The sequence below is a fragment of the Bidens hawaiensis genome, unplaced genomic scaffold, assembly GCF_021521415.1.
Source record: "Bidens hawaiensis isolate Kalapana, Puna unplaced genomic scaffold, B.hawaiensis_p1.1 tig00013069_1, whole genome shotgun sequence".
In the NCBI taxonomy this organism is placed as follows: domain Eukaryota; kingdom Viridiplantae; phylum Streptophyta; class Magnoliopsida; order Asterales; family Asteraceae; genus Bidens; species Bidens hawaiensis.
In genome coordinates this window covers 419,768-491,856 of record NW_027492097.1, presented here as the reverse complement: position 1 = coordinate 491,856, position 72,089 = coordinate 419,768, and the positions used below count along the sequence as shown (strand labels likewise).

Here is a 72,089-nt window from a genome sequence, read left to right as displayed (position 1 = left end):
GGTTCTAAAGCGATGTACGCTAAAGGTGAGGAATTTGTTCAAGAATTCATTCGGAAAGGTGAGGGCATTTTACAACCCCGACCCGTGACTGCTATTACTTCCAGCGGAGTGATTGTACTCTTCTCGTCTAGCGAGGAGTCATCGCTCTGCGAGGGAGGTTTACCAGTTGATGCTACTAATGCCGTGCATTCAACTGTAGGTCTGATCCGTCAGAAAGCGACTACCAGCAAAGCGACGGACAATGAAGGTGTTGATGCCACCGCCAAGGGTGACCAACAGACTGTTGATGATGCTGCCATCAAGGGAGCGTCTCAAGCTGTTGGCGCGGGTGTTTCCAAGGCGGCTGGTAAACGTCAAGTTAAGCCTGCCAAGGTTGCCCCGTCCAAAAAGCAGAAGACAGTAAATTTGGAAGAACGCCTCCAAGAAATTTCTTCCAAGGATATTTCCTTAGGTAAATTTAACATTCCTCAAGTTTTGATAATTATATTATGACAGGCGTATTTTCTTGACGAGCGATTATTATCTTACAGTGGCCCCGACGGATCTTTCCGAAGATGTTTCAGGTTTGAAGAACTCAACTTTACCTCCGTCTCCACCACCTCACACTGCCAAATATCCGATCATCGTGACAGATACTTCTCCTTTTAAAGAGAAGGAAATTGGGAATTTTGAGGATCCCGTGATGTCACAATCCCTCAATGTCCATCACTTCAGAGATCAAGGAGGGGTCAGTGCGTTCCCCTATAGGCGTCAATCATCTCCGTCTCCTCAAGAGGAGGAGGCTGCCATACATTGTCCGCATTGGTCTTTACGTCAAAATACAACGCTAAACGATGTGGATGCATGTTTTGAATACTTGCGGGAGAGCCTTCCTCCCGCAGAAAGGGAACGACAACGCCAACGTATTCGCCAAGAGTTACTGAACTCACATTCTTATCATCTGGCGAATACTATTTCCACCAGCCAGGAGATAAGCAGGGATTGGTTGGCCATGAATGAGTCATGGGACGAGTTGGCGGCTGAAGCGTCCGATGCTAAGAAAGAAGCCCTTAAGGCCATAAATGAAGCTCGGGAGAGCCGAAATGCGCTGGAAGCAGAGAAGGTTGCTCTGCCACTGAGGAAGCCAAGGCTATTCTCCAAAAACAGTTGGATGAACAAGCTGAGCTGGTAAGAACTCCGTGGGCAGAATCAGCGGCCAAAGACAAGCGTTTGACTGACCTTGCTGCTAAGAGCCGGGAACAGGCCTTAGAATGTGCGGGTCATAAAATGGAGCTTGTCCGGCTAAGGCTGATAAGAAATGGTTGCTGGCGGAAGGAATCCCCTAGGTAACTGTGTTTTTATATTGTCGTGATCACTCATGAAACACTTGCTTACATTTTATTTGCTAGGTTATCACCCAAGTCCGGCGAGTGATAAACTCGGGGATTGTGTCGCCATTCTTCTGAATGCGTCCAAACAAGCTGTCCGTCAAATAGACTTCTAGGAAGGCTACAAATTTGCTTCAGAATCCAAGCTTCCAAAAGAATATGTTTTGTACGACCAAGATACTGTTGCCGTACTTGTTCAGAAAACAAAAACTTTTGATACTTTAAAGTTTTCTCTTGCGGAGCAAGTATCTGAGCTTGCGGATAAGGAGGATAGCATAGATCAGCTAAAAGATCTCCTTGGTCTTGCTGAGGAAGATGAGGATGACCAGAACGACGCGGAAGGCGAAAACGCGGAGCACGAAGGCGCGACATCGTAGGCATAGCTTCCTTTGTATATATATTTTTCTTCTCTCTTTTTTTTTTTTTTTATCAATTTTGCTGTAATCCCATTTGCATATATAAAGAAGTTTTGTTCCATCCGGTACACTTTGTCTTATTCCTCATAATATAAGTGTTTGTAAGATCTTCTTGTTTGTCAATAAATGATTGCATAATAATACATATTACATGTGACTGAAATAAAATTTCCATAGATTAGGCATAAGCCGAATTACAAAAGATGAAATTACATGTGTTTTGCTAATCTATGTGGACACGCAGGCCAAAAAGGAAACACGTACTATATGTAACACTTCTTCAATTGGGCCCCGTTCCAAGTTCTAGGGACCTCGGTCCCATCCAACTTTTCTAACTTGTAAGCACCTTTAGATAACACCAGTTTAACTCTATAAGGTCCTTCCCAAGTTGGGGCCAACTTTCCCGGAGGCTCTTGCCCGGAGGCTTCATTGTTGCGGAAGACAAAGTCTCCCGCATCGAACTCACATAATTTGACCCGCGAATTATAATATTTTTGCAGTTGGCGTTTATAATTGTGCTCGCGGATCAATGCCAGTTCTCTTCTCTCTTCGAGGAGGTCAAGGTTCATCCGGAGTTCACGATCATTATTATCGATTGATAAAACTCTTGCGGATGGGATCCCAATCTCGGCTGGAATCATGGCCTCTGTGCCATAGGTTAAACTAAAGGGGGTCTCGGAATTACTAGAATTCTTTTTTGTGCGGAAGGCCCAAAGTACATGGGGCAACTCGTCAACTCAACCCGCCCGTTTAGTTCCTAACCTTGCTTTGATTCCTTCCTTAATTGTTGGTTCGCTCAACCTGACCATTCGCTTGCGGATGGGCTACGAATGTGAACATTTGAGAGATAGGTAGTTCTTTCAACCATTCCTGTAGCCCATTGTCCGCGAATTGAGTACCGTTGTCACTCACTAGTTCTAGCGGAAGACCAAACCGGCATATTATGAATTTACAAAGGAATTTCTTAACATTTGTTGCGGTTATGAATGCAACTGGTTTGGCTTCTGCCCACTTCGTGAAGTCGTCTATGGCTACTATTAAAAAGTTGACGCATCCCGGGGCTTCAGGGAAAGGTCCCATTATGTCGATAGCCCATTTCTGGAACGGCATGCAGAAGTGACTGAAACGAGTTCGTTCTTTGGTCGTAGCATGTTAGGAGCATGACGCTGGCAAGAATCTCATTTTCTGATCTCATGCACAACGTCCAGATGCATTCCCGGCCAATAATATCCGGCATTCATCAGTTTCGCTACGACCATACGCGGGCCTGCGTGAAGACCACAAATGCCTTCATGAACTTCTCTGATTAAATAGTTCGCGTCTTCGGCATCCACACGCCGAAGTAGTGGACCGAGGAAGGAACGTTGGTATAACACACCGTCATGCATCTGATAATTCAAGGCTTTATGTTTTATCTTCCAGGCCGCGATTGTTTCTTCTGGAAGAGCTCCTGATGACAGGTAAGCTATGATAGGTGTCATCCAAGATTCTACTCCCGTTTGGATTACCAAAACTTGATGTTGCGGGACGGATGGGTGGTCCAGAATCTTAATACGGATGTCCTTAGCAAAGCGTTCGAAATTCGTTGAAGCCAGCTTACTAAGGGCATCCGCTGACTTGTTCTCGCTTCGTTTTATGTGAATTACTTTACATGAAGAAAACTGAAGCATCAAATCATTTGCATGTGACACGTATGAAGCCATTACATCATTCTTTGCTTCGTACATGCCATTGATCTGTCCCGCTATTAGCATGGAATCCACGTGAGCTTCCAAATGCTTTACCCCAAGCTTCTTGGCTATTCGCAAACCCGCCAGAAAAGCTTCATATTCTGCCTCGTTGTTAGTACTCTTAAAGTCTAACTTTATAGCGTATGTGAATTCGTAGCCTTCGGGATTGACTAGCCTGAGGCTTGCGCCAGATCCCTTGCTGCTTGAAGCCCCGTCCGTGAACAGAGACAAAATTTGTCCTTGTTCCGGAGGTGCTTGGGGTTGCTGCTCAATCAAACATTCCTTCTCTTTGTGTCACGGGACCTCAGTGACAAAGTCCGCCAACACCTGCCCTTTAATTGCTGGCCTGGGTTTATATTCTATCGCATGTTCACCCAGCTCGATGGCCCACTTCGTCAATCGTCCAGACAATTCTGGTTTACTCAGAACGTTCTTGAGCTTGTATTTAGTTAACACATTGATGGGGTGCCCCTGAAAGTACTTGCGGAGGCGTCGGGCGACATAGACTAGTGCTAAAACAAGTTTTTCCAGCATTGAATACCTAGTCTCTGGGTCTGATAATGTTCTGCTGACGTAGTAAATCGGCGTCTGAACATTTTTTCTGTTCGTCATGAGTACAGCCCCAATGGCAATGTCTGATGCCGACAAGTATAACGTCAAAGGTTCCCCCGTGGAAGGTGCTGTTAGAGTGGGCAACTCCATTAGGCATTTTTTGACCTCCAGAAAATCTTGTTCAGCTTCCGGAGTCCATTTAAAGTGTGCCTTCTTGAGGCAGTTTCTTAATTTTGAGACGAACAAATAAGATTTGGCTGCGTGATTCGCTAAAAAGCGATTCAGGGCAACCAATCGACCATTCAGTTTCTGAACCTCTTTGAGGGAGGATGGAGAAGGCATGCAGGCTACAGCTTGGATCTTATCCGGGTTAGCCTTGAAGCCCGCACCAGTAATAATTACTCCGAGAAATTTTCCTTCTTCCATCCCGAACGAACATTTAGCTGGATTCAGCTTCATGTTGATACTCCTCAAGGTTTCGAATGTCTCTTCGATGTCTCTCAACATTTGATCTTCCTCAATGCTTTTGATTACCAAGTTGTCAATATAAACTTCTAAGTTTCGACCAATTTGACTCTTAAACGCTATGCCCATCAAACGTTGATACGTGGCCCCCGCGTTTTTTAGACCAAATGGCATCATTTTATAGCAGAATGTACCTTGGTCTGTTCGGAACACAGTCTTGTCTTCATATTTTGCCGCCATGTGGATTTGATGATAGCCTTTGTAAGCGTCTAAGAAGCACTTGAGTTTGAATGGAGCCATAACATCGACCTTGAGATCAATCTCAGGTAGTGGATAACAGACCTTAGGACACGCCTTGTTTAGATCCTTGAAATCTATACACATCCGCCATGTCCCATTGCTCTTAGGGACAATAACCTGATTGTCGACCCACGTCTGATATTGGATTGGACGAATAATCCCGGCATGAAGAAAATCTTGTACCTGATCATTCATGGCTTTCGTCTGCTCTGGGCCCATCTTTCTCTTTTTCTGGACAATTGGTGTAAACATCGGGTTTACTCCTAATTTGTGTTCCGCGATGCTTCACGGAACACCAGTCATGTTCGCGGGCTACCAGGCGAAGATATCCATATTTTTGGTCAACAACTGCTTTAAGAAAGTCCCAACTATCTCTGAAATAGTAGGTCCGATTGTGATTGTCTGATCAGGAAATTTCTTGTTCAATACCCACTTCTCAGGTTCAATCCACCGGGTTTGCTTTGGAATCTTACTAGGCTTTGAGCTTTCTGTTGCGAAGCAGTGTCGATTAACATGGATTATTGCTACACCGGTGCGGGTTGGAACCCCTACCGCACCGTGAGCTGTGGATGGGTGAGCATTAAAGTCCCCGATTGCTTTTCGCCCTAAGATGATGTCATGCTTGGAAGTTGCTGGAAGAACCAAAAACTCAACTTCCTCGGTTCTTGAATGAATTCCGTCACTTAGAGTGATTGGGAAGGAAATTACCCCTCGCGGATGCATTACCTCCCCTGCGAATCCAGATACATGAGCATGAATAGGCTTCAGCCTCTCCTTATCTTCCTCATCGAGTTTCTCAAAGCACTGTTCGTACATGATGTCGGATGTACTACCAGTGTCAAAGAAAACATATTGGGAGTGATAGTGGCCGAAGAGGGCAGTGATGATCAAGGGATTCTTGTTACTAGGACCTCCTTTGATTCATGGAAAAATCACTGGCTCATTCTTCCACTCTTCTTCATCGGACTCTCGTCTCTTTCCTCCAACCTTATATCCGCCTTCGATCATATGAACATTTAAGTCCTTGACTTGCTTTTTTGGCGGGCCCTGGTTGTCTCGCACGGGAGCCTTACCAGTCTCGGGTTTCCCATCTTTCACTAAATGTCCAAGTTTCTCGGACTTTACAGCCGCTTCAATCTCATTTTTAAAGCATTACATTCGTTTGTGTTGTGACCAATGTCATTGTGAAACGAACAATGTTTCTTGGTATCGAGGAACAACCTCTTCGTGAGTGGCTGTGATTTCCTAAAATTCACATTCTCTATGGTGAGGATTTCAGCAGGAATCTGTGAAAGTGGAGTCTAATTGTTGGGACCTCGATTCGAGGGTCCCGCTTTGTTTTTGTTGCCAATGAGAGACCTTGCATCGAATGGCTTTGATACCTTCGTGTTCGGCTGAAGTCTTGACCAAATTGTCCCCTTTGCCTGTTTATTGGGTCGTGGAGTTTGGAACTCTACTTTTAATTTCTGCTTTGAATTGTTGTACCCCAATGTTTTTTCAGTTTTGGCAAACAACTTCGCCGCGGTCATGATATCGCCCCATTCCTTTGGCATTCCATCCCTACCTGTTAGTTTGCGGATCAACGCATCACATTTGACATTCTTGCGGAAGGCACCGCGGAGCATATCTTTGCTTATTCCGCCAATGTTTAAACTTTCTTCGTTGAATATGGTAATAAAATCTTCCACGGATTCGTTATCTCGGCGGATAACGTCCAAAATTTCTGACTGGTCACGAGTATGCTTCTTTTGCTGGCTAAACTGTTTAGAAAAGTTTTTCACCAAGTCATCCCAGCTAGAAATTTGACCATTAGGTAACTTTTCAAACCATTCTCGCGCTGCCCCTGTTAGTGTCAATGCGAACATGTGACACCAATAGGGGAGCGTCCATCCGCTAACACCACCTACCGCCACAAAGTTTTGAAGATGATCACTTGGATCAGTCATTCCATTATATTTACCCACCGATGTAGGTATCTTAGCATTGACAGGAAAAGGTGCTGTAGCGATGCTTGTTATGAACTTTGATTTCTCAGCAAAATCTGCTGGGCGATATGGTTTACTGAAATCTTCTTCCGCATCGCTATGGTATACAGTGTGCGGACTATATCCTGCGGGAGACTGCTTCTCTCCCGCGGACGCATCCTACTATCACCGTGTAAAAACTGAAGTCTCATGGGCGATAAGTTGAATCATAACTATCAAACTCATCTACATAAGATGGCATCCGCATGTCCATTCGAGGACGAGGGCGTAACCTCCGTAACTCACCGAACTCTTGCTCCGCCTGTTGGCTATAACGGATTTGACTTCCTCTCACTTTTGGTGGAGGGGAAAGAGATCTCCAAGGAGATTCTTAATAAGTCAGAGTGCAGGCATGAAAACGTTCGTTACGCACTCTACGCTCATATTCAGCTGCCAAACTTTCTTGCTGCACGCGGAGCCACTCTTATGGAGACAGTGGTCCTCTAGATCTGGAATGACGTGGATGAGTCCTCGCCAGATCAAAATCGCCTGCATCGTCCTCCAAATCCAATACTGACCGAGTTCGACGAGTTTCCTCCATAATTCATCCGAGGTCACCAGATTGGAACCTTCTGGTGCCGTAACGTGTCCCAAATTAGTGGGAGTTGGCCTGGTTGGTGCTGTGACACGCTCGAGGGTACGACCACCTGGTGTTACATCGGTGAATCGTGAACCCGGAGCTGTGACACGTGCAAAAACATTTGAAGCAAAACCTTCAGGTACTTCCGTGTTAGTAATACGTGAAGTAGGTGCAGGAGTTCCCGTCGGCCCCTCAGGAAGTTTACTCATATCGAACGAACCAAAAAACCAACAAAAACTTTATGCAGTTCTAACACCAAAACGGATGGCGCCAATGAAGAAACACGGATCTGTTCCGCTAGTCGGGTCCTTGATCCAATGAGTCTACAGGGTAGAATATGATACAACCAACACAATATGAATACAACTTCCCAAAGTCCAATGACCGGGACCTGCATAACAAACACCGTGAGTCTCGTCACGGGAAGGACAAGAGGGGGGTCTTCCCGTAACCACCCTCCGGCATGACAATCAGTACAATTCTTAAGAGAGAAAGTACTAAAGTATTAGAGTAAGTACAGTGAGAGTATATGTGAATGAATGAATACCTCATGCAGTTTGACAATGTATTTATAGCCGAAGGATGAGGGAAGGTGATTGGGCCAGCTGTCCCTTTTTGGAAGATCTCAATAACCGTCTGGACGCGTGTCCCTTTATGATAGGTTGAGCTACACGTCCCATGTGCATGGGTATAACAACCTGGACACGTGTCACCCTATGATAGGACTGATCAAACCCTGGCCATGTGCACGGTTATAACAACCTAGCCAGGTGGCCTCCATTCATTGGTTGATGGGTCACGTATTCTCCAAGTAACAATCGTGGTTATTCTTCTAGAATGTAATTAGTTATTTACAGATGTCCTGTTGGCATTGCCTCCCGGTCATTTTGTGCGGACGGGTACTCCATCCCGCGGATGGCTTCTGAGGGTGCCAAAATGCTTCCGCATACGTTATGTGGGTGTTTCTTCCTTAGACGGTTAAGCGGGTGATCCGTATGTCTCGCGGGTGACATATGAGGGGTTCCTCTCTGACCCGCGAGTGGTACTTAAGAAGTTTTGGGTCTTTTTGATACCCTACCTCTATAGCTTTGGTTTGCGAAGAACTAGAGTCTTGGTTGTATTCTCTAGTTTTGTTTGAATCAATAAAAGGATACTATAATTTTGTGACACTACTTCTACATGAATGGCCTTAACGATTAGAAAAAAGTCATGCAACGAAAGTGTTTGCACTCTGCACTTCCCACATGTAACTAACCTTGAGTTGGGTCACTCCCATAATAAAGCCACGGCATGATGAAACTAGTAACCCGTATTAATATAGGGACATGGTTAGCCCAAAGAACACAAAGGGCGTCACACATGGCCTCTAAAAAGACCTCGTGACATCTAAGGCCAGAAAACTAAACATGAAATTGGATAAATCTTTATATAGAGCACTAACAATAACAACTTTATATGTGAAATGATTTAGAATCATAGTTTAGTTTTATCTAAAAATAATTCTAAAGCAAAAATAACTCGGAAATCTAAATTTAGAACACTAACCTCTAACGTAAGCTAACATAAAGCTTTTTAATAAACTCCGAAACAAATATATTATGTTGTGCATTTTGAATGTTTTAATATTTTTGATTATTTGTATTCATTATAAATGTTAATGCGTGTACAATAAGGGTCACCATCTATCAACCAATAATTGCCTGAATTTTGACTATTAATAGTCATAACTCATGGGACCCATGTAAAATATATTCCTAGAATAATTAATATATCGTTAAAGCATTATATTCCTAAAATATCTAAAAATCAATTAAAAAGAACACGAAACATATCGTATGGATTGAATTCGAATGTGCAACAAACTTATTTACATACTAGATTTACAAGCATGCTACAAGTCTTCACACCCTACCAGTACTCGGATATCCTCGTGAGGACTCATCAAATGTATATCGTATATTTTGAATTTAAATGAGTTTTGAATATTTATGTATTTACAGAAATAAAAACTTTTAAGTATATCTTAGGTTAAAAAGAAATATGTAATTTTGAAAATATTATGCAGCAAACTTTAATATGTAAAATTTTAAAAAGTATCTATTTTTCCGATGTGATCTACCTGATATGACCATGTAATAAATTAGCTATGCGTGAATCACGAGTTACATGAAACTATGTTCGCGTATCAACTTTGACTCGTGTAGCCAGTGGCGGACTCAAGAATTTTTGTCAATGGGGTCCTAATTTTTTCGGTTTACAAAATTTCCGGGCCGGTCGTTATTCGGGTCGGGTCGAGACAATGAACATAATAAAACAAGGAAATATGGTGTCACTGGAAACGAGTAAGTAGTAAGAATTTAGATTGGAAACTAGATAAGAAAAGAGACTTTTAATTCATTTTTATTCATACACGAAAAACATAAACGTAAGCTATATATATGGTATTACATACACGACCAAACATGAAAAGTTAACTCTAACACATATAAATGATTAATTATAATATGCATGCACAAGATAAATAATAAACGAATATGCAAAACTCATGTTATCATTATATATGTTGCATGGTGATAATGATTATATGTGAGAAACTAACGAATAACAAAAATACCCTAACTAAATAACTAATATTGACTTGGATATAAAAAAACAACAAAAACAAATACCATAACTAAACAACTAATATGGACTAGGATATAAAAAACAACAAAAACAGAGTATGGTGAGGCTTGAACTTGCAACCTCTCAAAGGAAAAACAAGGAACTTTCCACTAGACCAGTTCAACCTTAATAGTATGGGTTCCAAGTATTAATTTTTATGGGGTCCTTACAAAATTTAATACACCGCCTCTTGGTAATTTTTAAAAAACATTGGTGTCTCGGGACCCCGATGGGTTCTATGTGGGTCCGCCCCTACGTGTAGCAGACCCCTAAATTGATTCTGTATCATACATAAATTTTGGGTTAGGTATATCACATGACCTGAATCTAGAAGATATATAAGAAGATATATAATTATTATGCACGCAATATATATGATAATGTGACTGTAATGTCACACATTAGCATCTAAAATCTCTTTAAATTTCAAATGGATGTTTTTTCATTGAATAACATTGAATAATAGTATACATTATTCTACTTGTGCATCGCATTTGATTTACTGTTTACATATTTAATTTGTGTGCTTATATGGGATGATTTAATATAGTTGTGGTACGGGTTCACTTGAGTTGAATTCGTAACAATTATATTTCTAGTATCTAATTCTATATATGAACATTGTTGTGTTGTGGCTAGCAACTCTACATTACATAGCAACTACATTGCATTGTATAAATTCTTCTTTCCATCAAAAGTGCATTTCTAAATATGAACAAATAACATTATGTTAAACATATTGTTAAGGGTCAAACATTCTTGCCTTCGGCTAACTTGAAAATGTCTCAGGTTAACAACTAGTTTCAAAAAATATGTATGATGCAACCTTGGTATCATAACAACTTGATGTGTTGCAAGTTTTTACCTCAAGAAAGAGGCCTTGTGGGAGATCAAGATTACCCTCAAGTAAACACTTTGCTAGTTGTTTCTACAAATACATTTTAAAAAGGTGTATAACCTCTAATAAAGTGATTATTTAATGACATCCCAATGCATCTCTTTATAGAATAAACGTATTATGAACGAGCAATGTAAGCTACCAACATTGCAGTATATTGTTAACATTGTTCACTAAATTAATAAAGTCAAAACAACGTATGTACACTATTATTAACCTTTTAAATGCAGAGAATGTACGAACTTGAACAATGTGTTCAACGTAAATGAATTATTAAGTTATGAATTAAAGACGACTCATTTTCTAAACTCCATGTCATAAATGGCATCCATAAGCGATGAAAATTAACTGCTCGCACTGTATTAAATTTCATAAGAATTTACATTTGTTAAACATGCACGAGTGAAAAGTACATACAAGTGCTCGTTTGTGTACAAAATGATTTGCGACTGTAAGAGTTTAGTTTGTTATGCAAGCAATTTCACTTAACTCAAAGCTATAGACGTGAATAATCTTTCACGTAACTAAAGATGTGAAATAAGTCTGAAAAGATAGTTACTTTCGTGACTTTTCTTCTTGATATATTATACATGTTTTGCACCTAGCTAATACTAAAACGAACACTTATAACTTTAGGCTTATTTTAACCACCATGACGATATATTCTTAATAAAAAATTAGTTATATATATATATATATATATATATATATATATATATATTCTATACACTTGTTAACTAAACAATAAACAATCAAGAGAATATGCCATAAAAAACCAACATACTTTCTCTTTTTGCTCACAAAAGTCCCTTAACAATTTTTTGATTTTAAAGTCCCTTTACATACTAATTTTGAACATAAATGTGATGTAACTTATTATAGTATTTTTTTTGCTTATGTGGCATACACATGAAATTAAATAGGTTGACATGGACTGCCTATGTGTCAAAAATTGACATGTAAGCAAAATTATGCTATAGTTAAAGTTTTGTACTCTCATAACAAAGTTTATTTAAGAAAAGATCATCGGTTGTTCTAGTTAAAGTAGTAACATCCTCCTCCTCTTCAAGACCCATTGACAAAGAATCCGACAACTCATCATCGGTACTCATTTCATAGGTAGTGTCATTAAAATCGCTTTCGTCATCAATGGTTTGTGATTCCATTTTATAAAAACAAGTATAAAACCCCAATCTGGTAATGATGGTTTATAATCAATTGTAAAAATATGATTTTTTATTATAAAAACGTAAAAAAATGATTTTGTAAGTAAAAAGGTATAAAATGGGTTTATCGTGCGATCAGTTTAACACGATGTTAGAGCATTTAAGGTATCAAATCAATTTAGATATTGTTTGCGATTACATACCTGATTCGCTTGCTTTGTTATCAATTTTCGAATTAGATGACGACCCCTTTGCTCTTGCGATTCGGCCGTTTAGTATTCTACCATTAAGTTATTTTGGGTGAATGGATTCAATAACTATTCCATCTAATGTCCACGTAATTTCTTTTTTTCTTTTAAATAAAAATGTAAATGTCACATAAGGAAAAGGAAAAACACGTAAGCAAGGAAAATCAGATTTAAATTATTTTTATAAATTACATCACATTTATGTTCAAATTTAGCATGTGGAGGAACTTTAAAGTGCAACAAATTGTTAAGGGACTTTTATGAGTAAAAAGAGAAATTATTTAGTTTTTTATGACATTTTCCCAACAATCAATATATATAAAAAAGGACTAGTATATCATTTGTCAATATTAATCCCTTATTTCTGAAATTCTTTTTTTAATACTGTAATAATTTAATATATATGTAACGGGTGCTTATGAAAAAAGGGTTTGGTGTTTATGAACATTATAAATGTTGTATGCATGCCCAGATTTTAAGAACGGTAATACATTATCAGTGACGGTCCAATCATTTTGGTGGCCTAAAGCAATCAAAGAATCCGAGACCCTTATAAAATTTTTCTAGGTTTGTACTTACCAAAATTTAATCGCTTTACTACACATTTAGCTAGTGACATAAACAAGTTAAATATAAAACCAAAATAGTTTCATTTCTTATTAGACACTAATTCATAACGTAATTCTAAATTTAATCTTCTAAACTACAAACAAGTTTTTCCGCAATTAAGAGCTAATACATATGTCAGTTATTAAATTGGTCTCTATTAAAAGAAATGAAATACTGATTTAACTTTTAATTTTAAAAAAAATCTATTAAGCAACTACAAAAATTAATTTGCACTTAAAACTAGAAAAATAATTGAATTTCTTATCAACTTCGAGCTGCTCACCAACATAACACTATAACAGAATGAATTGTTTAGTAAGGATATTAAATAAAATCCTATATTTTTCTTTTTAAAACTGAGACCTAAGAAATTAGTGGGCCTAAAGCTCTAGCTTTACCCACCTAATAAGGCATATGGACCGGCCCTCCATCATCATGTTAAGTTACCTTTTATCTATGAATATTTAATTTTTGATTAGTAAACAATATCCGTTTACTAACCGGTTCCTATATTCAAAACCCCCTTTTAAACTGGTTCCAGACTCGAACCGGTTAGGGAACCGAACCGGTTCTCCCACCCTCGGACCCCTAACCTATCTAACCGGTTCTTACCGGTTCCTAACCCGGTTCCTGTTCCGTAACCGGTCAAAAAACGGCTATTTTTGACCCCAACGGTCAAAAAACGGCCAAATAACGTAAAGGAACCGGTTCTGGATGGTTCGGTTCCAGAACCGGTTCCGGTTCCTACCCGCCCCCACTCAGAAATGCAAGAACCGGTCACGGATCATCGGGTTGAATCAGATAGGGTCCGGTTCCTACAAAAAACGGGTAGGAACCGGTTCGGGTCCGGTTCGGGTCCACCGGTTCGGTTCCAGGAACCGGTTTCGTTGAACATCTCTACCCCCACCCCCACCTCTCACATACATCGTCTGAAGGTGCTCTTCGCATGGGCTTTGTGCCTTCACCTTCACGGGTGCCCTTCTCCAACCCTTACCCGTCCCAAAGACCACCATGTCAGCCACAAGCATCCAACGTGAAGGGTGTTAAATAGATCATGCTCGTAGGTCGACGGGTCTAGCCCGATACAAGTAATAATGGGCTGATACGAATAAGATCGTCTAACATGATTATTTGTTTTTCATAATAATATTTTAAATTACAATTTTACAACCCATAATACACTTTAATTGTAAAATATTTTGCCAGATTATATTTCAACTTTTAAACTTTGGGATAAAATATTCGAACAATTTAGATCACATAAAACATAATTTGTTTAATAAATTAAAACACAAGTTATTGGAAAACCAGTTAATCCCCTTATCTGCTAGGTTGTGCGAATACGACCTTTTAACAAAACATGTTAAATTTAGTTAGTCACATATGTTGTATGCAGAGGTGATAAATGGGTTGGGTTGGGTTGGGTCGAACGAGTCATGGGTTGAAATGAGTCATGGGTCAAAACGAGTTTGGGTCAAAACGGGTCAATTAAAAAAATGTTGTTTTAGTTTGGATCAGAATAGGTTAGAGTCGAACCAGGTTTTCAGGTTTTTTTTTTTTTTTTTTTATGAATGAGAATAATGGCGGAAACATTTTGGTTTTTTTAGATTTTTCGTTTTTTATTTATATTTTAAGTTATGATTTTTTTATTATTTTTTTGAATTTTTAAGGGTTTTCTATTAAGATAAAAAACCGTCAAAAAAATATTCAAAAATAATAATAAAAAAATTATAACTTAAAATATAAATCATAAACAAAAAAAGTAAAAACACTAAAATGTTTCCTACGTTGTCCTCGTTCCATAAAAAAAACTCACATAGAATCGAACCGAAACGAAAGAATCGACGAAAATGAAACAAAGAAACAAAAAGCCAACACCGGACCACATCAATCGAAATTGAAAAAATCAATCAAAACGAAACTAAAAGAATTCAAACCGAACAAAAACATAACTGAAAAAACGAACAAAAACGAGTCCGGAATCGACCAGAAAGAAACAAAAGAAACCAAAACCCAACACGTCACAGGTGAAAACTCGTGTTGGCTTGAAACCTGAACCGAACCCATTCCAATCTGAAACCCGTTTCGTGCCGAAACCTGTCTTGTACGAAACTCGTTCCGATCCGAAACCTGTCACATTTCCTTAGGACACTAACCCAAATCGACCCATTTCTTTGAACTTGTCGACCAATTTTGACCCGAAAATAAAATGATGGAATTTCAAATGACTCATTTTGATCCATTTAGTTAAAACCTTTTACCCAAATTAACTCATTTAACTTTTAAAAACTCAAATTAACTCATTTGAAAGGGTTTGAGTCAAGATTGCCACCCCTAGTTGTATGTCATATTAGATGGAGTGAATTGCAGATTTATTGAAGATTTAAGAGTTTAAATGTGATAATAGTTGTGTAACATGGCTCATTGTGAAACAATATAATCATTTTCTCAAGGAGTCACGGATCAATTTGTAGAAAAAAATCAGAGAAAAAATACAGTTAAATTAACGTGAATGCTCTAAGAAAGAGAAATGTGAATAACATCATTCATAAAGTTGGACGTACGCAAACCGTCCGCCACATCAACGTCACATTATATTCCAAATTTTTATTAACCCAAGGTTCTTTCACGATACCAAACATTTACAAACCCTTTTAAAATTATTAACATAGTGTGTATTTGAGAGACGGGGCCCACCCTACCCGTCCACAACCCCAAACTTCTCCTACCGGACCTTACTCCATGACGCTCCTCCTCCTTCCCTCCTCTTTCGTCTATCTGCCACATTACTCGGGCAACACCCATTGCACGAGCGTTGTGGGTGCTCTAAAATAATGGGGGGTTTATATAATTTTAAAGGCGATTGGGACATATGAAATTGGATAATTTATAAATATAAGCATAAGGTTAGACATGTTGGCAAAACTAATGGGGGTTTATATAAAGCCAAATTAGTGGGGACAAAATTGACATTTGTCAATTCTCCATAGACTAACGACAAAAAACAACAGAAATTGCACATGCCAATATGCCACCTAACTCAAGGGAACACCACATGTGAATAGTTGTCCTAAGGACACGTGTATGGCAAACCTTCGGTCCTTTGTTTTTATGTTTTCTTCGACGGCTCCTCTCAAACCTTAAAATTTTCAAACATGAATTACCCAAATCATCCATTTGATGTCCACAAAATTACTACTCTTTTGAAGTATTTATGGAAACTAATAATTATTATTTTTTTGATCGAGAAATTGAATATTTATAATTTTGCTTATTGTTTGTATAAAATAAATATATAAATACTTGTTTTCGCTTATGCTTTTAGCTAATTTGGTTTTAATAGTTCAAATGTCAAAATATAACATATTGCACTATATATATTTGCAGCGTAATTTAGTCAGTGACATTTACAAGTTTTATTTTCGTTGCAAAGGATGATCACACTCTAAAAAGAAGTAAGAATCGCCACTTTAGCTTATGTCATTTCAAAATAATTTACAGTTTTATGATTGCATTTAGAAATCAGTTGCTTATCCGTTAGATTAGAATTATCCATGGCACTTAAAGTAAAAGTTTAAAAAGTTACATAAACTATAAATATAAATTATTAGTCTACAATATCTTAATTAAATCTTTGAATAAAAATAAAAGTCTACGTTTAAGTCTATGTCGTGTGACAATTGGTGTAATTTTATTTTTTAATTGGTGTTTGTTGTTTCAGGGCTTTTAAAATCTTGCTAGATGTGTTGTTTTAATAGAAAAATGTTTGAAAAAAATACTATATACCTAATTATTTTTTCACGTGTCTTTTTTTGTTTGAACTCATTTTACTATTTACTTTTAAAAACACGATGAAAAGGAGGTAGAAACCATGTAAAGAGTTAAGGTAGAATCGTTTTAGATAGATGACGGCACGGTGCAATAATAAGTGAAGAAGAACCATTTGTAAAGAGACACAATGACATCATTAATGTTATTCGTGTTGCTTATACTTTTTTAAAGGCATTATATCTAACACACAAATATCAAATAATCAGCCACGCAACATCGATATGTTGAACGAAAACAGACTCGTCCTTAGATGACATACAAATACCCATGCTTTCTTTGGGATGACATGGAGGTTCCCCTACCTTTACAATTATAATAATCAAAAGGAGTTAGCTAGTTCATAAAATCATAAAATAGCTATATGTAAGGCCCCGTTACCGATGTCCTACTTTGGACGTTAGAATTATTCATAAACACAGTTCTACAAATCAGAGTTTATTAAAACTTTCACGGAAACATTAATTTAATCATTCGACACAAAACATTCGATCTTTTCCTTAACACATAATATACAACATCATATTTAAAACATCATTTCTCTTCCATCTTCAAATGCCAGCCATTCAATCCATGTCATGTGCCCTCCTCATGCTAGCTCATTAAACATATTTACCTGCGTGCATACTAAAAGTCAACTACGCTGAGTGATTTCTAGTTAATCAAGCAACATACATTTCATTTTCATACATTCCTTCACGTATCCGAAGACACATATTATTACTTTAACCTTGTATAAATATCCATAAGAGTAACATCACATAATATCTATTAAAAGAACTATTACTATTACTCATACTACATATATATTTTCTATAGAAGGAACACTCTATATACTTTCCATAGAAGGAACACTCCATATATTATCCACAGAAGGAAGTCAAGGAACACTACACTACCCATAGAAGGAACACTATGTTATCCATAGAAGGAACAGTATATATTATCCATAGAAGGAACATTGTATATAAGTTATTATTTAATGACCTTGTAAGGAGCTAATCATTTCCCTTGGCAATACGTGCAATATCTGAAGATCGTTCACGTACCGAAGCTTTCTTTCATAACGTTCATACATCATCCTTACATTACATACAATATCATATCTTTATTTATAACCTGACAATACGTGCAATATCCGAAGATCGTTCACATACCGACGAGCAACCATTCGTATCTATCACAAATATCATACATGGCATACACTTACCATTAAATGTAAGTGTATTAACTGTCACATCAAGTATGCACACAGCCCCGAAAACATATGTCACACCCCGACCAAAGGCGGCGAACATGCCGGGGTGCAACCGATTGCCCAAATACACAAGACACTATTTAAAGTGACAATATTTAATCAACTCCTTTTATTTCATAAATCAATAAACAACATATCTCGTTTATACAAACAATTTGAAACCAAGTAGCAATTCTATTGTTCGTTTTACTAATACCCTAATAGTCTTGGTAACGTTTTTCGTCAAGTCCTTGAGTCAACAAAAGTCAAACCTGTAACATTTCATAAAATAAAGTTTCTCAACACAAAAGTTGGTGAGCAATTCATAAGTTTGAGCATATAGTATATAGTAATAAAAAGCCACAAAACTTGTATACAAAACAATAGATAAAGCAACAACTTGGATAAATAGATATCGCTAATAGAATTACGTTAGCGACACCTAGCTATAAGGGGATGCCAAATAGTTTAGGATTTTATAGTTATCGTTAATTGCATTACGTTAATGACACCTTGCCATGAGGGGTTGCCAGATGGTCTAGGATTTATAGTTCCACCATCCAAAAGCGATAAACACATAAGCATGTAAGCATAGAACACCAAATCGAGCAATTATTTAAGTAAAGTATACAATCACGTTTGTGATTTAAGATTCAAGTAAATAAAGCATTTAGTTTGATAAGTATGAAATGTCACCCCAAAACGAAAGATAGAAAACGGGGTATGAAAGTACTCACCTCGATTGACGAATCGAAAAATAATAAATGATCGAAATTTAGAAAGCTTGCGAACGAAACGAACGAATCCGACTTGAAAGATAATTGGAAAACGAATAAATAATATATTTATGAACTTGAACTTTAGTTGAAACTACATTTGAAAACACTGAACGAGAAGGTTCGGTTGTTAATCAGGTTACCGGTTAATTTGTTAATGATTAGGGGCTCGTACTTAATTGACAATTTAAAATAAAATAATATTATTTTATTGAGCTTTGAAATAACTAAACCAATATTAAATAGAAACAAGACGGTTTTAAATCAAGAGTTCGATTTTTATAAAAAAATGAATAGATAATAAAGCTTGTAATGATGTTATTAATGATAAAGATAGTAATGATAATAATAATTTTAAAACATGTTATATATATATATAAGATAAAGTATGATAATAATACATAATAATACTACCAATTGAGAATTGTTGTTAAAACTAATAATAGTAGTAGTAATAATAAATATAATAATAATTACTTTTGTTGTTAAATACATTATTAATAGATTTATGAATTTTAATAATAATAATAGTTATTATTATAATAATTATATATGCCATATTAATAGTAACTAATACTTATCACATTTTAATAATAGTAGTATTAGTGATAAAAAATATAACTCGAGTGACGACGACGTTAAATGGAAACTAGGCCCGACATGGGTTTCGGTTCAATGAACAAGTGGATAATATCAACAATAATAGAATTTGATAATATTACTTAATAATCATAATCATAATAATACTAATCTATTAATTATGAAAATAATGATAATAATACTAATAACAAGAATAATAAAAAAAACTGTTTTGTTAATGATGATGATAATAATAATAATAGTAATAATAATAATAATTGTTTTGTTAATGATAATAATAACAATAATAATAATACTAATAATAATTTTTTTATGTAGTGATATTAGTACTAATAGTAACAATAATTTGTTAAGTATAAAAATAATACCAAAACCGGTCTAGGATGAGACTCGAACTCTCGACCTCTAGTTCAACAACTAACGTACAAACCAAACGAACCAAGATAACAATTGTTAATTAAACCCATAAGAAAATTTATATATCCATTACCCGGTTGTTCATATTTTCCCCAATTCAAACCAACTCTATACCCTTCCAACCCGTTTCAAAGAAGATAATCGACAAATAAAACCGGTTATTAACAATTTAAATCTGATATTCGACATATGAAAACTGGTAGCACCAAAGCCTAAACTATTTACATTTTAGATGTTCATATGGCCGTGGATCTACACCGGGAAGAACCCGAGCCGAAGTCGCTGAAGACGAAGGACAGAGCCGGAGAGAGAGAAAGAGAGAGAGAGAGAGACGGAGTAAGAGAGAGCCGGAAAAAAGAGAGACAAAATGAGAGTAGTGAGAGAGAAACGGAGAGAGCGATAAAGAGAGAGTGAGAGATGAAGAGAGCTGAGAGAGAGAGTGTGTGTGTGTGACGCGGAGAGAGAGAGTGTGAGAGAGAGAGAGAGAGAGACGGAGCACCGGGCCGCCGGAGACGGCTGACGGAAAGCCGAGGGAGGGAAAAGAACGGCTGAGGGTGAGGGGTTACTGGGGCAACTGAGAGAGGGAAAGAGAGGTGGTGCCGGAGTTATGGGGGAGGTGGGTGGCCGGAGGTCGCTGATGATCGCCGGTTGCCGGAAAACGGCGCCGGAAAAGAGAGAAAGAGATGGGGGGTTGTAAGTTTAAGTGGGTTAGGGTTTGGGCTATATATATATATTACATATTTACATAACAACCCCCTTAAGTTTCAATCAAAATTTAATATGAGTTTAAATGTTTTTCAAACTTATAACGACTTTACGAAAATCAGTTTGAACCCCTTATGTTTTTCTTAACGACACTATAGTATGACAAACATCGCTTTATTGATGATCGAGGTATATAATAATATTATATAATAATTAAATAATGAAACAAAAATGTTGAGTCGGGTTTACATAATAAAAGTTTACAAAACGAATACAAATCGAGACCCGAATTTGACGAATGTCACAACATAACAAGGAAAAGGGGCTAGAAACTCACCTGGATCCTGTTTCTTTCTCCGTTAACTGTTAATCCCTTCTTTAATTGAGTCCTGCTAACTGTATATAAGTGACACGTATCAATATTTGTCCTATTTGTATTTCGGCCCTATATGGCTAAGTCTGGTCTAATCTAATGGCCTTACATTAGATTACTTTTCCTTTGAACATTTTATTCGCTGAACACTATTATATTTAAATCTGGGGTTTTCATTCACTTGTATATTCCTTTCTCTTTCTTTCCTTTAGTAAACATAAGTTTGGTTGTTATTGGATTACATTTTACTTAGATTTATTAAACCCTATGGTATGTGGATATAAGATTTTCGTTTACTTTAATATTCTTTCTTCTTGGCATTCCTTCTTTCTTTGTATTCGGGTCTTTCATGTATGTTATCCTCTATATATATATATATGTATGTATGTATGTATATATATATGTATGTATGTATACATAGCGTTCGGGGTACGTAACTTATTAAGGTAGTTGGGATTACGTTAGACCGGGTTACATGTTGGCATGTGTATCAACCCTTTGATTGTATTCGAACCACTAAGTAATCGGGTATAAAATGTAATCGAGTTAGTGTAATAGACCATGCCTTGTATTCAGTCAATGTAATCGAATAAGGTTCATGAAACCGAGTTCAGGAAGTAATCGATAGGACCCATGTATGCAAGTGTCTCTTGTAATCGAACAGTAGTGTAAGCGAGTTGTGAATGTAATCGATAGGTGTAATGTATACGAATTATGTATTGCAAGCGAACCATGTATGCGCGTATGAGCATGTAATCGACTGGTGCATTGTGATTGAGTTAGGAGTGTAATCGATTACACCAAGCAAGCGACCATCATCATAAGCGGATAATGTAACCGAATTAACAGTGATCGAATCCCATAGTGAAGTAAGCGAGTCCTAAGAGTAATCGAACTCAATGTATGTGGGTATAAAGTGATCAATAGCCCAAAGTAATTGAATATATATATATATATTGTGATTGATTTATAGATTGTAAGCGAAGATGATTGTGATCGAGTGTCACCATAGTAATCGGCTAAGTATATTGTAAGCGATTGTCTCATGTAATCTAATGGGACATGTAAGCGAGTCCTTCAATGTAATCGAATTCTTCATTGCGATCGACCCTTGAATTGTAACCGAGTCTCTTTGTAATCGATCCATTGTATGAGACTGGGCCTCGTGAGCGACTTATGACTTGTGGTCGACATCAATGTAATTGATTTTCAAGGTAATCAATTACTAAAAGTAATCGATTTGGGCTGCATGTTCTAGGGTGCACTGTAGCTACGGTTTGGGCTTTAAGTCCACTATTGTTTCATATTTTTAACATGCAAACATTTACTATAATATTATTCATCCCGTAAACGCTCCCACGACTATATTCGGGTAAGACTAAGTCCGTGTAGTCGTAAAGCTTGGACCTTTAATCTTAAAACGTACATACTAGATCTAGGGTTTATTTAAACGAGCCGTATTCATCCATTAGTTCGTTACGTCCATTTTAACATCAAGTTCGCTACTTTATGATTTGTTTATACCCGATCTACTCTAGGTTTAAGTTTCAAGGCCAACTGTTCCTAAAAATGTAAACTTTAATATAAAGAACATACCTTTATGTGTTCGTTTGGTCTCGGTTAGCTTGGTTATGAGCCTTGAATCTTGTATTAGCTTCTATATCAAAGATCTATCAAGATTCCAAGTTCTGTTTGCTCTTGAACCTCTCTCTCTCTCTCTCTCTCTCTCGGCCGTAGATGTAGGTGTATGTGTGTGTTTTGAGTGTGTAGAGAATAAGATGGATGTAAACGAAAAGAATTAGGGTTTAAGGGGCATTTATACTCCCGTAAGCCCATGGACCCAATGCCCATCTTTTCTTTTTGGTCCATAATTAATTCCACCTAGTAGCCTATTTATCCTTTCATTTTTATTATTTTATTCTTTTATTATTTCTCTATTAATCCGAGTAACTATTATGCCATAAATAAATAATACATTTAAATATTATTCTTGGAAAATTCGGGATGTTACACTATAGATGACAATGAGTTAGGTTAGGATAATTTCGATCGTACTATGTAGTTAATTCAAATGGATGATTTTGATTACGATACGTATCATAAGTATACTTAAACATTTTAACTTTATTATTATTTCTTTAGTACGATTACGTTGAAGGATGACGAAGACCAAAAAAAAATAAAAAAAAATTCTTGAAACAAAATATAAGTATCTTCATACTCAAAATCGAAATTATCCCTTAGGATTAGCCACATATTACAATCATAATTGGCGCTGCGTTAGTTCTTGAACGACGATTGGAAATATGAGGAATATGAGCAGGACTTCTCAAAAGAGCTATTTATCATTAAAATAATTATTTGGGCAATTCAATCCAAAAGCGATGAAGGTGCCCTCACATGTTAGACACATGAGGGACTTCTCGGTAAAGTTTTAATGTCGGTTAGTGTTAGTACCCAAGTGAATTAGAAAAATAAATAAAACATACTATTCAAACATGTTCCCTGAAAACCTTATTGCAACAATTTATTACTTTTTTAAAAACCGCTAACAATGACGACATAAATAACTCTACACACATTTAATACATAGTAAAATTGAGATTAAAAGATATGAGAATTTTAATAAACAATCAATCCACGATTCAAATGCTATAAGTATAAGTATAAGTATAAGTTGTTAACTTAACAGTAGTAGATTAAGGGGGTGTTTGGGATTCCTTATTTTGCCTCCTTATAACTTTTCATTAAGTTAATAAGTTACAAAATTGTAACTTATGGAACTTTTCCTCTCACAATATAAGCAATCTCAAACACCTTATTACTTTTCAAAAAGTTTATAAGTTATAAGTTGGTAAAAATAAACAATCCCAAACACCCCCTAAGAGTCGTTTAAAAAAGGTGAAAAACACTTATTACATTAAATGTGATATATAAGATTGTCATGAGACCATCTAGCTGCATCATCCCCCCCCAAATAATATGGCGATTCATCATATACATACACTTATATATACAAAATGTTGTTATTGAAAGTCCTAACATGTCATGGGGATTATACTAAGATGTGGAAATAATAGCGGTATAATCTTAGGTACATGTAATGTGTTATTGTGAAGGTATTAACAAATTAATCTTAAATTTTGTAATGAGCATGTAACGATGGACGCAATTATGCAAGTAATGTTAAAAACACTTAAACGGAACTTCATGATGGGAACAATAAAGACGGTATTAAAATATTTTAATATTTTGTTATAAAGTTATAACATGTATTCTATAAGACCATGTGTAGTCAAAATGTCCCACCCTTGGGTATTTTGTGTCATGTGGCATCCCCGTCAGCAATTGAGAGTTTTTCAAAAAGTTGTGTATTGGGCAAAATGCCACAACACTCATATGTAAGAATTTTGATATAAATAAATAAATAAATAAATAATCAATCTGTTCATCAAAGTTTTTCGACCTGTTCTATCATAAATTTTGATGCTAATTAGTTTTGGATGCATGTGATCTATTTTCTAAAATTGTGTAATGTCGACTAAATTTGGTTTATTAATTTATTATTTAAACTTTGAAAATTAGATAACACATTTAGAAATTTGATTTTAAATCTCTTTATAATAGGATTTGATTATATTTCTTAAAAGTGTGTATCTTTGTACGTGAGTTTCAATTATTATTATTATTATTATTATTAATTGTAATCGAATAATAACCTTAGGTAGATCCACAATATTTTATGAAATTATAATCAAAATCTTTTATAACTAATTGCATCAATCTTATCGGATTAGGTTAATGGTTTCACGGTTTTGTTTACGCGTTATTTATTGTTTATGGGTTAATTAAATTTACGGGTTTTCCAATTAATTTATGGGATTCTAACTATTTACGAGCTAAAGCGTAAACCTTACTAAACCGTAAATTGTTTACTACAAGTTTTGTAAATAATTAAATCCTATAAAATTTTACAAAACATAAAGATGCTTAACTTGAATGATTTTTTTATGTATCACTTCTGCCCAAAGGTGATGTGTTACATCTACCCTATCATTCAAGTCTAATTAAAGCTTTTGTTAGTTTTTGCATAACATGATACAAATGTCTCACTTTTGCCCAAAGGTGACGCGTTACATTTATATCTAGCAAAACTAACCCGTGCATAATTAAAATAATTGTATCACTTCTGCCCAAAGGTGATGGGATACAATTGTTTTGCACGCATACTTAAATAAATTTTACTTCTGCCCAAAGGTGATTTATTTTTTGTTTAAGTAGAACTTTTAATTATAGTCTATTAGTTTGATGTTAATAATAGACATATTACATCTTCAATAAAATATAATGATCCTCACATTAATGATCCTTCATTAATCTAATGATCATAAGTTTTAATATGTATTATCTTAATATCCCATAACATTACTCACTATAATTTTCTTCTATAAATAATTATCTCATCTAAATAGTCCACTCTAATATTAAAACATAATATAAGTTTTACATCATAAAGAGTTTCAATAATATTTAGCTCTTCTCAGTTTTAGTTATCCCTTAAGACATGATATGACTATCTTACTGCTCTTTATAATAACAATCATTCCATTGAAAACCGGAGCATAACAAATAGAATGAGTCAATCATAATGTCTCTTACGATAATGATAATCAAGAACTTATATATATAAATTCTATCACTAGAGTTATTCTAGATTTAGTTTTTCTTAAGACTAATCAAAATAACTCCTAAGATTCATGTACTCCTTAAAAGTTCTAACTATAAGGTTAAATGACGTTACTGAATACATCATAATGCAATACCATGACCCATAAAGTTAAGGGCTCACACATGAAAATAAGTACACTTTTCTAATGCATTACATACTAAAAGTTTCTATTATTACAATTTGTTGCCATAAGTATCAACTATAACACTCATAAGTACAAAAGGAAAACGAGTATGTTGATTAGCAACACATGTAAAAGAAAACAATATGATAGTGGAACATAAGATGTTATTCAACTCACCACCATTAAAACCTTAAAGAGGATAATTCTAAGGTTCATAGACAAAATACAAGTATTACTTTCAGCTTTAGGTTTCTTAAGGAGAAGTCCCATTGCAAAAATATACCATTAGATTAGGCATAGACATTACAAGACTATCCATAATTCAAAAGAACAACTGGCTAAAATTGATAGTTGTATAATAATGATATATAAGTCTGCTAATCCTAATATTCCCATTAACACATGATTTGTTGAGTCTAGTTCTATATGTTTACCCGAAATCAACAAATAACTAACATGAGTGTTAGTGACAAATTTAAATGTTAAGGTTATTAGAACCATGATAAACTGTCTTTTAATTACACTTTATGATACCTTAAATATTCTGAAGATTAATCAGAATTTAGTATCAATACTTAAGTTACATTATGACAGTTATAAGGTTTGCATAGCCAACATAAAGTCACTCTTACCTTAAACTCTTATATTATTTGTTATCAATATCTGGATTGAAACATTTATAAAATAGAACAAGATGATAATGTATACTTTCACAACTTTTGTTATAATGCAAATAAAAATTTAACAAAAGACAAATGAGACTTATAAAATTCATCCATTAAAACCAAATTTCATGAGAAATCATGACATGGTTGATGAGGGTGATTTTTTCATCTAATCTCATTCTTAGTGATTTTAATCATGTGTTAAATGCCATAAAACATTACTTGGCTTAAGGAATAAGTATGGGTCCACCATAAGTTATATTTCACTGACATTCGTGGAACTTATTCAAACAGAATATTCAGACATAATTCTTTTATCATTTAAAAAGCTGTTTACTTATATCTAATATGACTTCTATGATCCATGGTTTTAAAGAGATCCATTTATATATAACTAATACGATTTATTCTAAATATGTCCCTAAGTTTATTATGACATCTGGACGTTAATGAAATCAAATCAAGTCTAACATATATATGAGAAATTCCCACATCACGTACATCATTGAAACTCCTTATGTAGTTTTTCTAGAGATATTAAAGATCAGTGGGAGCCTTAAGTGTCTCAATCATATCTTACAAGATTTTCAAGAGGTGGGGGAGTGAAAACTTGATATTATCTCAATTACACCTCTTGTACAAGACACTGCTCACAACACTATTTCATCAAAACTTATCTCTTTAGAATCTGCTACTGCTACTGCTACTGCTACTGCTACTACTACTACTACTCCTCCTCCTCCTACTACTACTACTAGCTGCTACTACTACTACTAGTTGCTACTACTAGCTGCTGCTACTACTACTACTACTACTACTACTACTACTACTACTACTAGCTGCTACTACTACTACTACTACTACTACTACTACTACTACTACTACTACTACTACTACTACTACTACTACTACTAGCTGCTGCTACTACTACTACTACTACTACTAATCTTACAAAAGTTTCATTGCTGCTTAAACGTGGGAAAATTCAGATTTCTTACTAAACTAATCCTCACCAAGAGAAACTGCAATAACTTATATTATTAACTTGTTTCTCTGTTAGAATCTATTGGTCTTTAAATATTGACCCTAAGCATGCTAATTTCCTAAAGGTTTCTAAGGTCAGTGGGAGCACTAAAAGTCTTTATAATGATTTGACAAAAGTACAAGAGACAGGGGGGAAGAGAGTCATTAAATTTTACTCTGAATTTAACTTCGATTACACCTCTTGTACACCATACTGTACCAACTCTTACACACTTAGAATCCTGAAAATGATAGCAACCTAACCAAGAGCTAATTTATGAAATTGAAACTTCAAATAAACCCAATAATCAACTCAGGAGGTCATCAAGGTTTTAAAACCTACTAACTTTGATGATTATGTAACCTCCTTAACTAAGTTGAAATGGATGTTGGAAAGTTTAATGATCCTACCCCTTATAATTAAACCATTAGCATGAATCATAATTGACTCCATAAATCAGGCTAACGTTTTGAGATTTGGTTGAATCACCTAAATGTGTTCATAACTAAACTAAAACCTAACACAAACATTAAGACACTAAGAAGCATGACTGATTGTTAAAGGTTATATTCAAGAGTGAATAAATTATCAAAGAATCTTCTTACCTATATTACAAAAGATTTCTTTAAGTATCATTATCGTTCTAGTAGCTTATAATAATAGTTAAGAGCTACATTAGATGAACATTAAAACAACTTTCCCTAACAATCGGCTTACATACTTATTTGTTCATAAAGCAACCTAAAAGTTATAAACTGAAGGTCAAAGAACATTTAGTATATAAGTCAATAAAAGTTATAAACTGAAGGTCAATATTGATGGGTTAATGCAAACATCAATATGTGATGGAATCTTTATACAATTATTTTTATCAAAAACCAAGTGGATTAATATACCTATCTCAAGATGAGTGGGAGCAGCTAAAAACAAACTTGTCCTTATATAGATGATATTATTCTGACAAGTATATGTTACATAAGTCAAAGCATTGTTCACACATACTTTGATATTATAGATCTCAGAGATATTCCTTACACATGTAACAAACAATACTGCTCTATTTAAAGGATAATAGGATCATTGAGATTATTATCTTATGCTTCATTAAGTAGAAGCCTTATGTAGGTTCAACTCTATACTCGTTCAGATATTACTTAAAATTGCAACACACTAGATATGTCTAGATGAATGTGAAGCATTTAAAAGAGTATTAAATATCTTTAAAAGAAACGAAAGACTATAATTTAAAAGAAGAAGTGAGAATTCAAACCGGTAGATTACTCTAAACTTTGTTATATTCAAAGATAACCTAATGTAAATTTCGGGATATATTCTCATGTCAGCAGATAAATCTATCTCATGGAGGAGTCATAATGAACTGATAACAACAACCTAAGTCATAACAACATAATATGTTGATTAATTACAACGTTGTTGTCAATAAATGTTGTTGAATATTTATCAGTGGACTCATAAGTTTTATTAAACTCCAAATAACTTATATATATTGAAGACTAATTGTGATAACGTCAGCTACCATGTTTTTCTCAAACAGTAACAGTTTGATAGGTGCTGCATTAAATTTTGATATGAAATTAATTATTCGTTTATGAGCGAATTGAGGAATCTAAATTTTCATATCGAATACATTCATTATATGCTTAAGGATCCTATAACTAAAGGTCTATTACCCATAAGTATTATGAAAGCGCTTATAATCATGAGGGATTTATTAATGACCACGTACAACTGAATATCGTACTATGAATGATTAACTATTAAATTTCCTCAACAGTTTTGATTTTGTACGTCTCTTAATATGTTCTGCATGCATAATGACATATAGACGAATTAATATACAAATCAAACGTTCTGAAGGGCTTACTTGAAAATTTTGATCATAACTACTTAGGTTTTAAATAAGGACTGCAGTATGATTAATGGGGGTCTTGAGCTGATGTTCAATTCAATGATTGTATTTCTTTGCTCCAGTTTAAGTTTAAAACTAAAATGAGTGTTAACTTCTGATCAGGCTTATATAATACTTATAATAAATGATTACTCGGCCAAGTGGGAGAATGTAAGAATAAATATATTTTATATATTTATTTATATGGCCATCATTATCATTTATATAATAATAGATCAAAATAATTAATTATACCTTATTATATATTAGCTTAGTAATTGTTGATGGGCCATATTACTCTTAATAGCTAATAAAGGGTTTCCCCTTGGGTGTATATATAGAGAGAATAAATTAACATCATAACCTAATCTCACACACATAATAAAATCATGTGTCTCCTCTCTCTTCTAAACCGGGTTCCTCTCAAGAACCCTAACCATCTTTAACTATACATCCTAAAGGGGAACTCGATCAAGATGACAAGCATGTCGACTACATCATACCCTGCTGCATGCGGTTACTACTCTCCCTGCTGTAACAGGTTCATAGGTTTAATATTTATTATGTTTTCTATTACTTACATGAAGAACTGATCAACATCATACAATAATTATATATATTCTCCCCTCTCTCCCCTCCCCACACACAATTTGATTAAAACTCGAGCCGAACTCCCGTTTTGTACACAACGCTTGTGCCAAAATACCTAAGGAAAAAGCCGGGGAGGGGAGAGGGTGTGTACTCCGGCCACAACCTTGCATGACTACGGATGGTCTAACTAAACAATTCAAGAAGAGTGTGAACATTGTTTAATACCCATTGGCTAAATTATATTTCCTTTTTGTTTTTTTTTCTTTAACGTGTTTTAAGAGTTGCCTCATGTGAGTCAATTACTTTTACAGTGAAGTTTCGTAGAGTTGTGATTACTTGTGATGGTCTTTTGAACTTTAATAATTCAATGTCTTTAACCAATTTTAACCCATTTATGTTTCTATCGTTTAATAAAGTTATCACACTTTTTTTGAAATTAAATAAAGTTACCTTTTTAATATTTTCTATATATTTAATTATTTTTCATTTTACTTGTTATATTTGTAGCTAGCTTTTACCTTTATACATGTTTACTTAACTGTACGGATTGCTTATTTTTATCATCGTTTAAATATTAAGTTTTAAAACATTAATGTACAAGTTGTCGAATATAATTCGAATTCGCTTTGGGTTAAAGCAATAAAATCCATCCACACCAAGTTGTAGTGAAGCTTCAAACGTGGGTAGTGGAAGTGGCGTCTGAAATCGTATTGTTAAATCATCAATTGTTATTCACAATAAAGATAGGGGCAGATATTATACCCGTGTCTACAATTCAGAGAAAAATGCGAAACAGTGGTTCTACGTTGTTTTGGAAGGAATATTGGTTAGGTGATCAACTTCTTAATGAAATATTTCCTTGTTTATTCAGGTTAGAGAATGATAAACAATTATTTATCAGATAGTCAGCTGGTGAATGGGGTATGGGAGTGGTCATGGCGTTGTCCTATTAGGGTTGGGTGGGGGAGAGAAATCTTAACTTACTATATTCAACATGTTAATTTAAATAATGATTCGGATTGTTAGAATTGGGAATTGGAGTTAGAAAATGAACTTTCAATTAAATCGATTCAAAAAATGATTGCACGTGAAGGCGGAAACTCCGACCAGGCCGACCGGATGTTGTCTAGGAAATTTAGTATATTGGCATGGAGAGTTCTTTTGTAACGTATTCCTATGAAGATAAATTTATGTAACCGTGGTTTGGACATTCCTTCGACTATATGTTTGTTTGGCTCGAAGCATACTGAAACAACTGAGCATGTGTTTGGAGATTGTAACGTGGTTGTTCATATTTGGATGAGGTGACGCGTTGGCTTGAGGTGACTTTTCCTTCATCTTTGGCTCATTATGATTTGGCCTTTGTATCGATACTATTACCATTAGTAAAGAAAGAAGATTGGCATGGATGTTATTATCATAACTACTTGGTGGGTGATTGAAAGCATAGAAACTAAATGATATTTTCTATATGTCTAAATAAGCGTCATCTTTGATGATATTATTAATTATTCATTCTTATAGTATCATATTAGGTATTCTAAAGCTAGAATAGGTTTTTTAACTTTGTTGATTGATTACATAAAGTTAGTTGTTTCAAAAAGAAAATCTAGAAGTATTTAAATCGATCTTTTAATGCTTTTTTTTATTAACTTTCCCAGTTTTTTAGGTTTATTTTATTTGCTTTCTTTTTATCCGACTGAATTCCCACGTCCTTGCTGGAGTGTACAGGTTTATCACTGGCTATTGTGTATTTCAAAACTTGTCCCAACAAATTATTATTAAAGTTTATTAAATCACTTTTCTTTTCTGCATCTTGAGGCAGCAAATTATAATTCAGTTTCATTAATACAAAACTTTAACTTAAACGGTTTGTTGTGGATTTTATTTTAAATAATCTTTAATCGCAGCAGTGTCAGGGAATAAATGATTATTGTGATGGAGCATGACTCTACTGTTACGTGTTGAAACATTATTCGTAACCTACTTAAAAACTATTATTCCAAAATTTAACAACTATGTATTTAGATTTTAGAAAAAATTATTGTTTTAGTCCCCGTCATTTTTAAGCAGAGTCACTTTTAGTCCCTGGACAAAAACTTGAGCTATTTTACTTCCCGTAGTTTAAAAATTAAACCTTTTTCGTCCCTCCGTTAACCAGCCATTAAACATAAGGTTAAAATCAAGGGTATATGTGTAATATTAGACCTATGTGTAATATTGGACATTTAAACACATTTTACCCTAGAATATTTTATTATCAGTCGTTCAGTCAATTTACCAGCAAGAACAAATAACCAACCACCCTTCACGACGGTGAGCCGACTATGCTGCCTCTTTTTGGCCTTCACGACTCGACGTAATCAATTTTCCTGGCTAACCCTTCACGGCGGCTCACATTCTCCAGTCCCAAGTCGCCGGATTTTAAGCCGGTCACAATTCGCCGGATTGACGAGGTGTGACAGAAGATTTTTGAATCTGGCTAGCTTTGAATCTGCTGCTCTAATTGACGAAATATTTTTAAGCCGGATTGACGAGGTGTGACAGAAGAGGAGAGTTGAGACATTTTGGATGGAGAATGTAGTGAAGAAGGGGTTGATAGTTAAGGCTCCAACTAAATTGAAGAGGAAGAAGAAGAATCAATCAATTAGGGCTCCATATTACCATGGAGGTGTAATCTAGTGAAGAAGGGGTTGTAAACTAGGGTTAAGATGATTATCATCGTGTGCCTTTCATCTAATATAATCAATCAGGGGCAAAATTGTAAATGTAGACATATTTGGATGGAAAAAATAACGTAAAATTGACGGAGGAACGAAAAAGGTTCAATTTTTAAACCACGGGGAGTAAAACAGTTCAAGTTTTTATTCAGGGACTAAAAGTGACTCCGCTTAAAAACCACGGGGACTAAAACAATAATTTTATCTAAATTTTAAATCCAGGGAAAAAGTAAAATATACGTCAAGATTAACATGGTATGTTGAAACAATTAGGGATTTCAAACAAATTCGAACACGATGGGTATGAGATTTGATTTTAAAGTTAAGTGACATTTTAGTACCTGTGGTGTGGTCTACTACGCAACTTTAGTACCTATTTTTTATTTTGTGCAAATAGCTACCTTAGTTTCAAAAAACTTGCATTTTTAATACTTTTTTCTAATTCCGGTCTATTTTTTCCGTTAAGTCAAAGATAATTTGGTAACTTCGTTATTTTCTTTGTTTTTTCTGTTCTTTTAAACGCTTATATCTTGTAAACCCCAAATCCATAATCATAACGTCAAAATCCAAATCCTAAATCCCAAAACCTTTTCTCCATATCATCATAGGGTTTGAACTTTTACAATATTTGGGGATTTAGGATTTGGATTTTGATGTTTTAATTTGGGGATTTACGGTTACAATATATAAGCGTTTAAAAGAAGAGAAAAAACAACAAAAATAACGAAGTTACCAAATTATCAATGACTTAACGTAAAAATAAACGGGGATAGAAAAAAGTACTAAAAATGCAAGTTTTGAAACTGGGGTTGCCATTTACACAAAATACAAAATAGGTACTAAAGTTGCATAGTTGACCAAACCACAGGTACTAAAATGTCACTTAACTCTTGATTTTAAGACTATGTGTATGCCTAGTGAATTACATTATCACTCCCAGGTGTCAAACACCATTACATTCAAAGAAGAGGGACGTCAAAGGGGTAAAGCTCCGATACATTGACGGGCGTTAGAGGCTGAGTGTGGTTTTAACCAATTAAACCATTCACTCATAATTTTTATATATGAAAAAGGTTAAAATATAATTTGTGTATTTAATTAAACCATTACACCTATTTAAAAGTTTAATTAGTGAATATCTCTTCATCTATATGACCATCATTAAAGTCCATCCACTACAAATCTTTTAAGAGCATTCAGAGCATCTTCAATCCTTCACCAACAAATCCACATCACCCCAGTAACCCACATATCTCTCATATTCTCCTTTATTGTCTCTCATCTATTTGCTCACAACATCCATTTGTAATTACAAGCAGACTCTCTCTCTCTCTCTCTCTCTCACTCAGGATACACATGGGATACAAACATGTGAAGAACACCACCATTGGCGATGCTTAACAACAAGCATTCACAAACTGTCACATCAAATTTAAAAACTTTTAAAAAAACACACACAGTTTCTTTCACGGTAATAAGCATCCCCTAACATATTAAAATAATATTAAAATTTATGAGAGTGTTTGGGATTGTTTATTTTCACAAACTTATAACTTATCAACCTTTTTAACTTATTAAAAGTTATAAGAAGGTAAAATAAGGAATCTCAAGAACCCCTATATATAATATAAGGTGTTACGTGAGAGAGAGGTTGTCATATCCCTCGACCATATACCTCGAGAAAGGAGGCATGAGCGCGAACAATGGTATCGGTGTTTATTATTAAAATATTTAACAACAAAAAAATTCATCCAGACGGTAGTCAGGAAAAATCATAAGAGTGTAAAAACACCATAATTCTTATTTCACAAATTGGGGATAAAACCCAGTTATACAAACATAAGTTATAGGGAAAAACCCTAATTTACAAAACATATTTATTTATTCTGGTGACAAACCACTAATCTAAGCTGAAAGCCCGTAAACATCATTCATGTGTCTTTAACAAGTCACCTGAAACATGTTTAAAAATATTTTATCAGGAAGAAATACCGATGAGTACATTAATTCATTTGGAAATGACACGTTTTTATAGTTACCGCATTAAGATGCTTTTACACCCGCATACTAACAAACTACCGAAAGGTACTTGTCACTCGACTGTATATGTGATTGTGGTCATATTACTTATTGGCTAATACCTGTCCAATAAGTAAAGTGTAATAGCCTATTAGACAAACCTTGTATACAAAACCCCATAATATCAGTATTAACCATCTTGTAAGCCTACAGAGACTTAATCACTATAATGTTACTAAAACCTTTTTATGAACTATCTATCATGGGTTTAATAAATTTAAAAATTATCATGACAGTATTGGAAAATCAGTTGTCTCACACAAATGTGAGTTGTACAAAAACTCGAATGTCTCAACTTGCAAATTTATAATTTTATTATCATCCTGGTAAGTTAGCACCTAGATTAACACAATGCAGTATATCTATATTAGTATAACTGATAATCATAACTATAATCACCATATTAGAAACTTTACACGATGGCACAAAATCTCACTTTGTTCAGGCAAAGCTTTTGGATTCGTGTACGAAAGCTTCTTTCGATTGGATAAGGTACTGTTATGGCTATTCGAGGTATTATACTAACACTTATATATAAGAAAAGTAGAAAATGAGATAGAGATGTGTGGAAATTGAATGAGAAATGAAGTCTGGATTAGTCCCCTTTTATATCTGATTTTCGAGATGGTTACGTATTGTGATGACCTACAAAAGAGGTCATCGCGTAGCGAGATGAGCTTATAGGGTTGCCGATTCAGCCCTAGCTATGACAACTGGCATGCAACGTGTCATGTCTGCGTAGTGACCATGACACATATCGCGATGGGTCATTAAAGACCTGTCGTGTAGCACTATGAACACAAATTTTTTTTTGGATAATTACAAGGCTTCGCGTATCGTGACGAGCTAGTATTTGTCCATCGCGTAGCGTGACCACCAAACATACTATGGCGGCTCTCGACGATGCGAACATGCGAAGTGCAAAGTGCGCCATCAAAACACTACATTGCGCCCGAGCTCGTGCGTGCGCTCTAGCGCTTTAGGTGCTTCGCACTCTCGCTAAAACCACTTAGTGCGTCTTGTCATACAAGAATATTATCATGTGATCTCTCTTCTTTATAAAGATCTTACAAGTTTTTCTTTCTAGCGATGTGTAGCAAGACATTATCCTATTTCACCCACTGTGGGAGAAACTTACTTTTCTTTTGTTTACATGTTGGATTGTTATATGGGTCCGCGAACTCGTTCGCCTCTAATCTGAATACACAAACCCACTCCACATACTTGAACTTTACAACAATGAAGTATACTGCCAACTCATCCACCACATAGATCCATACCCCCTCCCCCAGGTGCCCGTTGTAGATGCTCTAGACTCTAGGGTGAAGGGGCACATAGAGATCCATGGAGAATCACCAACCAATGAAGGTATGGCAACTGAATCCATTAAGATATACCCAATTTAATAAGGGCTGAATCCATTAAGATATACCCAATTTAATAGGGGCTTATGAAGATCCATGAAGGTTTCAACAATCAATGAGGTATGCACCCAAAATCCACCATCCTTCATCTCCAATAGATTTCACTAAACCGAAATTTACAACCCGATTGCTGAAGCCGATAGGGTGGCGGCAGTGTTACCGAGGACCTGAGCCACCTTACCTGAGAACGCCTCGATAACTCTAAACATATTATTTGTATGAGACATATGTGGCATTAGATGTTACGTATCTAGATTATCCCGAACGTATATACTCTTTTATTCAAATCATACATGTAAGTAGGTAACTCATTTTTTTTAATTATTCTTTTGTACTTGGTAAATAGGAATCTAATAATCCATTTATTTTTACTTTTATATATAAATATATATATAATATCATTTGTGATAAAGTTGCATAATATATAAATAGTAAGAACTATACGTGATAATCAATAACTTTTAATGAACTAACGGATATATTCGATATCATATGAGCATGAAAACTATTTTACAATTGAGCGTGAAACTAACAAATACACGTTCCATACACATCCAATTGCCGTCCGTAGAAACAATATTGTTTACACAAGTAGCTTTCAGAATAATATTAAAAGTGGATTTATTAAAAGAAGATGTAACTGTTGGAGTATCGTTGTTTAAAATTACTTAAAACATATTTTTATAGTTTGTATGTATGGTATAAGTAAAGTCCTAACGTGTATAACATCATGCTATTAGAAAACCCTTGGTCACGTTCACTTTATATGTTATAAGATAGTTTACTATATAACGGTAAAAGAAATATTTCTCCAACATATAACAAATTAAAATTAATATGACTGGAAACCTACATATAATTATGTTTTTTAACAAATATGCGAGCATTCTATATTATCCGTTAAAATTGGAATGATATAGAGAAGATTAAGCATTACGTACCTTAAAAGATTGTGATTTAAACCCCTTCAAAACCTTCTTGAAGCAGCAGTTCATGGCAGTTTTACTGACTCTCTCCACTACTTAGGCAGTTACCGACGGTTTTGGTTTCCTCCACTAATTCCCTAATCGTAGTCAAAACTATAAAAACATCAAACGCCATCACAATCATCAAAACGCCTATGATCAAAACAAACCGGTACAACATACTATATAAAATTAGTTCCATAGGTTTATATTCAAAAGTTGACGCAACTAAAAATATAAAAAGCAGATGTAACTGAATATGTAAATCAACAGTATAGAAAAATATATTGCCAAGTTTATAGTGATATGGTGTGTCATTCTTATGGATAATTATATGTAAAACTGCATTAGAGCCGATGTGCTGGCTTAAATAAATTATACTTACCATTGCTTATAAAACATGTCATGTTAATTATATATAACACTAAAGACAAACCACATCTAAAGTAGCATTTTTTTATAATTTTAATTCCTTTCTTATTTTTCGTTTCTCTCTGATTAATTCATTAAGTTAGCCGAACATCAAACATGTTATACTTTTTTGGGGTTTATCATTGGTACCCTCTATAGCACATAGGTTTGATACCATGAGTTTAAACGCTACAAAATAATAACATAAAAAAATGAAACGAACGCATTTCAATACCTTTTTGGTTATTATATTTTTAGATTATTCTTTTTCCTTTACTATAATGATTACATCAAATTGAAAATTTACACCCGCAGAGGGTTGTAAACGAGTTGAGCCATCGTGGGTTCAAGCTTGAGCTCGGAATTAAACAAGGTAGCTCGGCTAAACTCGAGCTCAAAAGTTAAACAAGCCAACAAGTTGAGCCTTGATTCGAGCTGAGCTTGGCTTAGATAGTTTCAAATCTAGTTTTTTTAGCTAGCTTAATTTGCATTTTTATCGAGCAAGCAATAAATTACGAGCTTAGTTGAATAGTCCCCGTGGGCTTTTAGTTTTATTATCTATTAATGAGTTAATTAAAAAACGTAACACGTAGGGACCGATATTCCATCATGTCACTTTTGAAAACTTAAAAAGAAGTTATTTATTTAACAGAGAAAAGAAAAAAGAAACCGTGATTGAGTTAACAACAGCGACAGATTGATAAAAAGAATGGAAGAAAGTGTAATAATATAAAAAAGTAGTGGCTAAAGATGTTAGAAAGCGAAAAGCTGGGAAGACGACGAAGTTGCATGTGTATGTGTAATAATATATAAGTACGCGGAGACCCGCTGCAAGGATCAGATGGAAGAGGAACCCACCCTACGATTCTTTTATGCAAAATCAACCACACAAACACATGTACACACACTCACACACAGATACAGCTTAAACTAATGGAATCGATCGATCCAACTCGCGTCTTTCTCAAAGATGTTAGGCGTATCGTTATTAAGGTGATTATTAATTTATTACATACAGTGTTTAATTATTGTGTTTGTTACCAGCTCAACTTTTATCTGGTTTTCGAATGTTGCGTGTAGCGTTTGTGTTTTGTTTAATCGTTCGGAATTGTGATTTGTGGTTCCAGATTTTTTTTTTTATTTTAGGTTTTGTTTGTTGTGATTTTGTTTCGGTAGGGTTTACTCGGAAGGATAATGAACAAAATGTCCATTTGACCGGTCAATGTCCGCAAAATGTACATATGAACAACCAATTCCCAAAATGTCCACTGTTTTTAATCATTATTCGACGAGATTTTTAACCAGCCAGATTCTGCCATGTGTTGTAGTAAAACTCGTTGACCTGATCACTTTTTAATCATTACTTGACGAGATTTTCAACCAATCAGATTCTACCCTGCGTCATAAAACGCCCTGTCACCAGTTTGTTTTTTTAAAAAATCGTCTGAGCCGACAGGACTGTTTAGGCGTCTGATGAGATTATTTTGGCTTCCGACGAGGTTTTTTGTTTATGACAATAATTTTTTGGTTTTTGACCGAGATTTTTTTTTGCTTCCGATGAGATATCTTTTTGGTTTTCCAATGAGATTTTTGGACAAGTGGCAGATGCCGGCTGATTAAACTTTCTCGTAGAGTGATGATTAAAAAGTGATTGGGTCGATGAGTTTTAGAGTGGATATTATGGGAATTGATTGGTCAAATGGACATTTTGTCGACATTGACCGGTCAAATGGACATTTTGGTCATTTTTTCCTAAATCGAATTAGCGGAAGTAAAGTTTTGTTTTTTTAGTTCATTTAGCCATCTGAGCCCTGTTCATGTGTGTTCTGGATCATCAAAGTAGTAACCAAGTAATATTGTTATGATCAGCTAATTTTTTTGAGAATTATCTCTTGATTAGGATATGATAATTGAGGCAATTAGATGAACCACATGTGATATTTGTCTTATTTGAGAGGGATTCTAGGGATATGTTAAATTAGATTTCTAACATGGATTGATTAAGATGAAGTGTTTAGAATTTATTTCCAACTAAAGGCATCTGCTATTAATAACATCATATTTTTTTGCTTTTTTGTTAAAAGATTGCTCCTTTTGTTTTGTTTATGCTAAATATTTATAAAATATATGTTTTGGATTTGAAGGTTGGGACGGCTGTTGTTACGCAAGATGATGGAAGGCTGGCACTTGGAAGATTAGGAGCACTTTGTGAGCAGGTGGATTGTTATAACAAAAACATATTCTTGAAAAACTATTTGAGATCTTTAAAATGTTTAAAGTGGTGTTTGTGCTAAATGCAGATTCAAGCACTAAACTCTGAAGGATTTGAGGTTATCTTGGTGTCATCTGGTGCTGTTGGAGCTGGTCGACAACGGCTTAGATACAGGAAGTTAATCAATAGCAGGTACTGTATACTAATCTGTATGTAACTACTGATGGATATGTGGTAGTTTGAAAGTTCTTTATGAACAATATATTATATTTCTGTTGCATGACATTATTGTTGATTCATTTCTGTTCTCTATAGTGTCTGGGGTCCGTTTTGTACACGTATGTTGGATCTTTTAACCATCTAGTGACCGACAGTCCAATTACTCTGACTCTTCTAAGATGATTATTTCTTGAACATCATATGATATTGTCCTTTTTTTCTTTATTTGATGACATTCTGTGTTGTTTTTATCCTTATGTTTTCAAAAATTTTCGAAACCGGACATGACACCGCATTCATTGACAAGGTTAAGTGTATTGAATGTGGGGATATTGTCATGTTTCCTTTGTAAGTTGTCATACATGGCCCCATCTAGAAAGGACAATGATTAAATCATAACCATGTAACCTTTAATTTTTATTGCAAGTCTGAGATTTTAATGTCACCGCACATTTTGCCTATAATATTACAAGGTTATGAAAATTTTCAAATTATAAGACTACAGAGGTTTTTTCTAAACTAATCAAATTGCATTTATGTGATCAGTTTGAGCACTAACTAGTTTAACTTGCCCGTTTCTAAACTAATCCGTGATGCAAGGCATGAATGGAAATCATGTAACTTTCCCATTTAATAAAGAATAATAATTATGAATATATAGATGGGTTTAAGATTATATAGAAAGTAGGGATATACTTTACTCAACTTCTATCTAGTCTTAGCATCTACCCAATTCTGTATCACGCGCTTCAGGAAATATGTCTAATGCCAACACCTAATAAAAACTATAATGAATCATATTATAACAGATATATTACTTAAACGTTTTTGAATTTTTGCATCATTTCTACTAAACACAGACGTCTTTTATTTGCTTATCCATTTGTTCATGTTCAAGTTATTATTAAGCTACTAAGTTCAATTCTAATAGTATATCTTATAAGACAGTTATCATATTAGTGACTAATAGTTATTTATTTCTTAAAGCTTTGCGGATCTTCAGAAACCACAAGCTGAGCTTGATGGTAAGGCATGTGCAGCCGTTGGACAAAACGGTCTTATGGCTCTTTATGATACACTGTTTAGCCAGGTAAAATCCATAATCCATTTGACTTTTGGTCATTTTACTTCTTTTAATGCTCAACATGCTTACGATATCGTTTCACAGCTGGATGTAACATCAGCACAGCTTCTCGTGACTGATAACGACTTTAGGAGTCCAGAATTTAGGAAACAACTTACTGAAACTGTGGATTCATTGTTGTCATTAAAAGTTATTCCTGTTTTTAATGAAAATGATTCCATCAGTACTCGCAGAGCTCCTTATGAGGTATACCGGCCAATTCCCTTATTTTCTAACTTCATATTGTTAAACACAGATTTCTTAAAATTTTTAACTTTTTTACAGGATTCTTCTGGAATATTCTGGGATAATGACAGCCTGGCAGCTCTACTGGCTCTGGAGTTGAAAGCTGATCTTCTTGTGCTGTTAAGTGATGTAGATGGTCTTTATAGTGGGCCTCCCAGTGATCCTCAATCAAAGCTAATTTACACCTACATTAAGGAAAAACTGGAAAACACAATTACTTTTGGTGACAAATCTAGGTTAGGAAGAGGTGGTATGACTGCTAAAGTCAAAGCTGCTGTCTATGCTTCTCAAGCTGGCATTCCAGTTGTCATCACCAGGTATTGTGTCCACTTTTCCCGCTTCACAATGATGTTTTGATTACATTGGTTATTAACATATGCTATCTTTTCCTTGGTTTTGAAGTGGCTTTGCGGGTGACAATATTATAAAAGTTTTAAGAGGACAGCGCATTGGTACCCTGTTTCATAGAGATGCTCATACGTTTGTTCCTAGTGGAGAGTTAAACGCACGTGAAATGACAGTTGCAGCAAGAGAAAGTTCTAGACTTCTGCAGGTATCATTAGATTGTTTTGATCAAATCAGACTTTAAATGCTCTAAATGGTGAATGGTCAATGCAAACAGTATGATCTTAATCTTCAAAATTTTGCATATAAAGTGACCGTTGGTGAAATGATAGTTTTCGTAATCAGATTTGACACTGTAATATTTTTAAACATTTTTGACAATAACTGTTTCACGCAGGCTTGTAAATGAACCAAATGAAAACGAACGGGACATGTTCGTGTTCAGTCGTTTGATTTCAACCAAAAAAACGATCGAACATATATGGCTGTTTTGTTTGTGTTCATTTGTTATGAAAATGAGCACATTTGTGTTTGTTTATGTTCGTCTGTTAATAATATAAAAGAACATAAATGAGAACATAACCGAACATAGATGAGCAAACATCAATTATTTTTTTTTATAAATAAATATATTTTTTATCCATTTCAAATAAAAGGATTCAATTACAATAGAGAGGCATGCAAGCGGGCAACAAGCTGCGCCGCCACCCCCTTTTGAAATTAAAATTAATTGTGAACATCAACCTGTCGAGCCTAACAAAACTAATAACACTAAACTGAATTGTAGCGGGTCTATAAAATTTAACTGAATATATAAATGAATGTAACTAACGAACTCAAAACACACTGATAAACGAATGTAAACTAATGAACATAAATGAGCATTCACGAACGAGACATGTGTTCATGTTTGTTCTTTTAACTAAATGAACAAAGAATTGTTTTTGCGTATGTTCGTTCATCAAATAAACAAACTTCTTGCTGAATAACGGTTCACTAAACGTTCACTTTGTTTACACGCCTTATTTTAACGCAGGCAATGCCAGCAGAAGAGAGGAGTAAAATTCTGCTAGCAATAGCTGATGCTTTAGAAGTAAATGAGAAAATCATAATTCATGAAAATGAAGCTGACGTGGCAGATGCACTGGACGATGGATATGGATCATCATTACTCTCTAGGCTGCATCTAAAGCCCGGAAAGGCAAGTCACATTCTATTTTTTTTTCCTTTATTTTTAACGTAAAGCACTAACTTTGTTTCTTTATTAATTTTATTTGCTGATTCTGAATTTATTATATGTTACAGATCTCTAGTCTTGCAAAAGCAATCCGTGTACTTGCAACTATGGAAGAGCCAATTGGGCAGATTTTAAAGAGAACAGAGGTAAGTTATTATAAGCATGTTTTTCTTTTCTGCAAAGTTTTTATTTAAACAAATCACTTTAAACTAACGTGTTTTATATAATGACAGCTGTCAGCTGGATTCATCTTAGAGAAAATGTCATCTCCCCTTGGTGTTCTTCTTGTTATCTTTGAGTCACGTCCCGAGGCACTTGTTCAGGTTTAGTGATTCGAGTTTACTTAGCATTCAAATATTTGTTCTATTACAGTTAAGATTTTGAAATTATAAATTTTAAATCTTGCTGTGATTTGAACAGATAGCATCATTAGCCATTAGAACTGGTAATGGGCTCTTATTGAAAGGAGGAAAGGAAGCAAAACGTTCTAATGCTATCTTGCATAAGGTCAGTTTTCTTGAATATATTTATGGATACCATTGCATTTTTAACGATATCTCATTCAGTTAATCATATTTTATTAACTTATTATAATTTTTTCTTAGATTATTACTTCGTGCATCCCCGAAACAGTTGGTAAAGGGTTAATTGGCCTTGTGACTTCTAGAGAAGAGATTCCTGAATTGCTCAAGGTTAGTTGTTAACTTTCGTTAAGTTTTCTTCTCTATTTTTGAAAATGTTACATTTTAATAATTCAATATGTAATAATACTTACACTGCAGCTTGATGATGTCATCGATCTTGTGATCCCGAGAGGCAGCAATGAACTTGTTTATCAGATTAAATCTTTGACAAAAATTCCTGTTCTTGGTCATGCTGGTAAAGATGGTTTTAACTTTTAAGTGACTCTAAATGCTTTGAGGGATCAAGGGCAATATGGTAATTCTGCTTTCGTAACTTTCAGATGGAATATGTCATGTCTATGTTGACAAATCTGCTGATATGGAAAAGGCAAAGAACATAGTTTTGGATGCAAAAACCGATTATCCCGCAGCCTGTAATGCTATGGTATATATCTTCTTACTGAAACAATATTATATATAAAACCGTAGTACCACATTAGTTATTTACATATTCTTTTACCAGGAAACACTTCTTGTTCATCAAGACTTAATGGAAAACGGTGGCGTTAACGAGCTTCTCATTGAACTTCAAACTAAAGGCATGAGAATAAATGAACCACTTTTAGGCCATTGGATCATGTTTTAACAGATTTGTATTCAGGTGTGAGTATAAATGGTGGGCCCAGGGCATGCTCCTTGCTTAATCTTCCAGCAGCACCATCATTTCATCATGAATATAGTTCATTAACCTGCACAATTGAAATTGTTGATGATGTGCATGCTGCCATTGATCATATACACAAACATGGAAGGTAAGTTAATTTGTTTAATGATTAAAATATCTATAATGATATTACTTTACAATCTTCTTATATCTCTATTTCTTGTAGTGCACATACTGATTGCATTGTTACAGAAGACCCTGAAGTTGCTAACATCTTTTTGAATCAAGTTGACAGGTTTTTATATCATAATTTATAAATTCCCGAATATTCTGTTAAAATTTTAATGTCTGATGTATAAAATATAAATTCAGTGCTGCTGTATTTCATAATGCAAGTACAAGGTTCAGTGACGGGTTCCGTTTTGGACTCGGCGCCGAGGTATCATATTTTAGCGTCTGTTTATAAATTTATTAGAGTAAATTACATATTTCATTCTTTATGTGTACGTAATTGTAGATTTGATCTTTAATCTTTATTAAATGCACTACACATCCTTGAAGTAAGCAGTTTATAACAAATTAGTCATTTACACAGACTGGTGTTCGAATTTTAGTTAAATCCATTTTAAATGACCAATATGCCCTTAATTACAAACTGCTTTATTTAAGAATGCCCAGTGAAATTAATAATTATGTAATTTACTCATCAGTCAAAGTTATCGTTGACCGTCTATTTGCACGACAGGTTGGCATAAGTACAAGTAGGATTCATGCTCGTGGGCCCGTTGGAGTTGAAGGGCTGCTAACAACCCGATGGTATTTTCGCGATATTTACATAGTTAATGATTAATAAAACTCCACATTTTATAATCTAACTCGTTTTATTAATATATTAAGGATTGCAAGAGGAAACGGACAGGTGGTGGATAATGATAAGGGGGTCGTGTACACTCACAGAGACCTGACTCAGCAAGGTAAAATGACGTGCTCGAGTATGACCTCGAACGGGTCACTTGGTGGTGAGTCACGTGCCCGAATCAGTCTTATCAAGTGAAAGAAATGCAGCTAGTGATGTGTTTGATTCTCCAAAAGTTGTACAACTAGACTTAACATCAGCTTTTATGTGTTCGTGATGTATATGCGGACCGGGCTGTTGACTAGAACTATTAAATATGAATCCAATAAATAGTTTAATTTGTGTTGTGTTGTGTTGGGGGATTGATAAAGTGAGAGTAGTAGAATTAGAATTGGGATTTCATGTAATCAAATAATATGATATATTCAGTTTTATGTTTATGTTTATTAGAAGAATGTTGCAAAGTTAATTTATCATTGTCATTAGTTTGTGTGGTTTTTAGTTGTGAATATATCTGGTATGCAGTAACGTTTTACTCGAACAATCATCAAGCAGTCACAAATAACGATTTGGTTACAGTTTAAACTTAGTATCACTTATGGTCAATCGTTGTATGTATTTGTATTTTAATAATTCAATTATGATATAAAATTATTGATTTTTTAATCTGATAACAGTTTTATAATTGCAATATGTGTTAAAAAATTTATGTATATATTTTTATATTAAACAATATATTTCATACAAAATAATAATATTTTGAATGACAAACGAATCAGATTAAATTATCTACCTTTTATACCAATGTATCCTCTATTATTGTATTTAGGGGGTGTCAATTCTTGACCCGACCCGAAACCCAACCTGAACCCGACACAAAAAAAAACAAGTTTTGGGTCGGCTAACACGTTGACTTGTATAAAAACGGGTTGACCCGTTAACCCGTTTAATTTTAGATATTTTAAAATTAATTTGATATTCTCTCTTTAGTTTTAAAATGTGTTGGAGAATTTAATTATTTTTCATTTCCCATGTTACCTTTTTAGATCTCATCTTAAATTCTATTTTTCGTAAACAACACTTTTAAATTCTCAACCAGAATTTCATTACCCAAGATGCATTTCTTATTTCCATTCACCAATATACGTGAGCATATCGTAAAATCCATCTATATCTAAATCGACGCATGCTTAAATTTCATTTGAATTTTGCAATATATGGTTATAATTTTATTATAATTTGTATGTCTGATTATATAAGTTAACTTGTTTAAAAAATATGGGTTAAACGGGTCGTGTTCTGGTCGACCCGAATTTATGTGTGTGCGGGTTAGGGTTGACATATTTGACACGAATAATAATATGGGTCGGGTTCGGGTTGCACATTTCAACCTATCAACCCGTCAACCCGACACGTTTAACACCCCTAATTGTATTCTAGTATGACTCATAACATATGACATGTGAATTAAATTGGCATCTGATTTTCTTTTTTGTTCGTGTATCCTCTAAAAATGCTTGTTCCGTTGTTCGTCTTTCCCATGTTGTATGATACATGAATCTGATTTGAGCATCTACTTTTTATACTTGTGTATATCCTCTAAACATATATTTGGTTTTTTCAAAAAATATGATACATCATACATGAATCAGATTCAAGTATCAACATTTCATACTCGTGTATCTTCTAGAAAATCTATTTTCGTTTGCCCCATAATATATAACGAGGAAGGGTCGGCACACTTATCGAGGTAGTGAGAGAGAGTATTTTTAGAGAGAGAAAGTATGTTCAAGAGAGAGAGAAAGAGATATGAGAAACGGTGTGAGAAATGAGATGCCAAAACTTGCTATTTATAGGCAAATTGGAGACCCGTCGCGATACGCGATGGTGTCCTTGGTCACCCGTCGCGTATCGCGACGTAGAGTGATGACCAACCATATAGGCTTGCCACGTGGCAGACGTGATGCCACGTGGTGACACGTGGCGGACGTTGTCACACCCCGACCAAAGGCGGCGGAACATGCCGAGGTGTAACGATTGCCCATAAGCGCATGACACTATTTAAAACGATAATATTTAACAAACTCATTTCATTTCACAACATCGAAAATGTCACATAACCAAATATTCATAAGTCAAGTACAACAAAATATAGCAAAATATAGCGAAACAAGTATTGTTCTTTTTTTTACTGATATCCTAACGGTATTTGTGTCGTTTTCTTCACCGAACTCCATAATCAACCTAGATGCAAACCTGTAACATTTTATAAAATAAAGTTTATCAACACAAAGGTTGGTGAGCAATTCATAAGTTTGAACAATATGTATGTAGTAAGAAACGCCACAATCTTGTATACAAAACCACAAATAAATAACAAATATTTGGATAATATGAAGTCGCTATTAAGAATACATTAGCGGCACCGTCTATAAGAGAATACCAAATAGATTCGGATTTCATGAAGTCGTTAATAAGAATACATTAACGGCATCGTGCTATAAGAGTATACCAGATAGCCCACGGATTTATGAATCAACCTTCCAAAAGCGGTAAACACATAAGCATATAATCATGTAAGCATAGAACACCAAATCGTGCATTTATTTAAGTAAGTATACAATAACGTTTGTGGTTTAAGACTCAAGTATAAATCATTTGATTTGAATAAATATGAAATGTCACCCCAAAAAGAAAGATGAAAAAAGAGGTATGAAAGTACTCACATTCAAGTAATAAACATGAAAGATTGATTATTTGAAGATTTGCGGGAACGACGAGTTTAACGAACAAGGCCTAAAAGAAAAGAAGTTTCGGGTTTAGAAAGGTTGCCTTAAAAATATTTAAATGAAATAATTGTTGCAAAAAAAGTAAACAATTTAAAGTTCGACGTTTAAAATGTAACTATTTAAGAATTTATAATAATAACCCTTTAAAAAGCAAGTTTGCTCGAAACCGGGTTAAAGTATCTAACCTTAATGTTTACTCAACCAATGTTAAGTAATAAGATGGGAAAAATGCTAAAATGCAAGTTCCATTGGGAAAAAAATACTAAAACGGGTTTTTAACGAGTGTTATGGTTGTCGGTTCGGGTCTTGACGAAGGGTCAAACCCAAAGTCAACTTTCCAAAATATTAATTATTATGAGATAACTCATTAAAACATGACAACACTTAACCAAGTATGTAGATCTATTGTTTTAGAACTAACAACGTACGTTAAGGGAGTGTTCGGTTTTGTCGGTCCAACTATGTTATGAGACCAAGTTGGATCCAACATTTCCGAGTACTTAAGAAAATGATTAAAATCAGTTTGTAAACTATTTTTAAATAAATATACAAGTCTTGATAGCTAAAAACACACTTGTGTGTCTTAAGCGAGTAAAAATCGGATCGGTTCGGTTTCCATCTCATAAAAAGTTCATAGATGGATTCCACATACCCATATATCATAGATCTTGTATAATAATGTACAAATGAAGATTAAGTTCTACAACTAAAAAGGTCAACAACAAGTCTTTTTAACAAAAGTTCGGTTTGGTTCGGTTTCCATCTCACACCGAGTTCATAGATGGATTCCACATACCCAAGACTTGTAAATGTGACTAACAAACTAAAATGAACAGAAGTTAGGCATAAATGATATGTATAATATGTTATGTGTGTGTATATAGATAATCAAGAACACGAAGTCCTCCATGAAGCCTTGCCTTATGACATTCGAAACTTAACCAACTGGAGTCGGTGAAGTAACTAATAAAGGAAACAAGGGGTGTGTACTATATATATGTTGTACCACCATATTCAAGAGTTAGTAATGTTAGATGAACAAGTTAGAATTAAAGAGAAAACTCAGTTTGACTTTTAGAGGTCAAACCTTCAAGAACACAGAAAATAACCTTTAAATCTTTGAATTTGAGAGAGAATTTGGAGTTGTAGCAGAGATTAATGGATGGAAATGGTGGTGTATATATAGGGTAAGTTGAAATGGTCAAGCATAAAGGGTCTTGCATGAAAATGGGGTGTTTTGGTCACATGTATGCATAAAAATAATAAAAAAAAAACGTGCAGCTGCAGACCTGCCTTCGCGCCCCGCGAAGGGGTTATTTCCTGATTTTTCAAAAATGGCAGTTTTGGTCCCCGTAGTTCGTTTTAAGTGATTTTTAAGCGTTTTAAAGACTAAATTGAATGTTTTCAAGACCCAACAAGTGTAAAACAATATCGTAACATAAAATTCATCATTTTGATTATTTCCAAAGTGCCGGTTTACAAAACGGGTCGGTTTACATAATAAATGTTTACAAAACGAATACTATTCGGACCCGAAATTGACGAATGTCACAGTATCTACTATTTTAGGGAATTTCGTCCTGAAATTAAGATGAAGACGAAGATGCAAACAAATGTGGATACTTCTCTTTCATTGTGTCTTCTCGTTCCCAAGTAAACTCCGCGCCGCGCCGTGATTCCCAACGAACTTTTACTAACCGAATTCGACTACGCTTGGTTTTCTTCTCGTTGCAATCCATAATCTCAACGGGTCGTTCAACCATAATCATAGACTCATCAACATGAACTTCGTCGAGAGGTATATGGAGATTACCCTCGACTAAGCACTTTTTGAGATTCGAAACATGAAATTTCGGATGAACACCGGCAAGTTCTTGCGGTAGTTCGAGTCGATACGCTACTTTCCCAACACATTCAAGAATTTTGAAAGGACCAACGAAATGAGGGCTAGTTTACCCTTCTTTCCAAAACGGACTACCCCCTTCCAAGGAGATACTTTTAGAATGACAAGATCGTCAATATTATATTCGATAGGTTTTCGCCGTTTGTCGGCGTAACTCTTTTGACGATTTCTAGCGGCTTGGAGATTCTTACGGATTTGATTAATGACATCGGTGGCTTCTTGGACCATTTCGGGTCCCGTGATTTGAGCTTCACCGATTTCATTCCAACAAATTGGGGAACGACATTTACGACCGTAAAGAGCTTGAAAAGGAGCCACATCAATGCTAGAGTGGTAGCTATTGTTGTAGGAGAACTCGATGAACGGAACATGAGAATCCCAATTCCCACCGAAATCAAGAACACATGCTCGTAGCTTATCATCGAGTGTTTGGATTGTACGTTCGGATTGACCGTCCGTTTGAGGATGATAAGCGGTGCTAAGATCGAGACGTGTTCCCAAAGCTTCTTGAAGTGAACGCCAAAAATGAGAGGTAAAACGGGCATCACGGTCGGAGATGATAGACAATGGCAAACCGTGTCGGCATACGATTTCCCGAACATAGATTTGAGCAAGCTTCTCGACAGAATACTTCTCGCGGATCGGAATGAAATGAGCAGATTTGGTTAATCGATCGATGATCACCCAAATGCTATCGTTGCCTTTTTGAGTTTTGGGTAATTTGGTAATAAAGTCCATAGCAATGTCTTCCCATTTCCAAACGGGAATCGGTGGTTGCTCGAGTAGACGAAAAGGTCTTTGATGTTCGACTTTGACTTTCGAGCATGTAAGACATTTAGATACAAACAACGCTACGTCCTTTTTCATACCCGGCCACCAAAAGGTAGCACGAAGATCGAAATACATCTTATCCGCACCGGGATGAACGGAATAATGCGAATTGTGAGCTTCGTCGAGAATACGAGTACGAAGGTCATCGCGATCGGGAACCCACAAACGATTGAGAAAATACAAAAGACCATCGGGTTTGGTTTCGAGTTGAAGTTCGGCTCCACATGACATTTCGTCATACATGTTACCTTCTTCAACGGAGGTACGTTGAGCTTGAAAGATACGAATTTGAAGATTGGTTTGAACAATGACGCTTAGAAGCAAAACGGATTTAACATTAACCTTTCGACTTAGGGCGTCGACGACAACATTCGCTTTACCGGGGTGGTAGCGAATCTCGCAGTCATAATCACTAAGTAATTCGGCCCATCGTCATTGTCTCATGTTGAGATCTTTTTGGTCAAAAATGTGTTGAAGGCTTTTATGATCGGTGAAAATCACGCATTTTGTTCCATAAAGGTAAAGTCTCCAGATTTTGAGAGCGAAAACGACGGCACCAAGTTCGAGATCGTGAGTCGTATAGTTTTTCTCGTTGACCTTAAGTTGCCTTGATGCGTATGCGATGACTTGACCTCGTTGCATGAGAACGCAACCAAGGCCTTGATGGGAGGCATCGCAAAATACAACAAAATCGTCGTTTCCATCGGGAAGGGTTAGAATAGGAGCATTGCAAAGCATGTCCTTGAGAGTACAAAAGGCTTCCTCTTGCTTCGAACCCCAATCGAAGGGTTGTCCCTTATGGGTGAGAGAGGTAAGAGGCAAAGAGATCTTGGAAAAATTCCGAATGAAACGCCGATAATATCCGGCCAAACCGAGGAATGATCGAATTTCCGTTGGAGTCGTTGGAGTTTTCCAATCCTTAACAACCTCAATTTTAGCGGGATCAACATGAATACCTTTTTCGTTTACGATAGTCCCAAAAATTGAACTTCCTCGAGCCAAAATTCACATTTGGAGAATTTGGCATAGAGTTGTTCGTTTCTAAGGAGCTCGAGAATGGAACGCAAATGATGTTCATGTTTGGCTTTGGATTTAGAAAAGATAAGGATGTCATCAATAAAGACAATAACGAATTTATCAAGGAATGGTTTACAAAAGCGGTTCATGAGGTCCATAAATACAGCGGGTGCATTTGTTAACCCGAAGGGCATAACCAAAAATTCGAAATGTCCATATCGAGTACGGAAAGCGGTTTTCGGAATGTCTTCTTCGCGAACACGCAATTGATGATAACCCGATCGAAGATCAATTTTGGAGAAACAAGTTGCGCCTTGAAGTTGGTCGAATAAGTCGTCGATACGTGGCAATGGATAACGATTTTTAATAGTAAGCTTGTTGAGTTCATGATAATCGATGCACATACGAAACGAACCATCCTTCTTTTTCACGAAGAGAACGGGAGCGCCCCAAGGAGAAGAGCTTGGACGAATGAAACCTTTGTCAGAAAGTTCTTCGAGTTGATTTGATAGTTCTTGCATTTTTGACGGGGCTAAATGGTAAGGAGCCTGTGCAACGGGCATCGCACCGGGCACAAGATCGATTTGGAATTCAATCGGACGAACGGGAGGAAGACCGGTAACATCTTCGGGAAAGACATCAAGGAAATCACAAACAATAGGAATATCTTGGATCTTCCTTTCCTTTTTGTCTTTTGTCACCGAGAGAGCTAGAAGCGGAACGTACTTTTCGCGTAAGTACTTTTGCGATTGAGCACACGACATGAGATTTAGCCTTCGAGACGTTGTGTTTCCAAAGACCTTAAGAATTTTACCGTTGACGAGCGGGATGCGAATGAATTTATCAAAACAAACGACTTCGGCACGGTGCAAAGATAACCAATCCATGCCTACTATGACATCGAAGCTACCCATTTGCATCGGGATGAGATCGATGGAGAATTTATGCTTAGAAAGAATAAGAGAACAATCGCGGATGACGGAATCGACGGTAATAGAATTTCCATTGGCGACTTCGACAGAGAACGGTCGGGAAATTTTAGTTCGAGGCATCGCAACTTTCGACTCAAATTTCAAAGAAATAAAACTTCTATCGGCACCGGTATCAAATAAAATAGAAGACAAATGATAGTTCACCAAAAACATACCGTTCACAACATCGTTTGCCACTTGAGCTTGATTTGCATTCATCATAAAAGCTCACCCTTGGTTACCATGGTTGACTTGAGGTGCTTGTGGTGGTGGTGGAGGTGGTGCTTGGATTGCTTGGATGGGTTGGATGTGTGGTGCATTGAGTTGGGGAACTTGGGGTTGGTAGGTTTGAACTTGGTAAGCTTGGGTTTGATAGTAAGGTACGGTCATGGTTTGGTTAGCAAAGGTGAGGCGAGGGCAATTGTTGCGAAAATGGTTTGGATCTCCACAATTGTAACAAGCTCGGGGTGGTTGGGGTTGGTTTGGTGGGTAGGGTGCATATCAGTTTTGGGGGTTTTGAGGAGTGATTCTTGGTTGGTTAGGTTGGGTTTGTTGTGCAGATCGGCATGAGGTGTTAAGATGACCATAACGGTTGCAAATAGTGCATCGGCGGCATGGTAAGTGTGAGGGGTGGTGGTGTTGACAATTGTTACATAATGGGAGAGTACCGGTATAGGGCCTTCGGTTTTGGGGAGCTTGGGTTTGTTGTTGAGGTTGAAGTTGGGTGACGGAAAAGTTTCGGTAATTATTCTTGGGTTTCTTCTTGTTGTTGTTGTTGTGTCGGGAAGAGTTGGAGTAGTTTATAGCTTGTGGTGCGGGTTCAACCTTGGCTTGGGGAGCGGCCTCGGCTTTGGCTTTCTCACTTGGTTTCTTGATGGTTAGGGTACCCTCCTTCACATGGTTTTCAGATAGCGCACCGGCAAATGTGATGGTCTCCTCAAGGTTCGCGGGTTTGCTACTCATGACTGAGTCCCGGATTTTCATTGGTAGACCCCCAATGTATTTGTCCAGTTGACATTCGGCTGGGGTAACCAAGTGAGGTACAAGAACGCCTAGCTCGTGGAAACGGAGCGAGTAAGCGGCGTTATCACCACTTTCTTGTTTTAGTTCCCAAAATTCTACCTCAAGCTTTTGGAGCTCGTGTTTGGGGCAGAATTTCTTCTTCATCAGCGCCTTGATCTCGGCCCATGGAAGAGCCATGGCCACATCCGTACCTTGGAGGTGCATGACATTACCCCACCATGTTAGGGCGGTTCCCTTAAACATGCTTGAAGCGAAGTTTGTCTTTTTTGCTTCGGGGCATTCGCTGTGTAAAAACACATTCTCCACAGATTCGAACCATTGCAACAAAGTAGTCGCACAGTTGGTTCCATAGAATTCGGACGGGTTGGTACTAGTAAATTGTTTAAGCAGGCAGGATGCGGGTTTGGGTTCAATAGGTGCAACAACGGGTGAGGGTAGTGTGGCTTGGATTTGGGTTATAAGTTCGTGAATCACAGCAGCCATTTGTTTGGCTACGAGAGCGGCCATGCGTCGGGTGGAGTTCTTGCGCGGTTGGCGTCTTAGCGGAGGCATGCTAAAAAAATTTATAAAGACAATGGGATAAGTTTTGGGTAAAAGAAATGAATATGAAGGTGTAAAAAAAATAATAAAACTGGATGAAGTTTGATTTATTGATTGTGAATCCTAGAGTTAGTATGGAGGAGATGTTAGTGTTAGATAAAATGTGAAGCTTTGTTTATAAATAACAAAACCGTAAACAAAACGTAAATGATTTTGAGATGTTAAAGTTCAAAAATTTGAGATTTTGAGATTTATAGAGTCGGAAAAATCGTGCATGATCCACCATGACTTGACATTCCAACGCTAAAAAGTTTGATAAAACAACATATTGGAGTCTAAACATGTGTACGTACCACCGAAACGTTTTCATGTTTTTGACTCAAATAACGATAATAACACAATAAATCGAGATACAACGTCATGTCAAAACACTAGTCCACGAAATCACCGTAGTTCTATTGTTTTAACACCGAAAATTAGTATGGCGACCGGAACGCTCGCATTCGAATACTCAAAGAATTGACATTTATAACACGGTTTATGGCCTAGAAAACGAGCGCTATAACTCAACCATCCCAGGTAAGTAAATCACCTTCGATCCTTGGAATCTTTTTGTCAAATGGTCATTTTATAATGTCTCGTTTCCTATGATGGCTACAAACCCGATATAAACGCAACCTTTAAGGGATTTGAAACAACGGGATCCAAGTTAATATTGTAATCCATAAAACACAATAAAAATCTACTTTTTGCGTTTTAAGGTAAGGATACCTTGGAAATACTATGAAAGTGTGTGTATGTGAACATTTAGGATATTGGTGAATTTTAAACAAGTTTATAAATAAACATGCGATATGAACAATTAGATAGAGTAAACACGTATGAAAAAACGTATAGGACCCTAAGCATAACAATTCTAGGTCGTTACGTCTAACTATCTATCTTAATTGTCATGGCTCTGATACCAATCTGTCACACCCCGACCAAAGGCGGCGGAACATGCCGAGGTGTAACGATTGCCCATAAGCGCATGACACTATTTAAAGCGATAATATTTAACAAACTCATTTCATTTAACAACATCGAAAATGTCACATAACCAAATATTCATAAGTCAAGTACAACAAAATATAGCAAAATATAGCGAAACAAGTATTGTTCTTTTTTTTGCTAATATCCTAACAGTATTTGTGACGTTTTCATCACCGAACTCCATAATCAACCAAGATGCAAACCTGTAACATTTCATAAAATAAAGTTTATCAACACAAATGTTGATGAGCAATTCATAAGTTTGAACAATACGTATGTAGTAAGAAACGCCACAATCTTGTATACAAAACCACAAATAAATGACAAAAATTTGGATAATATGAAGTCGCTAATAAGAATACATTAGCGGCACCGTCTATAAGAGAATACCAAATAGATTCGGATTTCATGAAGTCGTTAATAAGAATACATTAACGGCACCGTCCTATAAGAGTATACATTGCGGGAACGACGAGTTTAACGAACAACGCCTAAAAGAAAAGAAGTTTCGGGTTTAGAAAGGTTGCCTTAAAAATATTTAAATGAAATAATTGTTGCAAAAAAGTAAACAATTTAAAGTTCGAGGTTTAAAATGTAACTATTTAAAAATTTATAATAATAACCCTTTAAAAATGATAGTTTGCTCGAAACCGGGTTAAAGTATCTAACCTTAATGTTTACTCAACCAATGTTAAGTAATAAGATGGAAAAAAAATGCTAAAATGCAATTCCATTGGGACAAAGATACTAAAACGGGTTTTTAACGAGTGTTTGGGTTGTCGGTTCGGGTCTTGACGAAGGTTCAAACCCAAAGTCAACTTTCCAAAATATTAATTATTATGAGATAACTCATTAAAACATGACAACACTTACCCAAGTATGTAGATCTATTGTTTTAGAACTAACAACGTACGTTAAGCGAGTGTTCGGTTTTGTCGGTCCAACTATGTTATGAGAACAAGTTGGATCCAACATTTCCGAGTACTTAAGAAAATGATTAAAATCAGTTTGAAAACTGTTTTTAAAGAAATATACAAGTCTTGATAACTAAAAACACACTTGTGTGTCTTAAGCGAGTAAAAATCGGATCGGTTCGGTTTCCATCTCACAAAAAGTTCATAGATGGATTCCACATACCCATATATCATAGATCTTGTATAATAATGTACAAATGAAGATATTTAAGTTCTACAACTAAAAAGGTCAACAACAAGTCTTTTTAACAAAAGTTCGGTTTGGTTCGGTTTCCATCTCACAATGAGTTCATAGATGGATTCCACATACCCAAGACTTGTAAATATGACTAACAAACTAAAATGAGCAGAAGTTAGGCATAAATGATATGTATAATAAGTTATGTGTGTGTATATAGATAATCAAGAACACGAAGTCCTCCATGAAGCCTTGCCTTATGACATTCGAAACTTAACCAACCGGAGTCGGTGAAGTAACTAATAAAGGAAACAAGGGGTGTGTATTATATATATGTTTTACCACCATATTCAAGAGTTAGTAATGTTAGATGAACAAGTTAGAATTAAAGAGAAAACCCAGTTTGACTTTTAGAGGTCAAACCTTCAAGAACACAAAGAAAATAACCTTTAAATATTTGAATTTGAGAGAATTTGGAGTTGTAGCAGAGATTAATGGATGGAAAGGGTGGTGTATATATAGGGTATGTTGAAATGGTCAAGCATAAAGGGTCTTGCATGAAAATGGGGTGTTTTGGTCACATGTATGCATAAAAATAACAAAAAAAAAACGTGCAGCTGCGGACCTACCTTCGCGCCCCGCAACCACACCGTCGCGCCCCGCGAAGGGGTTATTTCCTGATTTTACAAAAATGGCAGTTTTGGTCCCCGTAGTTCGTTTTAAGTGAATATTTTTAGTGTTTTAAAGACCAAATTGAATGTTTTCAAGACCCAACAAGTATGAAACAATATCGTAACATAAAATTCATCATTTTGATTATTTCCAAAGTGTCGGTTTACAAAAAGGGTCAGTTTACATAATAAATGTTTACAAATTGAATACTATTCGGACCCGAAATTGACGATGGGCTTGAATCCAAGACCGCCGCGTATCGCGATCGGTCCAGTTTCCAGAAATTTTCTTTTCGGTCCTTGAGGTTTGAAAGTTTGGCAGTTTTGATCCTTTATCTTTTAAACTTGTTATATTTAAAACCCGAAATTTTGACGATGTTACATAGTATATTGTGTATCCAACTCATTATAAAAGTGTGTAAATAAACATATATGGGAGTTGTATTTGTGTTTTGTTAAATGGTTTTGTTGTTTTTAACTCCAAAATTTGACACGTTAACATTGATCATATACAAGGCTGTACACATTTTCATTTAAAAAAAATAAGAAATAGTAATTGACCTTCAAATCACATCAAACACTGAAATCAAACTCTGATTCAATGGCATACATCAAACACTGAAATAAACTTCATAATAGTATAAGCATATGAATCCACAATGAAACAATTTTTTATAATAAATGAAAAGAAAAGGAAACCCTAATTCTTCCGATCCCCAAACAAACGCCATCGAAACTGACCATCAAATCCGGTATGTATGCCACTCGATCAATTTCTTTTCAAATTAGGTTTTTTTTGTAGATTGTTTCGTATTTGTTTTCCATGTTTGATGTATGCCATTGAATCAGAGTTTGCTTCTATGATGTAGATACCATCTGCATGTTGTTTAAACAATAACGCCTCGATATACATCTCTTTCTTTTCGTTCATTTACAAAATATGTTTTGCTCAATTGATTTTATACTGATCGTACAAAACCGATGTAACATCTTCCTTTAGTCACCATTATATTTTTGATTTCATCCAGGCATACTTTATAGTGCTTCACGATTCTGCATTTACAAATGTAGTGTCTATTATATATACAAGTAGTATATCTATTAATAAGTTCAATAGGAGAAATTCTTACCATCATACACATGAGCCATCTTAGGTTTATATTCAAAAGTCTCTTTGAATGTTTATTCATCATCCTTTTGTGGGTTGAAACCAAGAATGTCACTGACATCCTTTGCTTGTTGTTTAACAAAATTAACATGGCATCTAGCCATAAAGAAAAAATATTTTCTTATATCCTTCACGGCATTTTCCATAAATTCCTTCTTTTTTTCATAATCATCAGATGACATATCATCAAAACCTGGGTCTGATATCAAAGCATTTCTTAGTTGTTTAACATGATCTTCAAACACCTTACTGGTTTCTTTTATAAAAGTCTCGGTAAAGCTTGTCTCCTGATTTGGAAACATGTTAAACGCAGACATTTTTAGCACCTGCATAAATTACACATTATGACAACTTTAGTCAAAATATATTATTTCCTATAGAAACATCAAAACTTAACAAATTAATATATACGAATGCATGCCAAATATTTTTAAAACTTGTAATAATTAAAGTTTAAATACTGAAATTACAACTTAAACATATAAAATCACAATTGATGCTAATATGGTTTCTTTGAGTTCTTGGCCCTAAACGGGTTTTCGGGTCTTTGTATGATTCTCGCATCAGGAAATGTTTTGAGAAATGGGTTTTATGGAATCAATCAAAATATTGAATCAAATGAAATCGTTTCAAAGTAATTGTTTTGAAACCCTTTTCTCAGAGTTATGAATTTCATCTTCATAAAACCCTAATATAATAAAAATAAATAAATAAAACCCTTTCAATATCATAGAACCCTAATTTGAGAAAACCCATTTTAATGTCACGAAAACAGAGCTCTTTTTATTTTAATGTCAAGAAATTGAATTGAATTGGGGTCAAATTAGGGTTTTAAAAAAATTGATTCAAAAGAGATTTTATACATCATCTGAAGAATATTTAGAAAGTTCATCCTTTTCAAGATTCATAGTAAACCCATGATTTGAGAAAAAAAATAACTTTAAAAACCATAAAGCCCCGAGATTTAATCAAAACAAATAAGGAAACCCATATCCAATAATAAAACCATGACGTGGAAAGACCTATTTTTAATTTTTATCAAAATATAGTAAATCCTATGTAAAGGTAACCACATGCATACTGTCTAAAACCCTTCAACAAAAATATCTATAAAATTGATTCAAATTATATGTTATTTTTATTTTTATTATTTTCTAAATATAATATAAATATATTTTTAAATCAACATCATAAATGGATCAAAAACAGGGTTTTGTCATTTATTAAATCGATTAAAAGCTTAACGTTGATATACTAACCTTAACCTTTGTAGAAAGTCTTCAATGCTTCTTTGAATTCAATGAATAATTAAGAAAACCCTTGGAAAACTTTGATAACCCTTACAAAATCCTTTTAATCTTTTACTTCTTTTCTATTTGTTGTGTTTTTTCTTTTTATTTTTTTAACAACAATATTATTACCACGGGCCTAATAAGTAACTGGCCCAAAGGAGAGTAAAACCACAAAACAATCCACAAATATAAACCACCGTGCATAGTTGTATTTTGCTAAAACAACATTCCAATATAAACCTCATTTTAGATTAGAATCCGAGTGTACTTATCGGACGTTTATATTTTTTTTTTATTCTTTTTTCAACGTTTCGATATAAACTTTATTCAAAATATAAATTTAATGTACTTTTATTTCTTAGTTTAAATTCAATTAGGTGTTCTTTAACACTTACTTTCGTAACAATGTAAACACTATGTGTCCGTGCTTAGTTGATCCACTTTTTGCTATATTTTAATCCTTTAAATCTTTAACGTTCATTTTTGCAACATTGTAATTGGTCCCTCAAGCTAATTTGTTTCCCACATTAACAGATTAATCTATATAAATTCGTGTAGTCACATCAAGAGATAAGCCATGTATAGTATGGGTGAGCAATAAGTAATTGACCCATAGTTAAAACCTCACTCCCTAATTTTATATTATACTTTTTTGCAAGTAATGTACCATTTTTATAAATATTTGCTTTGGTTATTTCTAAATGGTATCTAACTTCTTTTATAATGCACATATTTTCTATATTTTGAATAGTTTTTGAATTTGATTTTATAGAATATTGTTATGTATTAAATCGTTTTAATAATTGGTAGCTTAATAATGATGATTGATGGTTATTATTGTGCGTCAAAGTATTTACACTGGTTTCTTGAAACGACGTAACGGTTAATCAGATATGGGTTTTGATGCATACACGTATGCAAAGGTGCTTTAAACTTCCGAGGTTTGATGTGTCATATATATTAAGTTTTTGACCTATATGCACGTAATGAGGAGCAAAACCTTTGAGGTTTGACTCGTGTAATAAGTTTTAACGTAATAGTATATTGTGTATCCAACTCATTGTAAAAGTGTGTAAAAAACATATATGGAAGTTGTATTTGTCTTTTGTTAAATGGTTTTGTAGTTTTTAACTCCATAATTTGACACGTTAACATAAATCATATACAAGACCGTATACATTTTCATTTAGAAAAAATAAGAAATAGTAATTGACCTTCAAATTACATCAAACACTAAAATGAAACTCTGATTCAATGGCATACATCAAACACTGAAATCAACTTCATAATAGTTTAACCATATGAATCAACAAAGAAACTATTTTTTATTACAAAAGAAAAGAAAAGAAAAGAAAAGAAAAGGAAACCCTAATTCTTCCGATCCCCAAACAAACGCCATTGAAACTCACCATCAAATCAGGTACGTATGGCACTCAATCAACTTCTTTTCAAATTAGGTTTTTTTTTAGATTGTTTCATATTTGTTTTCAGTGAATTCAAAGTTTCCATTGTTGAATTAGGTTTACGTTTAGTTTTGTATTGAACGATCGATCTGCAGTGGCTTATGATCTGATATTATTATTCATAATAGGTGTTTGATAATATGCCTGCTTCTTCAAGTCAAATCACCTAACCTAACCTAGGTTGAGTTTATACGTTTTTTCATCCAGGCATACTTTATAGTGTTTCACGAGTTCTGTATTTACAAATGTAGTTTCTATTACATATACAAGTAGTATATCTATTAATAAGTTCAATAGGAAAACTTCTTACCATCATACACATGAGTCATCTTAGGATTATATTCAAAAGTCTCTTTGAATGTTTCTTCATGATCCTTTTGTGGGTTGAAACCAAGAATGTCACTGACATCCTTTGCTTGCTGTTTAACAAAATTAACATGTCATCTAGCCATAAAGAAAAAATATTCTCCTATATCCTTCACGGTATTTTCCATAAATTCCTTCTTTTTTTCATAATCATCAGACGACATATCATCAAAACCCGGGTCTGATATCGAAGCATTTCTTAGTTGTTTAACATGGTCTTCAAACACCTTACTGGTTTCCTTTATAAAAGTCTCGGTAAAGCCCGTCTCCCGGTCTGGAAACATGTTAAACGCATACATTTTTAGTACTTACATATATTACACATTATAACAAATTTAGTCAAAAGATATTGATTCCTATAGAAGCATCAAAACTTAACAAATTAATATATATGAATGCATGTCAAATCTTTTTAAAATTTGTAATAATTAAAGTTTAAAGACTGAAATTACAACTGAAACATATAAAATCATATTCAATTGATGCTAATATGGTTTCTTTGAATTCTTGGCCCTAAACGGGTTTTCGGTTTTTTGTACGATTCTTGCATTAGGAAATGTTTTGAAAAATGGGTTTTATGGAATCAATCAAAATATTAAATCAAATGAAATCGTTTCAAAGTAATTGTTTTGAAACCCCTTTCTCAAAGTTTATGAATTTCATCTTCATAAAACCCTAATATAATAAAAAATAAATAAATAAAACCCTTTCAATATCATACAATCCTAATATGAGAAAACCCATTTTAATGTCACGAAAACAGAGCTCTTTTTGTTTTAATGTCAAGAAATTGATTTGAATTGCGGTTTTTGCTTCAAGAAAATTGGGCCAAAATAGGGTTTTAAAAAAATTGATTCAAAAGAGATTTTATACATAATCTGAAGAATATTTAGAAAATTCATCTTTTTCTAGATTCATAGTAAACCAGTGATTTGAGGAAAAAAAATAACTTTATAAACCATAAAGCCCCAAGATTCAATCTAAAGTAATAAAGAAACCCCTTTCCATTAATAAAACCATGATATGAAAAAACCTATTTTTAATTTTATCATAGTATAGTAGGTGTAAAGGTAACAACATGAATAGTGTCTAATACCCTTCAACAAAACATCAATAAAATTGATTCAAAAATATGTTATTTTTGTTTTTATTATTTTTTAAATATAATATAAATATATTTTTAAATCAACATTATAAATGGATTGAGAACAGGGTTTTGTCATTTATGAAATCGATTAAAAGCTTGACATTGATATACTAACTTTAACCCTTCTAGAAAGTCTTCAATGCTTCTTTGAATTCAATGAAGAAAGAAGAAAACCCTTGGAAAACTTTGAAAACCCTTACAAAACCCTTTTAACCTTTTACTTCATTTCTATTTGTTGTGTTTTTTTTTTATTTTTTTAACAGCAATATTATTACAACGGGCCTAATAAGTAACTGGCACAAAGGAGAGTAAAGCCACAAAACAGTCCACAAATATATACCACAGTGCATAGTTGTATTGAGCTAAAACAACATTCCAATATAAACCACATTTTAGATTAGAATCTGAGTGTACTTATCGGACGTTTATAATTTTTTTCATTTTTTAGCGTTTCGATATAATTTTTATTCAAAATATATAGGATCAAATCTAATGTACTTTATTGCTTAGTTTAAATTCAATTAGTTGTTCTTTAACACTTACTTTCGTAACAATGTAAATACTATGCGTCCGTGCTTAGTTGATCCACTTTTTGTTATATTTTAATCTTTTAAATTCATTTTTGCAACATTGTAATTGGTCCCTCAAGCTAATTTGTTTCTCACATTGACAGATAAATCTATATAAATCCGTGCAGTCACATCAAGAGATAAGTCATGTATAGTATGGGTGAACAATAAGTTATTGACCCATAATTAAAACCTCACTCTCTAATTTTATATCATACTTTTTTGCAAGTAATGTACCATTTTTATAAATATTTTCTTTGGTTATTTCTAAATGGTATCTAACTTCTTTTATAATGCATATATTTTCTATATTTTGAATAGTGTTTGGATTTGATTTTATAGAATATTGATATGTATTAAATCGTTTTAATATTTGGTAGCTTGATAATGATGATTGATGGTTATTATTGTGCGTCAAAATATTTACACCGGTTTCTTGAAACGACGTAACGGTTAATGGGATATGGGTTTTGATGCATACACGTATGCAAAGGTGCTTTAAACTTCCGAGGTTTGATGTGTCATATATATTTAGTTTTTGACCTATATGTATGTAATGAGGAGCAAAACCTTTGAGGTTTGACTCATGTAATAAGTTTTAACGTAATAGTATATTGTGTATCCAATTCATTGTAAAAGTGTGTAAAAAACATATATGGAAGTTGTATTTGTCTTTTGTTAAATGGTTTTGTAGTTTTTAACTCCATAATTTGACACGTTAACATAAATCATATACAAGACCGTATACATTTTTTTTAGAAAAAATAAGAAATGGTAATTGACCTTCAAATGACACCAAACACTGAAATCCAACTCTGATTCAATGGCACAAACACTGTAATTAAACTATCATTTGGACGAAAAGAAAAATTATGAAGTTGATCTAATTAATGGTAGTTATTTTACCCCAAGTTAACAAAAAAGGTATAATTAGCTAAAAAAGTTTAATTTAAAGTAATGAGCTCTTATTTGATTTACAGTAAAATACGATTAAAATGTTTTAGGATACATTAGCTAAAATACTGTAGTAAATCAAAGTGGGAAGGCTTGGGTTATCTTGTAAAGACCCAAGTTTAATCCATACTTGTATCATTTTGAGGAGTGAAAATGTAATGAACTCTTATTTGATTTACTGTAAAATACGATTAAAATTGTTTTAGGCTGCATTAGCTAAAATACGGTAGTAAATCAAGGTAGGAAGGCTTGGGTTCTATTGTAAAGACCCAAGTTTAATTCATACTTGTATCATTTTAAGTGGATATTGACAACGAAGGATCTGAGCTAGGGTTTGCGATGTTGTCAGTTCAAATCCTGAGCACACCTAAGTTTTCGTTCCACAATGTGTTACGCTATAGTGCTTGTGTCATCGGTTGGGGTTAAAAAAATAGTATTTTATTTAATGGGTGATAATTTTTGGTTTGAACACCACTACACCCCTAAAATAAAAATAGTCTATCTGCTGACGTGGCGTCATGTGTCAACCCCCCCCCCCCCACCACCATCATTTTGTAACCCTCTCTATACATAGTCTAATGGTCATGTCTTGCACAAACCGGAAGTCTAACAGTTGTGTGTTAGTGTTTTGTGATATGTGCCCATCCCACCTTCTTATGTACTAGTAGTTGTTTGTAACTAGGGATGAAAACGGGTCGGGTATTGGTAATTTCATACCCATACCAGTTTATAAAAACTGTGTCTCATAGCCGGCCCATTACCTGTTGTGTATCGGCCATACCCGCGGGTATCGAGCATACCCGTTGGGACTTTCAAGTACATTTTTTTAATCATTATAATTATTTCATACCTTTAATTCATACAACAATTATTACAAATTTAAATATAATGCAATCCATATATAGAAGTGTGACAATAAATAAATAATATCATTATAATTTTAACATACACAAGTTTTTAAAAACAATCAAGGCTACCGGGATGATCGGGACAGGACGGTCGACCTCTCCCTCCTCAAAGTCGGCTATGTATAGGTTGTGGGCCATGTTTTGTTGGTTAGTGTGTTCTTTAGTTTAATTTGTTTTGTAGCCTATAAAAGGCCATTTTGATAAGAATGAAAATATGAATTGGTCTAAATATGGTTCTAGCATTGCTTCTTTTTAGATTTTTTAATCAACGATGAAACCGTTTGAACCATGTCATTTTGTTAAATTAACATGTGGCTAGGACTATGTTAACTTTATACGTGGTTGTATAGTAGCGGTTTGAATTCATGGTTAGGGTTTGTGCTACTCTTGTTTGTCTATCTTTTGATTTCTCGAGTGTTTCGTTAAGCTAAGTTCTTGACGTCTTTTTAAAAGGCTTTTAAGCTGATACACGTGCTTATTAAGTTTATTTCCTTGATGAGTAACAAAGATATTTATATGTGTATGTATATATCTGAATCTAGCGCGGTCTCGATTAAGACAAGTTAGTCTGCCCAGAGGAGGACAACATGACTTTTTAAATGAAAAAGTACGTGTGTCCTAAAGACAAAAAGGAAGTCCCGCCTAAGAAAGAGAAATAAAATCAAAAGTCGATCTTATAAAAAAAACTCTAAAGTAAATATTTGGGTATGAGAAAATAATGTAACTGAATAAAATTATATATTGTTTAAAGAGAAATCTGCAATTTGCCTCCCTGGGTTATATCGTCGCTGGAAGGAATAACCACTGAAAAACGAATTTGCGCATGTTGAACGTCTGTGATATTTTGGCGGTACAGTCTGTGTCCTTCCGTCAACTGACCAAGCGTTGACCTGTTAAAAAATGTTGAAATTTACGTTTTTACCCCTAATCCTTTAATTCATTTTAAAAATAATCACCCAAAACCATGTGAATGTCGGGATTCGAACCCAAGACCTCCGGTTTAACATCCCACCAAAACTACCACTTGAACTAAGTTAGTGTTTGGTATAGCTATACAACATAAACTATATATTATTACTTTTATCACTTCATCTTCCCCAATTATAATTAGGGTTCCTAAATTTTAATTCCAGAAAATTGTCATCACTAATAATCACCAATAAATTAATGATTAGTAGCTAAGCTAAACATAACCATCTTTATAGTAAATACATCTATATCTCATATCTATCTGTCTTATTCATAACCGTTAAAACATTATGACAAACCCTAGAACTCATTCATTCAATCAAATGAAATTCCAATTCCAATGGCTGAAAACAACATGAATCCAGACAACTCATCTTCATCTTCTTTTCCACCTGCATCTTCTTCTTCCACTTCCTGGTTTTCCGGCATTGTCCACGGCCGCAAGTCAAACATGTCAGCAATCGCCGCCAACTCTGCCGTATCCGGCGCCGGAACCGGTGGATCTATCAACCGGAAGAATCAGTTCCGTGGTGTCATGTTCAAGTACGACCCTAAATCTATTCAGGTATTTATATATATGAATCTGTAACCTAATATAATTAATTACAACTTATTATTATTATTCGAAAAAACGAGATGGCGGTGGCTGCCGTGACGTTGATGATCGAAAAAACGAGATGACCGGAAAAACGAGATGGCCAAAATCCATGGCGGTAGTTGCTGCCGTGGCGGCGGCGTGGTGCCGGAGGTTAGGGGTTTTGATTGGAATTATTTATGGCTGTGGTGGTTGAATTATTGAAGTGATTGGTGGTGGGATTTGAGAGATTTGAGGGTTTGAGTGATGAAATCTAGGGTTTGAGGATTTGACAGATTTGATTACTTATTATGAAACTGATGACGAAGATGATGAGATTAAGAGGGATTACTTGGTGGTGGGTTTGAGGATTTGAGGTTGATGATGATGAAGATGAACTGTTGAAAATGATGAAGATGAACTATTAATATGCTGCTGTTTTTGTTGTTGTTATATGATAATACAACATATTAATATTATTAATAAAATATTAATGTTGCTGTTGCTTTGCTACAACTATTAGAATAATAATAATAATCATAATAATTATTATTATTATATTATATTTATTATTTATTAGAAGAAGAATACTAAAATACCCTTAATATGTTGGTATTATTACTAAAATACGAACAGTCAATTGATGGCAGGAGTCAGAAAAACCCGCCGGAGAAACATAGTGGCGCAACATTCGCAAAATCTTTTTCAGTGGTTATTCCATCCAGCGATGATATAACCCAGGGAGGCAAATTGCAGATTTCTCTTGTTTAATAATAATAATAATAATAGTATAAGCGTATGCCACTCGATCAATTTCTTTTCAAATTAGGTTTCCTTTGTTGAATTAGGTTTAGGTTTAGTTTTGTATTGAACCAATTGATCTGCAGTGGCTTATGATATGATATTATTATTATTATTATTATTAAATTCACCATAGGTGTTTGATAATATGCCTGCCTCATCATATCAAATCACCTAACCTAACCTTAACTTAGGTTGAGTTTATCTGCTACTTATTCTATTATCAGTCTAAATAACTTGATTTCGTATAGATCATCATGTGTGTGATAATAATAAACAACAGCATGTAGATGTGTGCACATATATGATGTAATAATTCACGCCGGTATATGTAGGTTTAGGTTTGTATTGAACCGATCGACTCTCAGTGGCGTTTGGTCTCATATTATTATTATTATTATTATTATTATTATTATTATTATTATTATTATTATTATTGTCACACCCAAAACACGGCCTAGGAGTGTGACGGCTATGTTGGTTTCACAAGTGTATATAAATCAGAGTTACGTTATATTAGCGGAAGACTTATAAAACTTTTGGATTAAAGTTGTAAATATTTACATAATCAAAAGTCGGGAATTTAAAAGATTCCCGAACTAGTTTCAAAAGATTTACTTGTTTTACATTACAAAACCACCACCATATATATATTAAAGTTTTAACAAAAGATCCGAGCCATCGGATTGAATATAGCACTTCGACAAATCCAAGCGCTAATCTTGTTCACCTGCAAAATGTAAGAAAATACGTCATCAACGAATGCTGGTGAACACGCTGACGCTAAAATATTTTCCTTCACTTTATTACCCCTCGAGACTACGCCTGCCTCGGCCCAACGTGGCTTAGGAATAACAAAGTTAAAACAACACATTATAAACTTGAGTCTCTACTATAGGTCATCTCAGCAAACACCGCAATGTTCGACTTAGTTAAGTACCCGTCAATATACACAAAAGGTCGTACTCCCTGCAAAAGAGCGTCCTACGACCAAGGGTGGTGCGGTGTGCCCACCGCGTAGTACCACCTATGTAAGGATCCAAACACACGTATACCACAGCCTGAGGGCTAGGTTTATACTCTTATTTATAACGGTTTTAGGAACACATAGTTCCTTGTAAACAATTTTCATATAATACGTTTGACTCATTTTAAAATAAGTTATAAAAGTTTGGGGGCGTATTCACCTTATCTCTTTGGGATCGGCTTCACTCACCGTCCGAGGGTCTTTCCCTTGCTATCTCGCACCTATAGTACGAGTATAACCATTTGTTAGTCGGATATACAATCCGGCTTAAGACCTTTAGTCTTATTTTATATCTTTACCTCGATGAACCTTTAGTTCATATATTTCTTTTACTTGAAAACCTTTAGTTTAAAAGTAAATTATAAACCTTTTAGTTTATATAAAAACCCGACGTTTCTTCTTCTCAAAGAAACGTATTCTTTTTCTTTTATTATTTAAGAATACTCATTATTACTTAAATAATAATTACATAACAAAGAATATAATCATATATACTTACACACATATATATTTGTCAATTCATATTCTTATTTCTTTTCTTTGTTATGTTTGTATTTCTTTTCTTTTATCGAGGTATCGAGTATAACCTCGACTTAAGGCTTAAGCCTTTAATATAATAATATATTATATTCATTTTTCGTTACGCCTAACCTTTGTTGGCGTTTCGGAAACCCTAGGAACTCAAGCAGCACTCCAATGCCGCTTCACTCCTTGATCAATTCTTTGGCACTTTAACGACAATCACCAATCTTCAACAATTGATGGCACGTCTTTCGAGAACAAATGCCTACCTTGGTTGTATGTAGGTGGAGGGTAGCACACACTTCGAGGAAATGTCGGTACACAAATGAGGAAATCGGGTCACGTTTATCGAGGAAATAAGGCACGAACTTCGAGGTAAGTTAATATGGCTAGAGAGATGTTAGAAAGAGAAAAAGAGACAGAATTTGATGTGTAATAAGAACCCGGACCTTGCTATCTATAGACAAAATTTTGGATCCCATCGCGGTACGCGATGGGCTCCTTGACACCCGTCGCGTAGCGCGACGTAGCTCCGGCCAGTCACCACGTAGGTCTACCACGTGGCAGACGTGTTGCCACGTGGTGACACGTGGCGGCAGACGGTGCCACCGTGTGCCACGTGGCACACGTGTCACAACGTGTCAGGCCACGTCATCGCGATGCGCGATGACGTAGGCTCAACGGTGATCGCGTATCACCGTTGACTTCTTCCAGAACCTTTGACCATGCCCCATCGCGATACGCGATGGGCTTGTCCTTCTGTCCCGTCGTGTATCGTGATAGGACAAGAAATCAGAATTTTTCATTTTCAACCCTTAACTTTGGAATTTTGTAATTTTAGTCCTTTGACTTTTGAATGTTTACATTTTGAACTCGAAATTTTCTCGATGTTACATCCTCCCCACCTTGAAACAAATCTCGTCCTCAAGATTGCTTTACAAGAACAAATGGGGGTATTTCCTTTTCATTTCCGATTAGAGTTCCCAAGTATATTCGGGCCCTCTACGCGAGTCCCATTTAACTTTCACAATTTTCAATGTTTTTCTTTTTAACTTCTTTGTTTTTGAATCTTCTATTTCTATTGGACGTTCTATAAATTTTAAGTTTTCATTTATTTCAACGTCTTTTAATGGCATAGTTAAAGATTCATCGATCAAACATTTACGCAGATTTGAAACATGGAATACATCATGTATCCCTTGCATTTCCTCGGGCAGTCGCAAACGGTATGCAACAGTGCCGATTCGCTCGAGTACCTCGAAAGGACCAACAAATCGAGGACTTAATATTCCTTTCTTACCGAAGCGAACAACGCCTCTCCAAGGCGAGACTTTTAATAACTCTTTTGTCACCAACATTAATTTCTAACGGCTTACGACGGACATCGGCGTAACTCTTTTGGCGATCACGTGCCGTCTTAAGTCGTTCTCGAATTTGGAGAATCTTGTCGGTGGTTTCTTGGACTATCTAGGGTCCAGATAATTGATTGTCTCCGGTTTCAGACCAACACACGGGCGTTCTACACTTTCGTCCATATAATGCCTCGAATGGTGCGGCTTGAATACTTGTGTGATAGCTAATATTATACGAGAATTTCATTAGGGGTAAGTGGTCATCCCAACTTCCACCTAAGTCGATCACACAAGCTCGGAGCATGTCTTCCAACGTTTGAATCGTCCTTTCGCTTTGCCCATCGGTTTGCGGATGATAGGCAGTGCTAAGGTTTAACTTTGTACCAAGCGCTTGTTGGAAGCTATTCCAAAAGTGAGACGTAAAACGACTGTCTCGATCAGAAATTATAGATAGCGGCACTCCATGCAAAGCAACGATGTTGTTTACATAAATACACGCTAATCTATCCATTGAGTACGACTCATTGATAGGTATGAAGTGTGCGGACTTTGTTAATCGGTCCACAATCACCCATATAGCATTATGTTGTCGAGTCGTCTTTGGGAGTTTAGTAATGAAATCCATGGTTATTAACTCCCACTTCCATACGGGAAGTTCGGGTGGTTGAAGCAATCCCGAAGGCTTTTGATGTTTAGCCTTGACTTTCAAACACGTTAAACATTTCGCTACATGCGAAGCGACATCCCTTTTCATCCTATTCCACCAATAGTTTGCTTTGAGGTTATGGTACATTTTATCGCTTCCGGGATGCATCATATACTTTGATTTGTGAGCCTCATTTAAAATTTTCTCACGCAAACCTCCAACGATTGGTACCCAAATCCTATTACCAAATCTAAGGATACCATCGTCACCTTTGACCAGCGAGTCAATGGTGCCGTTGCGTTTTTCGTCAGAGATTTGGTTTTCATTGATTGCTTGAGTTTGCGCGAATTTGATATGTTCAAAGAGGTCAATTTGAAGTTCTAGGCGCAATGCTCGAACTTTTTTTGGGCTTCTCATGTTGCTTGCGACTTAAGGCATCCGCCACGATGTTTGCTTTGCTTTCATGATACACAATCTCACAATCATAGTTGTTGAGAGTCTCCATCCATCGCCGTTGGCGCATGTTGAGCTCTTTTTGATCAAATATGTGCTTTAGACTTTTGTGATTGGTGTACACGGTAAATTTTACTCCATAGAGATAGTGTCTCCATATCTTAAGTGCAAAGATTATGGCGCCTAACTCTAGATCATGAGTCGTGTAGTTCTTTTCGTGTACTTTCAATTGACGAGAGGCGTAAGCGATTACTTTCTTTCGTTGCATTAGTACACATCCCAAACCAGAATGGGACGCGTAACTAAAGACTACAAAATCCTCAGTACCTTATGGCAAGGCCAGCATAGGTGCTTGGGTGAGATTTTGTTTGAGTATATCGGACGCCTCTTGTTGCTTTGTTCCCCATTAATATTTGATGTTCTTACGAGTAAAAGAGGTTAGGGGAACAACGATCCGGGAAAAGTTTTCAATGAATCTACGGTAATAGCCGGCCAAACCTAAGAAACTTCGGATCTCGGTTGGCGATTTTGGAATCTCCCACTTAGAGATAGCTTCAATCTTAGCGGGATCGACTTGAATTCCGTTGACGTTGATGATGTGTCCAAGAAATTGTACCTCGTGCAACCAGAATTCGCATTTCGAGAACTTGGCATACAACTTCTCGTTTCTAAGAATTTCAAGCAACGTTCGGAGATGGACTTCATGCTCGGCCTTGGACTTAGAATAAATAAGTATGTCGTCGATGAATACGATAATAAATTTATCCAAGTAAGGCTTGCAGATACGATTCATCATGTCCTTGAACGCGGCTGGCGCATTAGTAAGTC

At 35.1% G+C, this 72,089-nt stretch overlaps 1 protein-coding gene across 1 annotated transcript; it reads left to right on the top strand.

The window, feature by feature from the left end:
• The first annotated feature begins 38,460 nt into the window (after window positions 1-38,460).
• Window positions 38,461-45,581, top strand: LOC143543133 (delta-1-pyrroline-5-carboxylate synthase-like). Its single transcript, XM_077035526.1, has 20 exons — window positions 38,461-38,589; window positions 39,741-39,812; window positions 39,897-40,000; window positions 41,015-41,117; window positions 41,196-41,357; window positions 41,436-41,713; window positions 41,799-41,949; window positions 42,778-42,942; window positions 43,047-43,124; window positions 43,212-43,301; window positions 43,399-43,485; window positions 43,584-43,670; window positions 43,761-43,857; window positions 43,943-44,046; window positions 44,125-44,200; window positions 44,263-44,413; window positions 44,492-44,560; window positions 44,638-44,704; window positions 45,011-45,081; window positions 45,163-45,581. Exons 1-20 carry the CDS (start codon window positions 38,530-38,532, stop codon window positions 45,317-45,319), a joined length of 2,229 nt encoding a protein of 742 aa, XP_076891641.1. The 5' UTR covers window positions 38,461-38,529; the 3' UTR covers window positions 45,320-45,581.
• Window positions 45,582-72,089: the final 26,508 nt, after the last annotated feature.

Bases quoted from the DNA above. Each gene is read 5' to 3' on its own strand.
- LOC143543133 (XM_077035526.1), top strand. From the start codon at position 38,530: ATGGAATCGATCGATCCAACTCGCGTCTTTCTCAAAGATGTTAGGCGT. The intron at 41,118-41,195 runs GTAAAATCCATA...ATCGTTTCACAG, and splicing joins ATGATACACTGTTTAGCCAG to CTGGATGTAACATCAGCACA. The intron at 43,671-43,760 runs GTTAGTTGTTAA...CTTACACTGCAG, and splicing joins AGATTCCTGAATTGCTCAAG to CTTGATGATGTCATCGATCT.